At 34.8% G+C, this 72,089-nt stretch overlaps 2 protein-coding genes across 3 annotated transcripts; one reads left to right on the plus strand and one right to left on the minus strand.

The window, feature by feature from the left end:
• The first annotated feature begins 24,212 nt into the window (after positions 1 to 24,212).
• LOC149554850 (protein SHOU4-like) lies at positions 24,213 to 44,335 on the plus strand. Of its 2 annotated transcripts, XM_089828864.1 has the most exons (4): positions 24,213 to 25,094; positions 37,184 to 37,339; positions 38,874 to 39,085; positions 43,832 to 44,335. In XM_089828864.1, the coding sequence occupies exons 1-4, from the start codon at positions 24,744 to 24,746 to the stop codon at positions 44,022 to 44,024; spliced, it is 912 nt and encodes a 303-aa protein (XP_089684990.1). In that variant the 5' UTR covers positions 24,213 to 24,743; the 3' UTR covers positions 44,025 to 44,335. The 2 variants fall into 2 exon arrangements, with proteins under 2 accessions (XP_089684990.1, XP_089684991.1); XM_089828865.1 differs by lacking the exon at positions 37,184 to 37,339 and having other exon boundaries at positions 24,429 to 25,094.
• A 15,732-nt stretch (positions 44,336 to 60,067) lies between these two features.
• Positions 60,068 to 61,228, minus strand: LOC149554851 (uncharacterized). Its single transcript, XM_089829073.1, has 2 exons — positions 61,057 to 61,228; positions 60,068 to 60,873 (listed from the first exon to the last, which is right to left on the minus strand). Exons 1-2 carry the CDS (start codon positions 61,226 to 61,228, stop codon positions 60,068 to 60,070), a joined length of 978 nt encoding a protein of 325 aa, XP_089685199.1.
• Positions 61,229 to 72,089: the final 10,861 nt, after the last annotated feature.

Genomic DNA, 72,089 nt, shown 5'->3' on the forward strand with positions numbered 1-72,089 from the left:
AAATTCCTTGAGCTGGCCTTAAGGATTTCTCAATTATTTATAATAGGACTACAATAAGATAATTAATTATTTCGCAATCACACGACACTATCGGCTCGCAATCTTAACAACTTCTCACACATGCAACTCTAGGACTTGCGCACTCGCTAACATCACCATCAGACTATTTATTGTCAATATAAAACTTTTTACATTGTGATTATATATCTATTAGAAGATATAATCTATTCACTAGTAACTTCTTATTAGGCACTTTGAATTGTACTGCTTTATGTAAATCAAACATATCTTTTGTACGTCTTTGACTTACGTCACATGCACTTAACCTCATCATCAAGACATAATGTAGAACATGCCCTTAGTCACGTTTCACTTGAACATCAAACCTCTATCTGTACGACCACGATCTATGTTTGCTACTCTGGTAGTCTTTATAGAAACCATACAATGTTGTCATCAATGACAAACACAGTCATGAATACAACTTGTTAATCATGCCACATGATCACCAATGCTTAAGATACTCCCCCAAAGGAATGTCATCAACATTCATGCTAACACCCCCATTTATGGGGTCAAGGGGCAATGTCTCGTAAGGCCAAAAATGACTTTATGATTATAAAAGGCACCAAGAGTATTTTTCTATTGGCCGACATATTCTAGCCCTAATTTTGTAAGTGACACAAGTCTTGTATAAAATGGCTTAGGGTTGGGGGGTTTATGATGTATGATGATTCAATAGCTTCTTGTGGTGGTATTGAGTTGCATGGGATTGCAAATTATAATCAAGTTAAAATCATTGGATAACAATATTGGACTTGTTGTTTGGTGGTCATAGCCAAGGGATTGGGTAAACCATGTTAAATCTCTATGTCTTTTGTTTACATATGTGTGTTTTATTCTTTTGTGGTATTGATTATATTTACATGTGATCATTATTTTTGTCTCTATAATCCTAACATGATGTAGGTGATAACCTATCAACTAGGAAAGGTGTAATCACATGTCCACTAAAAGAGGAACATCTTCCATTGTACCATAAAGTATGTGCAAATTTTGCAATAGTGAGAGGCATCTTCCAAGGAGGGGTTTATGCTCAAGGTGGGCCTATTTAAGGCATATGACAGGGTTGATCAACAGTTTCTAGATAAAGTTCTATTTTCCTTTGGGTTTTCCCCTGAGGTGCACCAACTTATTCCATAGTTAATTTCCTCTCCTTCCATGGTTGTAATTATTGTTGACTTTCCTTTTTCTTTCTCTAAACCCTCCAGGGGTTTAAGATAGTGGGATCCCTTGTCACCTATTTTTTTGGTGATTATGACAAAATGTCTAGGCAAATTGATTTTGAGTTGTATTATTGATAATATCTTAAAAGGGGTTAGACCTTTTTTAGCTAATATTATCTTCTCACATCAATAATTTGTTGATGACACTATCCTTGATAGATCTTCATCCATCAAAGAGGATAAGAATATGAAGGTTGTGCATAACTGTTACTACAAAGCTACAGGGAAATTGGTTAATTGGGAAAAAATTCCTTGTGTTTCATCAACATGCTAGTTGAAAGAAAATGTTGCATTGCAGACATTATGAATTGTCAAGTTATTGATCTGCCTGCAACTTATTTGGGGCTCTCTCTGGGTACCAAGCCATTTGAATCTTTCTAGAGTAGTCTTGTGGATAAATTAAATAGAAAATTGGTAGAGTGGAAGGGTGTTCTTTTTTAGCCAAGCTAGCAAGCTCCAGCTCTTAAAGTCTATTCTTCATAACCTTCTCATGTACACCCTTAGCCTTCTTTCTATCCCTTCTAAATTTGTCAAAGCTATTGAAAGGATTCAAAAAATATTTATATGGTCTAGCATTGAAGGTAAAAATTGCCTCCCTCTAATAGCATGAGATAAAGTTTGCAAGTTGAAGCACAAAGGTGGTTTAAGAATAAAAAAAAGTGAAAAAAATAATAATCAGGCCTTGTTTGCCAAGCAAGTTTAAGGATTTTTCAATGTTTAGGGGAATGGAGAGACTTTCTTTAGTCTAAATATCTTTCACATGTTCCCTCCCTCTGTGGCTTTTTATTTTCTTCAAATATTCCTAATGGTTCTTTTGTATGGAATAGTATTATTAAATTCAGAGAGACAATGACTATAAGCATTAAGTGAAAAGTTAGGAATGGTGATATGGTTCATTTATGGGATTACAACTGGCTTACAGTTGGGAATCTTTGTAACTAGGAGGACATATATAGATGGAAAAGAGTCTGAGTTGAGAGATATGGAGCTTATTTTGTCAATTATAGGTAGGGGTTGGGTGGATCTGGTGACACCTTCTCCCCAATTGTCCCCTCTATTAACCCTTTTGAATTTGGTGGTTCTGTCTCAGAATGATGGGGATAAATTAGTTTGGGTTTCCGCTTTATTAGGTTTCTCGATGACTTTTGTTTATGATTTTCTTATTGCTAATCAAAGTTTAATTCCACTTTTGGGCTAAAGCATGGTGCTATAGTCTTCTACCTAAAATCAATATTTTCTATTGGGTTCTCTTTTACAATGGGATTCTTAGCTTGGACAACTTACGCAAGATAGGGTTCTGCCTCCCTAACATGTGTGTTCTTTGCTACAAAAATGAGGAGACCATTGACCATATCTTTGTGCATTGTCCTTCTTCTGGGGAGATCTAGTCTTTCTTTTTCCATGACATTGAAGTAGATTGGGTCTTTCCTCTTTCTATTTCTAAGTGTTTTATCCAGTGGCTAGCTTCTTTGTTATCTTCTAAGGAGTTAAAAAAATTATGGACCTTTTATGTCCCTCACATGTAATGGGGGATATGGAAAGAATGAAACAATAGAGTTTTGAGGGATAAAAGTTGCACTTCTTTGATTATTTTTGCTAAAATTAAGTGGGATATTATTTAGAACTATAATTTCTTTGGTTATTCTCTGCTTCCTTTCTAAATACCTCAATGAAGCCTTCTTTCTTCTCTCTTTTCCAGGACCAATAATAGATAGGACAATAAATGGATTCTCCCTCCCATGGACTGGTTCAAAGCCAACTTTGATGGGGGTAGCTAAGGGTAATCTTGGATTGGTTGGGTGTGGGAGAGTATTAAGGAATGATTTTGGCCAATGCATTATTTTTGTGGTCTCCCCTTGAGAAATACCAATAGCTACTGTGTAGATAATGACGACCCTTCGAGCTATTCAATTGGCTAAGGGGATGGGTGTTAGGAAGTTATGGATTGAGGGGGATTCAAACAATATTATGAGATGCCTAAATGGTTCATCTATTACTTTGTGGACTATTTCCAATATTATTTCTAAAGCCAAGGATATCCAATTATTTCTATGGAAAAGTTCTATGTGTCCCATACCTTTTAAGAGTCCAATATGGTGGCTGACTCATTAGCCAGTGTGGCCACAAAATATAACCAACATTTGAGGTGGCAATGGGAGGCTAATCTTCCTTTGGAAATCAAATCACATATAAAATATGATAAGATTAATGGAGAAGAGGTATTATTATGAAATGAAAGACTCTATACTTAGAATTATTGAACTAATGATTATGAAGCAAGATTGCAGCTTTGATGTTGTACGGTCAAAAGGTGTCGCACTCTAAACCCTTCTATCTAAGTGATTCCATGAGATTAGAATACTTGGATGTTGGCTTAGAGCTCCCTATCCATGGAATGCAAGAAAGTGTGTTTCAAGTATATGAGGGCTCTTAGTTGAGCCTTAGAGATACTTTTCTTGCTAGTAAACCATGCAATGGGAGGTTTATTTGAGACAAGATGCAAAAGTGCAAGTGTCCACAAAGGGATTCCTCAAATATGCAATGCAAGCATGAATCTACACTAGAATGAAATGAAAAATGTAGCTATAATAACCAAGATGAGAGTATTACAAACCAACCTAGTTATGTTATGTGAGCTAGATTATAGTAAAATAAACTAAGCTATCATGTAATATGATTCTAAGCTAAAAATGCTATGGATGCTAGAAAGTAGACAAGAAGTAGAAGTTCTCCATAGAAGCTCTCAAGGATTCGAATGGTAAACCTGTAGCATAATAGTACTCAAGAGTATGGATCCATTGAGAAGGGAAGAGCTCCTTTCTTTTAAAGACGTACAAGCGATGGAGATCAATATCAAATAATGAATTATCAACTTGGTGAAGTTTTAAAATGAGATTGATCCATGTGCACACACAATTCAACCAATAAATAAAGAGTCAACTTTGTATGTGTGACAAAAAGAGTCTTTTCTTTTGATTTGTAAAATAAAAATTAGACTTTATGTGTAAAGATTGAGTGGGTTAGAAGAATGGGGTCTTTTATTTAATTAAAAGGGGACATGTTCTTTTAATCAAATAATGAACATAGGATAGCATAGTCAAACTATAAGCTATAATTAAATTAATGGATTTTTAGCAATTTGGTATAGGCAAATGATTAATTAATTTAGCCAAAATGCTGAGAAGGGGGGTGATAGTCCAAATGACCATTTTTAGGTAAATACAAATGTTAGTTGTGAAAATTATTACCCTTCTCATTTGCACATTTTGTGAGTATTTTGGATCAGAGGCAACTGTAGTCTATCTAACCGAGCTATCAATTATGTTATTTGCATTAGCAACCTATGCGTGCTCTATGAATTTAGTATCTTCAAGACTGGATGTGAGAAGGTTTTGAATATTTGGAGGTGTTATTGAATCGAAATGTGTGGGAACAAATACTGTACATAACCTTTTTCTTGTGAGAAGTAAAGGGATCGCAAGAGGGTTTGGGAGATTATAGAGGAGGACAGTCTCACTCTGTTTCTGGAGAGACTTCGTGGTGGCAGGCCCATGCTCACAAAATTCTTCTACAAATACTACAATGAGGGAATGTTATTTTTTCAAGGAAACAAGGCTATTGTCAATGAAGAGTTAATTTATTAGATTATTGGCATTTCGAATGTGGGAAATTTTTTTTATAGGGACAATAATTTCTTGGAGGTTGTTGTCAATTTATTTCTTGAGGACAATGAGGATAAGGATGCCCTAGTGAGAATGTGTAAGACCTATTATTCTCCTGGCTCAATTAAGTAAATATAGAGGATTGTATTAAATACTATAATGTATCATGTACTTAAGACGACTAGTTATCCAAAATTTGTACTCACCATTTCATACTCCTACATCATTTAAGGCACAATAAGAAAGTCTACATTCCATTTTAAGTGCTTACTTCTCTCAATACCAATATCAATGGTATTTGGTCTTAGGAGGTCACTAATCATCTAGTGCATGATGGTTTAATGGTGCTCATTTATAAACACCTCAAGGTTGATTTTGTTGGAGTGATTATGCAAGAGCGTCCCAGTTAAAGGGAGAAAATTGAAAGACTTTGTCTCTTTTGATGATAAGATTGTTTTTTGACACTGATATGAGTGAGGGTTTTTAGATAGAAGACAATAGGCAAAGTCCCTATTAAAACCGCTACAAATTATGTGGGGAAGAAGAGAAAGGTCACAAAGGGGACATGTCATCTGATGAGGAGTATAATGACGTAGATGTCAAAATGGACACTGACATGGATGAGCTAGAGAACTATAGCAAAAAGAAGAAGAAGTCAAATCCTCACAATCTAACTAAAGGAAAGGAAAATCTAGTTAGGGACACACCTTCCCCTCACTAAAATGTTCCTAATAGTGATAACTTTATCTCTGTCCAAGGATAACCCTAATGATAATCGTACTAAGAATCCTAAGAATTAGAATGCTTTAGATATGGAGAATCTGGAGATTAAGGTCCCAATACAAAAGATTAACTGGGTTGTTAAGGGTAAGGATAAATGCAACATGAATTTGGATTAGGTGATTGATCCCTCGGTGCTCGTACTTAGTGATGTTTATAGGGATTGTGAGCTTGACATCCTTTTGGCTACTAAGAATGGTGTTTTGGAACTTTATAGTGTCATCAAATGATTTTTTCATATATTTAAGGAAATTCACCTCAATATTTGGGCTCTATAGAGCAAAGTTGATATTCAAGATATGGTAGCTACTACTAGGAAGATGACAAATGAGGTTTACTTAACAAAAGGGGACAAGGTGGGTGTTGTTGGAAAACATATTGGTACTAGTAATTTTAAATCTTTAGAGAATAAATTATTAGCTCTGGAAGGGAGGGTTAACAATATCGATTCTACCCTTAAGAGTATTGTTGACCGTAACTTTAAGATTCTAAAAGCTTCAATGGCCACAAAATAATCCTCCTGAGAAAATTGGATAACAATGATATGGATAAAGTCATCATTCATGTGGCTAATGACAAAGGCTCCCCTATAGATCCTGGTTGATCCCAATAAGAGAACTAGAACACACACTAAGAAGAAAGACTCCTCCCCCTAAAATGAAATGAAAGAGCTAAAGAAATCAACTAGGGAAATGGAGAAGTTGGAGCTTGAAGTGACAAAGCTATTGAAGAGATTAGGATAGCAGTGTTGTATCTTCTCCCTTTATATTTTTATGGTTCTTTTAGGTTTCTGGCTTTCTTTTTTAATCATATTGATTGGCTAGCTTTTGTCTTCTTCAATGCTTGGTTTTTGTCCAGTCCTATTTTCTCATTGGGATTTAAAGGTTTTCATTTAATGTACTAAGTTATAAAGGGTTTCGTGTTCCCTTCAAAACTTATTTTCTCTTAATAAAAAATGATAAGAGGAATGATAATGCAATAAGAACACAAAGGTGAAGCTCACAAACAACGAGGTGTGAGACAACAACTAAGTGCAAGTGGATTTCTGGTACACCATGTGCTAAAATAGAATTCCTAGATTTCTTAGTGACAACCAATATGAAAATGCATTATCCTAAGTAAACTTAAGCAAAGTGCAATTAGTAATATTTACTTACACCAACAGATTTGACTATGATAATGAGTGCATTAGAGTAAGATAGGGCGTTGGCATATAACATTAATGACTTTATAATTCTTAAATGTAATTTATAGAAGAAAAAAATAGTTATTTCAATTTTTTATATTGTAATTGTGTTGTCTTAGAATGGAAGCACCCATCATTTAAGACCTTCTAGCTCCTGCTCTTCACTTATCTTATGTATCATGGATGGAGTTGTGCTCAATCAACTATTTCTCCTATTTTGTCTTATATCTCACACTTTCATATGTGAGGTTTATGAGATCTTAGTGTAGCTCCTTTTAGGCCAACAATGGAATAGGTTGACCCAAGTTGACCTATCGTAAAATAGGTCAATACCTATTCTCCAGGGACTTCATGTTTTAAGCTAGTTTAGTCTTGATATTGCAAATTCATAAATTAGGTGATCCAATTAGCTTGCTTTATTTTCATGCTTAAAAACTAGCATAAAAGGAAGCCTAGACACCTCATTTCCACAATCAAGAGGCATAATTAAATTTCCAGGGACATGTTAGAATGTATAGACCACTAATATAACTGGGGGGGTGAATCAATTATACAACCATTATCACAACTATCAACCTTAAACAAACTTAACCATACGAGCAATATAAACTAAAACCACAACAAGATATGCATATACGATAACACCATATATGTTAACTAGGGAAACCCTTGATCAAAGGGAAAACCTTGGTGGAGATGGTACCCACAAGATGATGTACTAAAATAAATATTCCTTGGTAGAGGATGGACCCTATTGGGAGTTTATGAATACATTCAATGCATATGAGTCCTTGTTAGGATAATTTGAATCCCTGTTAGGAGATTCCAACCCTATTAGTAGTTGTGGAAGATAGCTGGACCCACTGCCCAAACAACTTCAAGGGCAAGACCAATGAACCCACTATCCAAATGATCTCCGTATTATTCCTTGTAGAATAATAGAAATGAAATGTACTTCCTTCCTCTTCCTCTGTCCTGTCAACCAGACCTCTACTCCGTCTGATCTTCTAACTAGATCACAACACTCATATCTAGTAATCTCTTGGAGTGCTTACAAGCATTTAGTAAGAACTTTGCTTATTTTAGCACTTCACACTTGATACAATAACCACAATACATTACAAACAAGGAAAAAACTTTCCTTTATACCATATCTTCATAATAATTCCTTGAGTCATCCTTGAGGCATAGGATAATTAATTAATTACAATTACAATAGCACTGCCGACTCACAATCTATATAAAATTTCACACGTGTGATACTAGGGCTTGCATGCTTCCTAATGTCATCAACAGACTTTCTCTATCGCTACCTGATTGTGCATCTTCTTACTGCATCTCAGATGTAATGTAGCAAACAAACATCAAGAACTACTTTCCCAATACTCTCTCTCCAAATTGCTATCTATAAATCAGGTACAACTTCCATACGTCTTCAACTTAGATTTTGCTCACTTGACGACATCATTAGGACATAGTGCCAAACATGTCCATAATTGCACATCACTAGACAATCAAAACATTGCTCGTACCATTAAGATCTCTGTCTGCTACTCAGCCAGTCTTTACAAAATCCATGCTATGTTGACATCAATGACAAACACAACCATGAATACAACATGTCAATACTCTCCAATGCTTAGGATACTCCCCCAAAGTAGTATCATCAACATTCATGCTAACAATCTCCCCCTTTGGTATTGATGGCAACATCGATGAAAAACCATCTAAGTTCTAAGAATCCCAAACAATGTTCTACTACTATTGCTAACCAGCATCAGTTGTCCATGCACTAAAAAAATCTCAACCACAACTAGTGCATACTTCTTCTTCTTAGACATCAATTGTTTACTTCACACTAAACAATTCATAATACATTAGGTGCATATTCATACTTCCTTTCATGAATCTTTCTAAATCTCTCTAAAGAGATATCTCTCCTTCATGCATATTCTCTCCCCCGTACTTAGGAGTTATTTTTCATGCATACTCTCCCCCATTGACATCAATGTCAAAGGCCTCAATCTCAGTGTCACAACATACATACCAATTATTAAATACCAATTGCTAATATGATGCTCTAAGTCTTCAACTAGCTCGAGTGTCCAAAGACACTATTCAAAATCAAATACCAAGAGTCCTCAATAACTCTTCTCATCACAGATACTCCCCCGTATGGAGGGCATCGACATTCAGTCTAGGCTAACAATAGTGCTCTGTACCACTAGATTGATGCATTCTCTGCATCATCTACTTAGAAGTAGGCAAGGGCATAACCCCAAGCATACCTCTCAAGTACATGAATGTATATTTAGAAAGGCTTCCTAGAGATATTTGCAATATGATCTTTAGTGCTCACATACTCTAGTTTGATCTCTTTTTCTATTGCTTCCTTTCTTAACACATGATACTTAATAGATATATGCTTAGTCTTGTAATGCAATACAAGATTCTTAGACATACTATACTTGTGTTATCATAGTAAATGATAACAGGTTCTTTAAAATCAATTATGATATCCTTTAGCATCTACTTTATCCACATAACTTGATTATAGTAATTTGCTATTGTAACATACTCTGCTTCAGTTGTACTCTAAGAAATACAATCTTGTTTCTTGCTTAACCAAGAAACCAATCTTCCTCCAAGAAAGAGTGCTCCACCACTAGTGTTTTTATGTCATCTGTACTACCTACCCAACCCACATCAATATATGCACATAGAGTGAAATCACTTAATCTATCATACCAAATTCCTTTCAAATATCTGAATATTCTCTTTACTGTTGCAAAGTGATACTCCTTAGGATCAGCTTGAAATCTAGCTGCAATCCTAACTATGTTTGCTATATCTAGTCTAGTGTGAGTAAGATATTGTAAACCTCCAATCATGGATATGTACTTATTTTGCTCTACTGCAGGTGTCTCATCTTTGCTGGATAGCTTCTGACTAGTTATCGTAGGTGTACCAACAAGTTTACAACTTTCTAGACCAAACTATTTCAACAACTCATTTAGGTACTTAGCTTGTGAAATGAAAATACCATCATTGTTATGTACAATCTGCAATCTTAGGAAAAACTTCATTTCTCCTATCGTTCTCATTTCAAACTCATTCTTCATCTCTTCAACAAACTTATCACTTGCTTCATCATTACCTCCAAAAATTATGTCATCAACAACTATTATTATTATCAACAAACCATTTTCGACTTCTTTTATATACAAGTTGTTATTTATCGTATCTTTGGCAAATCCAAGCGTTGCCAAATAACTATCCAACCTTGCATACTAGGTTCTAGATGCTTGCTTTAGACCATATATGTAGGGCCCATTTACCGTTGCACCAAAAGCCATGACTGTCAGTGAACATGGAACACCACATAATTAACCACCTGTGGGCAGGGGAGCGCGTCGCATCACCCAACAATCTCCCCCTCGACATGCATACCAGGTGCTTACGCGAGTCGGGAAGGCACCGGGGAGATTTGAACCCATGACCAAGCCAAAACCAGGCTCTGATACCAATTGTAGGATAAACCACGGACAGAAATAAAAACTACATGCAAATATAACCAATAACAGAAAATAATAGAACACACAGAAATGAACACAAGGCACCAAGATTTAACGTGGTTCACCCAATCCCTGGGCTACGTCCACCAAACAGCAAGTCTGATCTTATTACAATCCAATGATTACAACCTGATTACAATCTGTAATCCCTTACAGCTCAATACCGCCGCAAGAACCAATTTCGTATCACCACATAATTAACCACCTGTGGGCAGGGGAGCGCGTCGCATCACCCAACAATATAAGGCTTTCTTTAGTCTGCATACCATGTCTTTGTCTTCTAGTAAAGGAAAACCTTTAGGTTGCTCAATATATAACTCTTCTTCAAGTTCTCCATTTAGGAAGGTTGATTTAATATACATCTGATAAACCTTGAACTTCTTATTTACTACATAAGCCAAGAACATCCTTACTTCTTCCATTTTGGCTATAGGTGCATATGTCTCCTCATAGTCTATGCCTTCTTGCTATGAATAACCCTTGCATACAAGTTTAGCCTTGTTCCTCACAACTTCACCTTGCTCATTCATCTTGTTTATGAATACCTATTTGGTTCCTATCACATTCTTGTCTTAGGTCTAGGACTCACTCCCATGTATCATTCTTCACAACTTGATCTAATTCTTCCTTCATGTTTCATTTGTGCTCTTGGGTTCAACTTGAGATATCAAACATATCTCCTCATTTACTCTATTTCTTGTCATCACACCTTTGTCTTTGCTTCCAATCATCTGCTCGAGAGAGTGACTCTTTGTTAGATTCTTGTTAGGGGTAGGAGTTGACATCTCAACTGTTATCTTGTCTCTAGGTTCAAATCTCTGCTTTCCTCTTTGCTCATCAGTTAGCACATCATTCTGTAAATCATTGTTAGTCTCAATGATAACTTCCACATTTTCATGGTTAGCATTTGGATCAACAATAGTTACAAAGCTATCTCTTCTACTACTTCCTCTTTCTTAACCAATTAAGGCTCATTATCATAGTGATGCAAGAATCTTTCCATACTTGCTTTAAATTATTCATCTTCATTAGAAAGTGAACTCTTTCTAGATTTTCTTACTCTCTTGGGACATCTAGATGAAAAATCACCAAACTCTTTGCATGTCCAACAAACAAAAATTTCCATACCTTTTGGCTCTCTTTTAATAAGCAGATCAATACCTTATTTTCTCTTCATGTCTTCTTTGGATTTGAATCTATCTTTACTTGTGTCTCTATTCTTTTTATATGCAACAAAAAAAAGAAGGATTTGGAAACTCAATGCTCAGTTTTGTACATAATTCTTATATCTCACCAAGAAGCTCCATCTTCTAGGTGTTAAAATTTCCACCATCAAACTTAGGACTATCCTTTTCTGAAATGTCTCATCACTGATCTCCCAAATATATTAAGCTTATCCTTCAAGGACCTGGTGCTCTACTACCAAATATTATAATATCTAGTTCATTGATATAATTGAGAGGGGGGGGGGGGGAGGTAAATTAATTATACAACTATTATCACAATTATCAACCTTAAACAGACTTAACCATATGAGTAATATATACTTAAACTACCTTATTGTGCATCTTCTTACTGTCACTGGTTGACTATGCATCTTCTTACTGCATCTCATATGTAACGTAGCAAACAAACATCAAGAATTGCTTTCCCAATACTCTGTCTATGAACTACTTTTTGTAAGCAGGAGATAATTTCCACAGCTAGTCAAATTGTGATATGAATATCAGGATTTAACTGTGTGATTTTGAGTCAAACTCGATGACCCATATTTCATGAGTAGTAATTCAACATGAATCCATCTCTCATGAGAATAAATGGAACACTTAGCACTCATTAGATCTAGGTGATGCTCACAGGGGTGAAGCACCGAGACTTCCCGGGAGGTCACCCATCCCAGTACTACTCCAGCCTGAGCGCGCTTAACTACGGAGTTTCCTCCATAGTTAAACCCAAAGCTTGCAACCCCATTTGCAAAACCTTCACCAAGTGTTGTGCCTTATGAACCATTCATTAGAAAGCCCCTTAAGCTCATCAATTGATAAGTAGGAGATAATTTCCACAGCTAGTCAAATTGTTATATGAATATCAGGATTTAACTGTGTGATTTTGAGTCAAACTCGATGACCCATATTTCATGAGTAGTAATTCAACATGAATCCATCTCTCATGAGAATAAATGGAACACTTAGCACTCATTGGATCTAGGTGATGCTCACAGGGGTGAAGCACCAGGACTTCCCGGGAGGTCACCCATCCCAGTACTACTCCAGCCTGAGCGCGCTTAACTACGGAGTTTCCTCCATAGTTAAACCCAAAGCTTGCAACCCCATTTGCAAAACCTTTACCAAGTGTTGTGCCTTATGAACCATTCATTATAAAGCCCCTTAAGCTCATCAATTGATAAGTAGGAGATAATTTCCACAGCTAGTCAAATTGTGATATGAATATCAGGATTTAACTATGTGATTTTGAGTCAAACTCGATGACCCATATTTCATGAGTAGTAATTCAACATGAATCCATCTCTCATGAGAATAAATGGAACACTTAGCACTCATTGGATCTAGGTGATGCTCACAGGGGTGAAGCACTGGGACTTCCCGGGAGGTCACCCATCCCAGTACTACTCCAGCCTAAGCGCGCTTAACTACGGAGTTTCCTCCATAGTTAAACCCAAAGCTTGCAACCCCATTTGCAAAACCTTCACCAAGTGTTGTGCCTTATGAACCATTCATTAGAAAGCCCCTTAAGCTCATCAATTGATAAGTAGGAGATAATTTCCACAGCTAGTCAAATTGTGATATGAATATCAGGATTTAACTGTGTGATGAGCTTAAGGGGCTTTCTAATGAATGGTTCATAAGGCACAACACTTGGTGAAGGTTTTGCAAATGGGGTTGCAAGCTTTGGGTTTAACTATGGAGGAAACTCCGTAGTTAAGCGCGCTTAGGCTGGAGTAGTACTGGGATGGGTGACCTCCCGGGAAGTCCCGGTGCTTCACCCCTGTGAGCATCACCTAGATCCAATGAGTGCTAAGTGTTCCATTTATTCTCATGAGAGATGGATTCATGTTGAATTACTACTCATGAAATATGGGTCATCGAGTTTGACTCAAAATCACACAGTTAAATCCTGATATTCATATCACTACTTTTTGTAAATTAGGTACAACTTATGTATGTATTCAACTTAGACTTTGCACACTTGACCGAGTCAGATCAAGACACAATTTCAAACATGTCCATAATTGTGCATCACTAGACAATCAAACCATTGTCTGTACCATTAAGATCTACTACTCAACTAGTCTTTACAGAAACCATGCTATGTTGACATTAATGACAAACACAATCATGAATACAACATGTCAATACTCTCTGATGCTTAGGATACTCCCCCAAAGTAGCATCATTAGCATTCATGCTAACTAGACATCCATTTAATCTTAAAGCACTTCAAGACATTTCCAAGCATTCAAGCAAGCATATTTTTATTGAGCATCAAAGGCATTCAAGATTGAAGGATCCTTTATGAGTATTTCCTCTTTAAGATCTAGCATTTTGTTGCTCATCAAAGTAGGAGATCTACATTAAGGCATTAGTTATCTTCTTCATTGATGCACATCTATATCTATGGCTCCATGATGTGGTTTTGGTAGATCCATTGTATTTGTGGAGATTTCCTACATTCTTCATTACAAATTCAACATTAAAATACAAGCATTACTAATCCTTATTGACAAGGTTTCTTCAAGCAAGGTGACTATTTACATTTATCTTGCTTCCTTTCATGTTTTACATCTTAATACCAAGGTTGATTCCTTGATCTAGAGCTTGACCTAGGCAAAACCTCATCAAACCAAAATAAAAACTAAGTTTTATTATGTGTAGGAGCAAGCTATTTGAATTATGTTACAAATCCTAAAACTACTCACCAAGACCTTTCCAAAGAATTTGGGTCGACTCTACTACTATGTACCAAAAATGTATCCATCTTCTTGTAAAGTATTTGGACACTTTACCACTAAGTCAACCTATTCTTGGAGGTTTGGGAAAAATGACATTTTATGGGGTTTTTTTTGTTGTGATCATTGATTTGCAGTCAAAAATTAAGGTCTAGGTTCAAATCCACAATTTATAGAGTGAAAATGCATATTCTCTTGCACATTTTGAGGTAATCACTTTATCACTCATTTCACCTTTTAGTCTAAACCTATTTCCATATTGTAATTGTGTTGATTACATGTATTTAGCACCTAAATCTATTCTACATTTCTGATAAATCAAATAGTTTAATTTCATATTTACATTGCATATATTTAATTGATCTAAATTGCATGAAAGAGGAATTGATTTCAAACTTCCTTGATATAACATGTATTTAGTATTGGCATCCCTTTGTCAATTTGGGTTTTTCTGATCTAACTTGGATTACATTGAGGGTTATGTTTGGAAGCCCCTCATTCTCTTATACTTAGTGTTTAACTAGTAAAAAGTGTTGGGTTAATGAATTTTCCTCACATAGTTAATATTACTAACATTAACCACACCCCATATTTTCACTGAAACATTTTTGTGAACCCAACGCATCTCCTCTTTTTGAATTTGGAGTTAGATCCCATGATATCCCTTTTGCATTAGGTATTATGCTCTTTGCATAATTTGTAGAGTTAGATTTAGCTATATTGTGTGGTTGGGTCTATCTTTTTATGCACCTTGTTACATTGATATTTACATGGTTAGATATCATTACAACTTCATTTTGTGTTCTTTATTACATCAAGTGTAACCTATAACATTCCCATTAGGAGAAGTCATAGACTCGTGAGTTGTTTTGGTCGTGATTCCTCTTTTCTTCCTAGGTCCCATCACAATACCAACAATTTTCTTTGAGATCTCAATCCTATCATGGAGAATAAATCTTTTTGCTCTTCCCATGATGAAGGTGAAGGCTCAAGAGTTCCTCCATCCCAAGTTGATAATCTCTCTCATGAGCTCGATAAGTTAGAAGATTAGCTTGTGCAAGAAAACCAAAATCTTGACTGTGTTGGCACTATTGAGGCTAATAAGAAGCCTATCAATCATGATGATAATAATATTTCCATCTTGCATGGTATATCCCACCTTATTAGCACTCATGCTAAGCATTTGGAAGAATGTGCTCAAGAGCTAGGCTATACTCCTAATGTTCCTTAAACCTTATGTTCCTTTTTCCACCTCTATGCTAAGCATTCCAACTTATGTGCCATCTCTCGTTATAACTTATACTCAAGTCTTTAATCCTCTGGGTGTTGGTCTTCCTAACCCTACACTTCCCTCAAAAATTCCTCCCGCCTCTATACATTCTTCTCTACCTTATAATATAATTCCTTCAACATTTTCCAATCCTCTTCGTGTTCCTCCTAATCCCCCGCCAACATATTTACATGTTCCTTTTTCTTTCTATAACAACTTTTACAGCACATCCAATGTATCTATGTCTTCTATTTTATCTTCTAATCCCACCATTAGTAGCCTGGTTCAAATTGTCATCTATTTGCAACAACAAGTGGCTCAATTCACTCAATCAAAGTATACCATCCTTGGATGTGACATTTTTAATCCCCTTTCCCTAGACATCCTCTATGTTGTTATCCCAAAACATATTGAGATACCTTCTCTTGAGACTTATAGTAGTGAGGTTGATCATGTGATTCATTTAAGAACTTTCCAAACCCTATGTAATGATTTTGCTCATGACTGAGTTGTTCACAAACACTCCTTGAGACAAAGCTTTGCAATGGTATTTCTCTTTACATCCTTTTTCTATTGATTTCTTCCAAATGCTTGCTAAAACTTTCATTCGACAATTTCAAAACAACATTGGTCTTCGAATTTATTTGAATGATTTGATGAATCATAAACAAAATGTTGAAGAAAAGCTCAATTAATTTGTTAATAGATTATAACATTTGAATGCTCAAATATCTTATCATGTGCATTATCATGATATTAAATGTATTTTTGTTTCTAACTTGCAAAAAGACATTAGAGATAAGATTCTCCTTACTGATTATGTACTTTCTTTTCTCATCTTTGTGTAATGCTTAATCATTATCAGTAACAAGTGAGCCAACTTGAGAGCACCACTCAAATGACTCCTACTACTATTAATAAGAGTAAGGTCATCATTCATCAAAACAAGTTTTCTAAGTCTAACAACTATATCAAAATCAACAAGTCAACAAACATAGTTGATGATCAAGTGGCTCCCACATTTAAAGGTAAAATTACTTTTTCCTTTGTGTATCATTGTATTCATAAATACATTACTTTATCTAAACCTTTGCATGTGGTGATGTTGAAGTTGATTAATGCTAATATAGACCTCCCTTAGTTCGTCATATTGACATTAGCAAACCAATGCCTAAGTCATTTGATCAAAATGTTTTTGCTTATGTCGAAGAAAAGGTCAATTAATTTGTTGATAGATTATAACATTTGAATGCTCAAATATCTTGTCATGTGCATTATCATGATATTAAATGTATTTTTGTTTCTAACTTGCAAAAAGACATCAGAGATAAGATTCTCCTTACTGATTATGTACTTTATTTTCTCATCTTTGTGTAATGCTTAATCATTATCAGTAACAAGTGAGCCAACTTGAGAGCACCACTCAAATGACTCCTACTACTATTGATAAGAGTGAGGTCATCATTCATCAAAACAAGTTTTCTAAGTCTAACAACTACATCAAAATCAACAAGTCAACAAACACAATTGATGATCAAGTGGCTTCCACATTTAAAGGTAAAATTACTTTTTCCTTTGTGTATCATTGTATTCATAAATACATTACTTTATCTAAACCTTTGATGTGGTGACGTTGAAGTTGATTAATGCTAATATAGACCTCCCTTAGTTCGTCATATTGACATTAGCAAACCAATGCCTAAGTCATTTGATCAAAATGTTTTTGCTTGGGATTACCATCGTCAAATTGGTTATGATACTCAAAAGTGTTTTGTTTTAAAGAATGATATCCAATACCTTATTGATTCTAATGCTATATTTGTTGATGTTGAGGTTAAGAGTACAAATAAACCTATAGCACCTCTAAATCATAATTTTCAAATTTACACCAAACATTTGACTTTACATTCAACAAATGTCATTAATCATCCTTCTACATATGTTACTAATATCAACTATGATAACAAGGTAGAAGAAGATAGTCATGGGGTTAACCATGTTGAGTGTCAACCTCAACCTTCACTTTTTCCTTCACCCAATCCTAATCTTTACTTCCCATTACCTTTGATCATTCTAATATGTTCAAAGTACCTAATTGTCTTCTTTATCTTACTGTTAGGGCTATTCATATCCCTTCTCATGGTGCTTTGATTGATCCCTCTTCCTTTGTGAATGTTATCACTAAAGAGCATGTTTTAAATCAATGATTACATAAGGATATGATACATATGATATTTGAATTCAAACTTGTAATGGTTTTCTTTATCGCACTCAAGTTTCTATCAATATTCTTGTGAACCTTTCTGGTAAGGTTGTGCATACTAAGTTTATTTTTATTCTTGCTTCCAAACAATTTCAAGTTAAGATTGGTATTTTGTGGCTCTCTCCCATGCAAGATTTAGCTTCTACTATTCATAAACGCATCAAATTTCCCCATAATGTAGAAGTTACCACTGAATAATTCCCTTTAGAAACCCTGACATCCTTGAGATTGTGGCAATACAATTTTTTATTGGTCATATCTTCCTTAAACATCCCAAGTCATCCTAATTAGCTTTATCAATCCAATTATAAATACAAGGTACATATGATTCTCGAGTTTAGCCTTCCTAAGGTTGATCCTTGTATAGTTGTCTTGCCTACCCCACCCATTCCTTCACCTAACATTCCCTCTTTGAAACCTATGATAGTTAATCCTAATCCTTCAATTTTATCTTGTAAGACCATTTGCAATCAACATGCTCTTAAGCATCACACGAACCATCAGGCTGAGGCTAAGGCTCGTGCTCTTGCTCCTCAAAATGCATCTTCATATCAACCTTTTCCTTTTCTTTAATCAACCAATTCTTAAGCTTTTGTATGTAGCTACTCATAAATAACATGCAAATAGATAAACATGGTGATTACATTCATATTTAAGATTCTATTAATATTGATATGGAAGATACTCTTGATGATGATATTAATTCTAATGCACATGTTAGTGATGATGAATACAAACATATTGACATGGATTATGATTTTCCTAACATGATTTCTAAATAGTTAACACTCACTCCTAGTGCCAAACAAAGTGACTCCCATCAAATTCTTTGCTTGGATATGGTTGTGGTTTCTACCAAGGGAGATTTTATTCCTCTTGCAATTTTTCCACCTTTCCATAATGTTGTAGATCGAGATGGGGAAAGGAGGGGTGCAGGGGGGAGGGATTGAATGCTTGAAGTGGACTTATCTAGCAGAGGTAGTCTTTGTGTGTTCATTTTGTGTTTTCCTCATGGTGTGCTCTTTGTTATATGTGTTGTCAAGATTAATTTAGATGATTCTTGTTGCTTGGCTAGTACAAGATGATAGAGTAATAAAACACGCCATACACATTTTTTTATTTGTATCTCTTTTGTTCTATATACAGTTACATGTTATGTTGTATGTGTGGCATTGTTTGTATATGTGCTCTTCTATAGTATGTTTGGATGCTCGTGACATGGTAGTACTAATACTTTTTGGTCTTCATGTTGTCAACCCAAAAAGACTCGTCTTCATATCTCTTACATGTTTTTCCTCTGTTGTGTTGTAGTTCTACTTCCTTTGGGGAATGATGACATTTCATACTTGATGTAATATTACATATTATAATACTAAACCCAAAAGTTAGTAGATCCCCTTCACACTCTTTTTTTTTTCATGTGCTTATTTCCCTTGAAGTGTTCTCTCTTGGCGGCATTTCATAGTGGAAATGTTTCTAGTGGATTCATGTACACTTCGATTAAAGCTATTACTCTTATTAAGGCATTTGCAATCACTTTAACACGGGAGTATAAACTTCTCTCACTTTTGCACACACATACTTTAATGGTTTGGATTCCTCTATTGAGCTATTAATAATTCATGGGGGTTAATCCTTGTCTTTCTTTTCAGATCTCTCTTTCAACTACTGACAATATGGTAAGATCAATCCTTTCCTTTGATCCCTCTTTGGGTTACTAATAGTGTAGGAGTTCTAATCATTATTTTGATTCTCCCTTGGATGGTTAATAGCCTATAAAGCCTAATCTTGTTTCTGATCACTAATGAATGCACACATCCTTATGCTTGAGTCATATTCAATTATTCTTTTGGGACATGAAGCTCCCTTGCAAATGGAAGTTTTTGATGAATTGAATATCACGCCATTTTTACTTGCTCAACCATTCAATTCTTCTTTGATGCATTGACTAACATGCTAAACACACTTGTCAGACCATTCAATGCCATATTTTGTTGCAATACAGGTTCTTTTTTTGCGGTTCACAATAAGGAACACAAATCTTATTGGGAAAGTTGACTAATTTTTTTTTGTTATTAACATATCTCTTATTGTGATTTTGGATATGATGAAGACTCAAGTCTATTTGGGCTTGATGTTTTTTTAAATTTCCTTAATCATGACTGTGTACAAAAAATGTGACACACTTCTCTAAGACATTCTAGATCCAAGGGATCCAATGGATTAAGAACCTTGAATGACAACTTAGAGCTTCCTATATATGATGTGTAAGAGAAAACCAAGCAAATAGTAGCAATGAGTATGGCTCTTAAATGAACCTCAATACAAGATCCTTGCAAGGTGCACCGTATAACAAAAGATTCAAATATAAGAGGAACAATGCTAGTATCCAAGAATTAAATGAGTATGCAAATGTAAATAAAACTAGATGAGAGTACAAACAATTTTAAAACACAATGCAATTACAAGAAGGAAAGCTAAGGTAACAAGATGAGTGAGATTACTTCCCTCCTACTTAAATTAGGTGAGCTAAGCTAAATGCAATAAAGGAAACCAAGCTAACATGTGCATAAGCTAAAATGAAAGTAATCTACGATGAGTATAAGAAAGCTCCAACAAGATGCAAGAATGAAAGAGTGCAACGAGTACTCCAATAGCTCTAGAATGAAACCTACAACATAACTATAGCATGAACTCCAAAAGATGAATAGAGTGAGGAGAGAGCCTCCTTTTAAAGAGTAAAGGATAGTGTGATGCAAGAGCATCCTAGGCTTGTCAACAATCCTGCATGTTGGAGTGTTTGGCCTTGGAGATATTGAACTCTGTTAAAGAAAGATGCGTGACTCGATCAAAGAAGGAGGAGGTGCTCAGTCATCAAAGGCACTTGACCTGCACTGGGATCTTGATGATACTTGGTTGCAGTATTAACCAAGTAGCTCCGTCAATGAAGGGACTCGGTCACCAAAGGAGTAGAACTCAACATACACTGGGGAGCTCGACTAAAATTACATGGTTTGGTTGTTGTGTTGACCAAGTAGCTTGGTCAATAAAGGGGCTCGATTATGCTTGGTGGAGTTGTTGATACTCAAAGTGGTTTATGATGCTCGGTCATGTCTTGGTTCTGGCTTTTCCTGAGTTGTTTGTGTTTGGTTTCTAGTGCGAGCTGACCTTGGTATTTAATTTGGTTGTATTTAATTTATGTTGTAAGACAATTTGTGGCTCACATGTATTTGATGTATGGGTTAATTCAATTTGTAACTTACTAGGCTAACTTGTGGCTTAGTTGGGCATAAGTAAGGGGTCTTGCAGAGTATTTAGAAAAGGTCATCCAACTTGGAGAAGATGTTAATCAACTATTTTCCCTATTCTATCCTGCATCTTAAATTTTATCTACACAACTTTTGAGACCTTGGGGCTAGCTCCTTTTGGTCCAAGCATGTAATATGTCAATCCAAGTTGATATATTATAGATAAGGTCAACCTAGGTTGACCTATTCTAGAATAGGGAACCCAAGTTGGCCTATTCCTTGGGGACTTTAGTTCTCGGGGCCACTTTAGTCTCGAGGTTGCAAATTCAAAAATTGGGTGAGTCGATCACCTTGATTTATTTTGTGCATGAAAACTAGTATAAAAGGAAACCCAGGAACCTCATTTCCACAATCAAGGGATATAATTAGAGATCAAAGAACATCCACTTGAAATCAAAGCACTTTAAGACATTTCCAAGAATTCAAGGTTCAAGGATTCTTTGTGAGTATTTTCTCTTCAAAATTTCACATTTTGTTGGCCACCGAGGGAGGAGATTTAGATTGAGGAATTTATCATATTAATCGTTAATGCACATTTACATCTATGACTCCATGATATGGTTTTGGTAGACCCATTGGATATGTGGAGGTTTCCTACATCCTTCTTTGCAAATTAAACATTGACAAAATATGAGCATTACAAGATCCATATTGACAAGGGTTTCTTCAAGCAAGGTGAATATTTATATTTGTCCTACTTCCTTTCATATCTTACATCTCAATTTTAAGGTTGATTCCTCAATCTATGACTTGACCAATACAATCCCTCATTAAACCAAAAAAAAAACTAAGTTTTACGGTGCGTAGAAGCAGGATATCACAGTTGTGGTTGTAGATACAAAAACTACTCATTGAGACTCTTCCAAAGAAGTTTAGTCAACTTTGCTACTATGTCTCAGGAACACGTCCATCTTTCCATAAAATGTTCAGACACTTTACCTCTAAGTCGACCTATTCCTACAGGTATGAGAAAAATAAGATTTTATGAGTTTTCTGTCATGATCATATATTTGGAGTCAGAAGTCTAGTCATAGGTTTAGATTTACAATTTTTAGAGTGAAAGGTCATATTACCTTGTACATTTTGAGGTAAGCACTTAATCATTCATTTCACCTTTTTACTTTAGACCTATTTTCATATCCCAATTAGGTTGATCACATATATTTAGCACCCAAATCTATCTTACACTTCTTGTTAAATTAATTAGTTCAATTTCATATTTAAATTGCACATATTTAATGAATTTACATTGCATGAAATAATATGTTCTTGCTTACTTTCTTGATATAATTTGGGTTTAATATTGGCACCCCTTTATCTATTTAGTTTTTTTTAATCTAACTTGGATTACATTGAGAGTTATGTTTGAAAGCCCCTCTTTTTCTTGTACTCAATATATAATTGGTGAGAAGTGTTAGGTTAATGTATTCACCTCACATATTAAAATATTCAAGTGAAAGAAGACCTCCAATAATAAAGTCTATATAATTTTGAAGGTGCCATGCTTGTATGCTCCCTCTGGTAATTGCTTGCACAATAATTTGTGTTTTGCCTTCAACATGAAATTTGTTAACACTAAGCTCCTTCACTATTCTAATTGCTAACAAAGCCGCTTCATCTTCTATAATGTTTTTGGTCCCATTAACCAATCTCTTCCCCCCACATGCAATTACATTACCATTCTAGTCTCTGATTGTTATTTCTACACCCGAGGGACCTAGATTACCTTTGGAGACACCATCAAAATGACTTTCCACCAACCCTCCTCCAATATTTTCTATTTGATCCCTTCCCTTGAAATGATAGATTCACCCATCCATGCCTATTCACATGCCTAGTAATTTATAATATTAGTTTGTAATATATGCTTTAAGAGTTTAAAATTTTTTTTTTCTTGGTAATTGCTTTTGACTATAGCTATGAACTAGTGAGGCCACAAATTTGAGGGACCTAATCCTCATGTTTGATCCATAATTCTATCTATTTTATCACCCTGTTACAATCTCTTTACTATATTAGATTCGAGGCCTTAACACCTATCCAATGGTAAGTAACATGTTTTTGTGGTTAGACATCCCCTTTAAACCTACTCATGCGTACACCACAAACCCATCAATGATAACCCTTATCTCTCCGAAGTTGTTAGTCATACACCTTATAACTCCGACAAAAATCCCCTCATAACTAACAAAAACATCTCTTGTCACTTTTCCCAACATGATCCCTTATACCTCCCAATTGACCTCAAAAACTATTGGCATGAACATGTGGGCAAGGCAACTACTAGTTGACTGACTAGGTTGACAATTCGCACAGACTCTTGCACGACCAACAAACGCTGTCAAGTGCACCAATCGAATAAGGGCAACAATTGAAAGAAGAACATGCTCACTTGGAACTCTGAATAGTACCAATCAACACCATTGACCGATCAAGCATCATTTTAAAAAGTCTCCTATTTACTTGCACGTAAATGTGAAAGATTTAAGACTAGTAGCATTTCGAACATAGAACCACCATAATAACATGACTTTGCAACTGTTGCACTATAAGGTGAACCCTATACATTTTAATATTATTTATTATATTTTAATGTTAAATTAAAATCCTTTTACAAACTTAGAAATTTACTTGATTAATTTGAAATTTTTAAAAATATATGTTTTAAAACAATAACTTAGCTTATTTGCACGATTTATTATATTTGAGATTTATTTCTAATGAAATTCATTAAAAAAATTCAAAATTCAAAAGAATTAAATATAAATAAATTATTCGTAAATAAAAAACTCTGATGATTCACTAATTTTCTTAGAAGTGCTTTAATAAATATTGGCGTTTTCAAAACCCAACGGCACAACAGTAGCTCCGCCTTTTTGTCTGAAAAATCTCCCCTTCGAAATATAATTTTGAAATGATTCCCACAATTTCCGCCAACATCGCCTCTTATCGAACATAGTAAAGCACATTCTCCAATAGGTGTTCAATTCGGGGGCCATACCAGGGAAAATCCGGCAAAAAGCTGATGAATTTCAAAGTTACGATAAATATCTGCTAATCTTCTGCTTGCTATATGAAGTTCGCGAGAAAAAAAATCGTGCTTTAACGTCGATGGTATTGCCATTAGCAGTCAACAACCTTTCTGTACTTGTATATACTCATCGGATATTCAAATACACAATACTGTGTCATAGTAAGTGGGTATATACACAGTCGTGTATATCCTCCTCTTATTTTTCCTATTTTGTTTCTGATACACGAAGTAGTACACGGTACAACTTATTCCCAAATTCTTTTTATTTTTTCTAGTTTGGTAGAATGTATAGATAACAATGGAGTACATATTCAGCACAACGCCACGGCAAAAAACAGATGCAGATAATATGAGAGTTTTGTGAGCCGAGATAAATGGTTGTGGGTTTTGCTTTGGGTTGAAAGTATAGCAGATGGAGAACATTTCTTCAAAGAAAGAAGTAGACCCCAAAGAGGACACGCAGTGTGTTACCCATTTAAAATATGAGGGTCATTCTGAGAGTTACAACAGGACTGGTTTTAGGGTTGTGATTGGGGTGGTGGTTCCATTGTTTGTGATAGGGTTTGTTGTGGGCGCGTTTATTCTGGTGGCAGTTCATAATGGTATACTGTTGTTTGTTCTGATGGGTTTGTTTGGAGCTGTTGTGGGGATTTTGATGTGGAATGCTTGTAGAGGAAGTAGTGCAGGAGTTGCATTTTTATCGGGTTATTCCGATTCAGAGCTGGAGAAAGCGAGGGATGGTCAGTTTGTGAAGGTCACTGGGGTAAGTATAAGCATTTTTAATTAATACCATGCACACATTGCAATTTGATCTCGGTATGCTACTGAAATGATCTATTTTGTTTAAAGAAAAGTCAATATGGACATTTGATTCAGAGAATCTAAACAGAACACTGCTAAAAATTATTATTATTATTATTAGTATTTGGTGGGGGTGTGGGGGTCGACGAGCTTTTCTGTATAAAGATACTACCCATTTTCATTTTAACTGGCGATACTTAGGCTTCAAATGGTTGTCCACGCTACATGAAACTTCCACTACACTAATTCACCCATGAAATTTTTTTTCTGTCGAGAATCTGTCATTTCGTAAACACGCTTCCTCAATTTGTGAACATTTTTGAGCAGTCAAACCTCTGGCCCCAATTTTCAGTTGCTACCGAGTGTTACAAAGTTAATATTTGCTGCCCTGCATTTGGAGATCAAGACTCTTTTTTACTGTCAAATGGGATGAGCACAGGGCTTTCATAGTTGAGTGTCGAGACATGTTAAATGCTCATATGGACAAATGCTGGATGTTTAGTTGGGTAAACAACCGCAGATAATTCTTGGCGTGGTCTACCCAAATGGATAAAGCCGGGTTCAAGCCCCGGGTATAATTTTCAATCAAAACGTAGCTGCAGAGAACTCTCTAGATAATGGAATAATAGTGGTAGCCTCCTCACATGAACATATGTTTATTGAGATAATCCAATTCAAAGCTGCTATAGATGAATTCTGCTGTTGTGGTTATACAGTAGCTGTCACAGGCCACCAGTTGCAGAGGAATCGCCTCACACTTTCAAACAGTGAAGTCCCAGTGATCGCATCTCTGCTCAAATGGCAGGATGGTTTTAGAGAACAATATGATAGACTTCTCCTGGAATAGGACATTTTGAAACGCGTCTTTTTTGTCCCTGTTGGATCCTCCTCTTTGCTGAACACCTACCAAACTCTTGGCAAAAGGTCACATATCCATTCGGGACGTGTACCTGGCTGTCATCATTCATGGCAGGTGACATTGATTTACCTGCTTTATAAATATGAATCCCCTCTCTTCCATTATTAACTTCGTTTTCGATAGAATTAGAATATATATCTATTTCTATTTTTTGTAAGCATATCATTGATGTGAATGGTTGTATTCTTTCTCTTATTTACTCACGCGCTAACATTTGGACCTGAAGCAGCTGGCCAGATCAGAACGATAATCATCTTATCAGCATAATGACAGTGAAATCTATCATTCATTGTGTTTGGCTATAGTTTTCTTAGTAGTATTTTATGTATACTGCTTACTATGAGTCTACTAATACTAGTATTTGTGTGGTACTACCTGAGCATTCAGCATACACAGTAATGCTATTAATGCTAAGTTGCTGGTCCTGGCCATTGGTAAAGGTTCGGGGTTTGGGTATGCTGATATGTTAATTATTCCCTTGGTATGGATATAACCAGATATATATAATTAAAAAACAATATGGTATGTAGAACCAAAATTACATTTGATACTTGACGCTAAAAGTATACACTATACAGATACGTTTAATATTTGATACTTTTGTTCTTTATGGAGGTTCAGACCTGAGAGCAGGGCTGCCCAGCAGAGGCATGAAGCCTGCGAACAACCTAGCCCCAGCAAGGGCCATCACGGAGAATTTTTCCTACCTGATAGGGAGCATGAGCCTATAGGCTGAAACCTCTTCGACCTAGAGCCAAGGACTGAGGGGTATCTATTCTGCAAAAATCACCTAGGGGACGATCCCGGCCACATCCTTTAGGATGTTGGAGCTTTGCATTCAGCAAGACTTGATCCCAGGTGGGCTCATTTGGAACCATTCTACTTCACCAGTAGACCAAGGGCCCATTAACCATATTTGATACTTCTATACTTGTTAGTGATTAAAGTAATTGATAGTTCTTTTTAATATGATAAATGCATAGGCATTACAAAATGTGAAAACAGTAAAGACAATAAAAAAATCTGCATCTTGCTCTCCAACAAAGCATTCAAATCCAAATTATTACCTTATTCAATTTCATTTGAATCAAAAGCAACCAAGTGCCACCTTCACTAGCTACCTCATGTGTAGATGCCTCATCATCATTTTAAGTGAATAAGCTCTAAAGCGGATGCTTTCAAGTTGGCACACTTAGATGTTGCATCCCGATGCATCTTTGCACCTTGCTTGTGGTCAATTATCTTATGTAATAAAAGGGACAAGTTGGAATTGATATAGACCAAATCTTTTAATTTTTTTTCTCAACAAACTGATTGTTCTCAACTGAATGGATAAAATAGTATATACTTTGATTCCACTTATCCAAAGAACTTGCAATCTATTGATAGTAGAGTGAAGTCAGTACAACTTAAATTTGTGAAGGAGTGATAGGAAGGAAAATGCTTACTTGTGATAGAATTTTGATTGTAAGAGGTTGGAAGAACATATAAACTTGTCAATGGGGTACCGCCATTTATGGCATCCTCTTTAACAACTTCATTGCCTCTGTATCGTGCTGTTTTTCTCGAGCAAAGAAACTATTTTCATTTGGTAATTGCTGGGCCCCAATGCAAATTCAAAAAGATGCAAGAGTGTGATCATCTTGTTTTGGTGGTCAACATTGATTTTTTTCACCCTTTAAAAATGTATTTCTAGGATAATATTCCTTTTTTTGCTATTGTGGCCCTTATTTTTCTACTATGGAGTCTATGATATCACAACATATGTAATGTCCCCATCTTTTTAGCAACTCAGTGGAGTTCTTAGCCTTTACGTTCTCCAAAGGCTAAGTGGAGAAATAAATTGATTAAATTAATTTCTTATAAAGTTATTAAATAAATAAAAATAAAAATATGACTTTATATTTAATTAATTTAATTTTCTAAAAGCACAATTAATTATTGTATTGCAAGGAAGAAGCTTCTAGAGAGTGCATTAATTATTGGAAAGGGGGAAGCCTCTAATAATTTAATTTTCTAGAAGCTTCTAGAGAGTGCATTAATTATTGGAAAGGGGAAGCTTCTAGTGATTTTCACAATTAATTATTGTATTGCAAGGGAGAATCTTCTAGAGAGTGCATTAATTATTGGAAAGGGGGAAGCTTTTAGAGAATGCAGTTAGTTAATATTTTATTTCCTTCTAGAAGAGTGAAGGAAAAGAATAAATAGGGGTGAGAGCCTCATGTTTAGTATCCGATTATTGTGAATTGCATTTGATAAGAACTTGGATGTGTGAGTTATAGATCTGTTCTTGGCATTAGAGGATGTCTATCCTCTCTTGTGACATTTTAGACATCATTCCCTTGGAGTTTGGCCTTTGGAATTCATTGGTATCAACTCATTAATAGGCAGCTTGGACGCGTTTCCAACTATAGGTAGATTGGGTGTAATTAGGTGACCATTATAGTGGTATCAAAGCTATAAGTCCTGCCATCCTGTGGAGGTCTTAAGCATTTATGCTTGAGCATGCGACAAGGGCTTTATAATTTCCACAATACCAGAGCAAGACAAAGTAGGAGTTTAGACTTGCAGAGCGAACAATCTAGTTCATCCATGCAGGGGGACATACAATCCAGTCATACAGACATAGAGGAGATATTCTTTGAACAAGACAGCAGTATGGGTGACCGAGATGACAGGAATATAGGATTAGGTGGAGGCAGAAATACCGGTCCAGATTAAGAGAATGTAATGTTTAGACGGTTACTGGATACATTAGAGGAGGGGCAATGTATGCAATAGGAGCATAATAGGTGAATGGATATGATGTTGTAGCTTATGGCTAGACAGATGGGCATCAATATTAATCCAGGTGATGCCAACAATGGAAAAAATAACAATGGGGGAAATGACAGCAATAGGGGCAATGATAATAGAGGCCGAGGCGACAATAATGGTTCTGAGAATAACATTATTAGTAATAATGGACATGGCAACAATTGGAACGAGACACGTATAGAGCCATGCAACTATGATGTTGGTGATGTGGGTGTTTCAGCGGAGTTAGTAGATGTGGCTTTACGCTCTAGTATTATTGATTCACAATTTGGTGTTGAGTCATGTGTGTAGAGTTAGAAGTCCACATATGAGACTTTGTCAGGGGATGGTGATGTAGCAATAGTGGGATTATGAGAATGTGAGGCTACGGTCATATCAGTAGCCACTTTTGTGTTAGTTGAACCATCCAACGAGGAGTTTAGCAGTATGCATGCAATTGTTGATTTGTGTTCTAATGATGGCGCACATGTTGATGATTATGAGTTTTCATCAACTACAGATCCAATTCAGTTTTTTGTTGGGGCAGTTAGTGTTGTTCCTATGTCCACATATTTCTACACCTATTGTTGATACAGTTGGCATGAGTGCATATGGTTCGCCTGTAGCTACATCTTTTTCAATGCATGTTGGTGATGATCAAGATTTCAGTCCAATATATATTATGTGGGCGGATACAAGGAAGAAGAGGTTTCATAGATCTTCTACGGAGTTGCCTTCTGGTGACATTCTGACTTCTACAACATTAGCACAAGTTTTGGTTGCTAGGCTGTAGGACATGTGGTTGGTCTCGATGATGTTGGTTTGCAGTTGGTTTAATGTCCATAGGGATGTCACATACTACTTCATTTGGGATCTAGGTGGAGGTTGGAGTTCATTGTGTTGCTGGATTGCTTGAGGACAAGCAATTTTAAGGAGGGCGGACTGTAATGTCCCCATCTTTTAGCAACTCAGTAGAGTTCTTAGTCTTTACATTCTCCAAAGGCTAATTGGAGAAATAAGGAGAAATTGATTAAATTAATTTCTTATAAAGTCATTAAATAAATTAAAATTAAAAGATGACTTTATATTTAATTAATTTAATTTCTAGAAGCACAATTAATTATTGTATTGCAAGGGAGAAGCCTCTAGAGAGTGCATTAATTATTGGAAAGGGGAAGCTTCTAGTAATTTAAGCACAATTGATTATTGTATTGCAAGGGAGAATCTTCTAGAGAGTGCATTAATTATTGGAAATGGGGACGCTTCTAGAGAATGTAGTTCATTAATATTTTATTTCCTTCTAGAAGGGTGAAGGAAAATAATAAATAGGGGTGAGAGCCTCATTGTTTAGTATCTGATTATTTTGAATTGCATTTGATAAGAACTTGGATGTGTGAGTTACAGATCTGTTCTTGGCATTAGAGGATCATCCTCTCTTGTGACATTTTAGTCGTCATTCCCTTGGGGTTTGGCCTTTGGAATTCATTTCTATCAACTCGTTAACGATAGCTTGGACGCATTTCCAGCTACAGGTAGATTGGGTGTAATTAAGTGACCATTGCAACATATTATTCTTGGAGATGACTGATCTATATTAACATCCTTGATCATACTCATAATGTGCTCAATAAAACTAAAGTTTTGGTTCACACGAGTCCATCAATTATCATCCAAGATTAACAATTTGATTGTTTATGCCCTTTGTAAAGTTTACTATCTCGACATGCTCCTTTGGTCATAACTAACAATGACACTGATATGCCTCTTGCTGCTTTAAAATGCTTGTGTGATGTGTATGGATCTCATCAACCTAATGCAATGTAAATAAATAAGTTAATAACTATGTTGCCTACATTTCTAGGATGGAGGAACGTGTTTCCTTGTCATTGATTTTTCAAGCACCTTTTTCGGATGACTATATAAATTATAGAAAAAAATAAAATGGAAATTTCGATAATTTATATACAAATTGTCAGAAGGTGAAGTCATCACGGGGCACAACGGTAGTATGTTATTCTAGTAGTGATGGATAGTCATCATGAATCGCATCTAGTACGCCAATAGGCATCTTGCTAGAGGCACAAGTTTTTGAGACTTACTATAAATAGAAAGTTTTGCAAGGAAACTTACTATAAACAATAATTTTTGAATGTGTTAAAATATGTTTGTGTAAGTCATACCTACTATATTTAGTAAGTTGTCTTTAACCAAGACTTTACATCTTGGCTGTGATATGCTACTCAAAGAAATGTTTTCTTTACATTTTTAAGGGATTGTTGTAATTGTGTAAATTAATCAGAAATAATATAAAAAAAGACATTTGCTCGTGGCATTTTTCCTTGTATAATTTTACCATATCTTTTTATGTAAATCTATGTGGTTATGTGTCAATCTTTGTAATTTTTTTGCACTAATAATTTTATAACATAAACATGCACAACACATGAAGATATACAATGTAGAGCCTCAACATATAACATTTGTGTTAATAACTTAAAAGTCAAACCAGTTATATAAACTCAATCATGCTATGAGACAACCAAGGGACATCCCAATGGTGTTCTTCAGATGCCTCCATTTTTGGGATAGGTTGAATAGGCTTGGGGATGCGTCCCTTGTTAACCTTGGTTAATAACAAATTGAAGTTAAAAAATTTCATAAATTAAATTCAAAATTTCTTAACACTTAAGTGGAGCTCTTGTAGATGCCTTGTGATACATAATATTTTTTTCATGAACATTTTAATCTTCTCTCCCTTAATGTATACTTCTTTCGCCTACACTATCTAGGTTTATGCAGCGTTACACCGATGCGGGGGACGTTGGGACAAGTTTCGAGTGCGGAATAAAAAAAGGTCTCAATTTGGGGATGGTGGGGGTGCGGCGACAGGGTGTGAAAAGGGGGGAAGGTTGCATAGTATACATATTTGAGTGAAAATGTTAATTATGAAATTATACTTAAATATAACGTACCAAATATAGTTGAATATAGAAAATTGATAAGCGATTCGCGAACCATAAGTTCAAACTTGAAACTTCACAACCATTACCAATGACCATTGAACTTGGTAAAATTATAATATTAGAACTTTTGAACATAATAATGATAATGATAAATGAAAATATAAACTGTACATAGTACGATATACCATGTAATACAACCATTGACTATCAAATTATCAAATGACAAAGATGAAAGATTCAAAATTTGTTGTTCAAATATGAATAAAAAAAGTTCCCATGCTTAAAAAACAAATAAAAACAAAAGCAATTTAAAAAAAACAAAAATACTTTTAATGCAACACGTCAAGTGTTCTCCTCGTCCCACTAGGGTGCTCCCATTGGTGCTGCTGCAGTGTGACAATGTTATGGCTGTAGTAGGGGTACTCAGGGTGTGTGAAGTACCTGCACCAAGGACGTATGTGCACCTGGTGGGTGAGGTTTTTGACCCGGGTGCATACTGGGCTTTTCCATCTTCAAGTTGAGCGAGGGGACATACAAGGTGTCAAATAAATTTGTTTGTACCTTTCCTCAACCAAAGCACTTGTCATATTGCAATTTTTTGCATTTTCTCTTACTACAGGGACACAAATATCAACAATCACCATCTTCAAGGATTCATTGAGGATGTTCGAAACGAAATTTACATCTTTGATTTGCCCTTCACAATCAACCACTTTCAAAACCATTAGCCCTTTAGAGGACATTGTAATGACATTTATTAAAGATTGTTTCTTGCAGTTGTTTCATTCACTAGAAATGGTGTACACCCTTGTTTCAACTTAGCCACCTTCAAGACCATTAGCCCTTTAAAGGACATTGCAATGACATTTATTAAAGATTGGTTTTTCAAATCTTTTCATTCATTAGAAATGGTTTACACTTTTTTTTCAACTCATGTATTCCTAAATAGTCTCTGTGATGCTACCACATATTTTCAGTTTGCTAATAAGGTGATACACAACTTCTCATATCCCAACTTGTGTAACTAGAGGGTATTTGATTGTTTTCCATCATCATTTCCTATTGATATTGTGATCTCATTAGGTTGAAAGGAAGACCACTGACATAAATGCTATGTGTAATGCATTCATCTATATTGTTCCTTGCTTTGGAAATACGTTATTCAATGGGCTTTTTTGTTGAAAAAAAGAGAGGAATCCTCTTCTTGGATAAATGTGTTCTCCGAGAAAGAATGTGGGTTGTTGGAGAAGCTCATATAGGTGGCATCCTTGATCCCTTCTTTGCAAAAAGATGGGATTTTAATTTTCCTTACCCATAGTATTGTTAATGTGAGTTTTGTTCCACTACAACATTCAAAATCGAATATGTAATATCTCAAGATGAAACACCAAGTCTCCAACTCTCTCTTGAATAAGGGTGCTCGCATGCTAAATATATTTGGATTTTGTGATCAAATGAGACAACCTCAAGGTTCCTTCTTAATCATTTACTCTCACTCAGTTTTATGATGTGATATGTGTTAGTTTTCCGAGGATCTGCTGCAAATGTATTAAGCACTGCCATTGTATTTAGTATGTGTGTTCCAAATGCAACATCTTCTTAGATTTATATTGAGAATAGGCAATGAATAGACGTGTCCCTTCATGGGACATGTCTATTCGTTAATCAAATAATTAATATAATAATATATTTAATCATTTATATATATATTATATTAATTTCTCTCATATATTTATATCTCAATTATATCTCATATAATTATATATATGTTTATCTGACAGAAGCTATCAAACATCAACGCTCCTTCTTGATTAGGGAGGATAAACACAAGACAGATTTTACACCATTGTAGTATTGGGAATGACAAGTTTTAAGGATATCTCATTTGATAGCTCAAAAGTTTTCCACCATATGATATCGCATTTGATATCATGAGTATTGGTCTTCCAGAATATCAACACATGATATTCACCAAGTACTCAAATAAGGTTTGATATCACATATGATATCAAGAGTATTGGCTTCCGACAATATCAATGATATTAACCCAAGTACTCAAAAGGTTTTGATATCACATTTGATATGCTTGACCCAACGTACCTCCTTTGCGGGTAATAACTTCTACTTCATCCTCCTCTCCTACTTCCAAGAATGGATGTTTAGAGGATGCAACATTGACCGGTGGGCACATTCACTTTGTTCTTTGTAGATGAAGGTTTGTACAAACTTGTTTTTGATTTGCTCACTAAACAATCAGCGACCTCTTCGATCAGCAACCTCTTCTTTTATGAATCCGGCTAACTGTGCATCTCTCAACCTTTTTCCATCTTTACTTCCCTTGCACAATGCTATTCCTTTACCAGTAGGGCCCATAAAATGAGCTTTGACTTGAGAATATGAGCTGTTGAATGGTTTACTATGACATACATTCCATCTCTAAATGTATGACCCACCTTCGGAAACTTGTGATGATCTTGTGGTGTGTCTCCATAATGGAGATGCCACAATATTGAAGTTATCACTTCGTTCTTGCACTATTGCTGAGCTTTGACTATCAGTAGTGGCCATTCTTGCACAATAGAAACTATGAATCTAATAAGAAAATAGAAAAAATTAACTTAGAATTGTTTAAAAAGACTAAAAACATTACATAGAAGCGCAAATATGCAATACAAAAATACTTAAAAAAGATGGCTACACTTATTCCTTCATTTCTTAAAAAAAAAAAAAACGAAAAACCTTGAAAAAATTCTTCTAAACTTGAAAAATTCATGAAGATCTAAAAAAATCACTAAAAAAGTTAATGAAATGGATCGAATGCGTACCTTAGATGCATAATCGTCCTTTGTCGAAGCTCAATAGACACCCTCCGAATGATCCTCTTCAAAACTAATGACCTTGTTTTCAGAATGCCGCAATGGAGAACAAATCAGAAGAGAGGCCAGCTGCAAACAAAATGGGAAGAGTGGGCAATGAATGGCCTCTTTTAGGGCTGTTTAGGGTTGTGAGGCAAATAGGAGCAAAAAATAAAAATAAAAATATAAAGCACATGTTTTATTAAGTCACTTAAGTGATTGGCCGCTCAAAGCATCCGGATGCTCTCTGGATGCTCTCCCAAGCACCCCATGCGCATCCGCAGGAGAAGAAAGTGCTTCTTGACAGCACCCCCCGTGCATCCTCTTGCATCCGCGCACCTGAACACACCAGCATCCGCATTCCCCTCCATCCTAGATGCATCGGTAACTTAGAAATATAGCACTTTGCACGAATGTGTTGTGGGTGTTGCTTACATACTCTTAGTATGTCTTTCCACATCCAAATCCTTGGTCCCCTTGTTCTGAGACTCTATGGAAGTATACCATTTATTGATTTGAGGGTAATATGACATGTAATATTCATAAACTGATGATTAAAATAAACTTATGTATTCTCTAGATGCATTAGATTCTATTTATTTGTGTAATTATGCTCCTTTTTTTGTCGAGTCATTGCTGAGTTTTTGTCAAACTTTTGTTGAGTCTCTTGTTTGAATCAAAATTTTGGATTGCTAGATTTCATGGATATAAGTTTTTGAACAATATTCTCAACATGAGCTGTTGTACTTGACCTAGTAGTGACTATGATGCCAAAGAAAAGCCCCACCTCTTGGAAGTTGTTCAATCATATGATTTTATTTCCATCATAGAAGTGATGCTTGATCATATTTGAATTGTCTAATTGCTTGTGTGTCCATTGAACCTAAATCTGCTTATATTTTCGATAAATTGCTATAAGTTGACTATATATATTTTTAATGTAATCATAGAGTAGACAAACTTGGAAAATAAATAAATTAAGAGGCAACAGAAATGCAGCCAAAGAACTACCCAACAATACATATAAGCATTAAAAAAAACAATATAAAAAATATTCAATTTTTATAAATAAATTAAAAGTTGTGTTTTCTTTGTTGTTGAAAAATGACAATTCTTCAAATGATTGAAAGAATTTTATAGAGCATCTACTTCTGATTGATGAATATCCTTTGTGCAAGCTGGTTCCCTACCTTTTCACTTAGCTAACATCTTTGGCACCAATAAAAAACCATATTAATTTTTTTAATATTTTGTAATAAAGTAAAAAATTGTATTGTTTTTGAAAAAATGTCATTTGTTCAGAAAATTGAAAGAATTCTATTGAGTATCTACCTTTGACTGATAAATATCCTTTGTGCAAGCTGGTTCCCTACCATTTCATTTAGCAAACATGTTTGACACGTTTGCAATCCTTCACATTTATGATTTAAGAATAACAGCAGAAGCATCACAAATGCCAAAAATGGCAATTCGGAATGATGTTGGTTCTTTTTGTTTTGTGTAAATGTGAAATGGATGAATATCAACTATCTATTATCCCTTCTAGAGTTGCCAATCACATTTTAGGGTCATTTTATGTTATTTACATTTACTTTTTAATGTTTTCAGAGAGTTCTAATTTTCAAAATTGCTTGTGCTTGTAAGTGAGTTTGGGAGTGGCTAGGCATGTCCTGGGATGGCTAGGTCATGGCCCTACCGCCTTGGCTTCCTTCTTGGCATGACTTGGCTTTACTACTCTGAGCACCTTGTGGCACATGGGTGAAGTGCTGTGCGCTAGTCCCATCTGCAAAGTAGACTTCACTCCTGAATTGGAACCATTTGGTCCTACAATGGGTCTGAAACTGCAAGAGCTTAGTATTATAGTTCGAAAGCAAGAAACATCCATCAACTCAGCCATTGGTGCAACCTAAATGTAAACACAAACTGCTTATAGATCTATCCATGATCACTGAAGGTGAGGGGATTCAGTTTAATTGTGTCAGTCATAATTTTATAAATTTAGATCTCATGTTCCTAAGCCTTCTGAAACTATGTAACCATAGAAGAATGTTCCCTTGTTCAAAAATCATGGCATGCAAGCCTTATTAAGCATAATTAAATATAAGCGCATTTCATAATATTTCATTTGTCAAATTGTTATCACTTCCTACATTTCAAATCTGCATAACGTCACAGAGTTGAGTGCTTTGGATCCAAAATATAACTATTTAACATATTTCATTTTTAATATTTCACATGCATTCTATATGAATGCAAATACCAAGTTGCTTTTTTGTGTCACAAGCTTTGTTGCATTTTTGATTTTTTTTTTCTATTTCACACTAGTATAAGTCTAACCACTTTAGCTGTTTATCTTCAGGATGAAAGTTTGGCTTTGTAAGACATTGTGCATTGAGTATTTTTTTCTTATATATGAAATATTATAGCCTAGTTTCTTTTGAGTAGCAATCATGAATTAAGAGTCGATTGTTACAAAATGCCATAATGCCAGCTGACTATTGTCTTTAGCCTGGTTCAGGTTGTCAGCTGTGGAAGTATTCCTCTTGAATCATCGTATGAAAAAATTTCTAGATGCATATACACATCAACAGGCCTTCACGAATACAGGGGATGGAAAGTGAATTCTATAAACCCTAAGCATTGGCAGTTTTCTTGGGAACTGACGTATTTAGAGGTCAGTATGCTATTTTACATACAGCTACTATAAGGATGCTAAGCATGTAGGCTATATGGTTTTTTCTTTTCTTTGTATGTAAGCCTAAGCTCAATATGAAAGCACATAGATTGCTCATAAGCATGGATGGAAATCAGAATCCTAGTTTCAGCAGAAGCAACATCACATTCCTGAGTTCCAGAAACAAGTTATCTTACGATAAACTTTCTAGATCTGAGGTGCATACTAGAAGTTCTCTTGCTGTTGGCTTGATTGTTATGCTTCTTTTTGTGTTATTCTATGATGTTATTGAGAACTTTAGTTAATTTTTATAATCTATAACTCATATATAATTAATTAACTTCAATTACTTACCTGCAAAGCATATTAATTTCGAAACATTTTGGATATTGTACAACTTTGATTTTTCTGTTCCACTGAAATTGGATCCACTGTTTTGATAGCCATGTGACCAAACAAGTATGCCAAAGGGATTTACAATGTACTGGATTTCTCAAAGAGCAAATTCCTCTTTCGTCAAGTTTTATGCAGTCTTGCTTCCCCTTGCTTGAACAAATGAATTTCAGTTATATATTCAATGTATTTTTAGAAATTTGATTTGGGTCTGAAACAGTCCTTTCTTGTTTCCATATCTTTGAGGGGAGTCGATTAATGCATTATATCCACTGTCATCAATTGCAAAATTGTTAACTGAATAATAGTTAATTTTTTGTTCTTGTTGGGCTCTGACCATTGGATATTGTCAGCTAGGTAATGAAGGTCAAACTCTGGAATAATCTCAATTTCGATAATGAATTTTGTCAAAGTCTTGTATTATGAAAACCTGCTATTTGTGACTCTTTTTGTACAGTTTCACTTTTGGCAAGGACAGAGGTTGGCCATTATATTAAAATGTCACCATATAGAGATTCCAAACTATTTGTGAGAATATTGATTCATTGAAAGATTCCATGGTTGTTTGGTGGGTTTTGAAGCAGTTCATGATTACAAGTTGGTCATCTATACATATGCAATTCACAGTAATTGAAAGTATGACAGATGCGCAGCTCACAAACTATTACAAAGGCAAACTATTTTGAGTGTAATACAAAGGAAAAATACTGATTTTTTTCTTATGGTTCAATGAAAAACCAAATACATTGATAGGATTCAGAAAATTCAAAATATTGAACATTATAGGAGCTGTGATTCTATTTTAAGCAGACAAAGTTATGTTAACATATGTTTGTGTTATAATTCTCACAATGCTCTATTAGCAAAGATTATTTATGTCTTTTACCTAGTACACCCATCTTTACTTGTGGACTCAAGCATCTTTCTTGCAATTTGTTTTTAAAATTAATAACACCACGTCTGTAACTGCATAATATTTAGTATGGGAATTCGCTAAATTCTATAGGATCCTTTAGTCTCTTCAGATGTCAACTTTAATCTTTCTGATCTGTTTCTGGTGTCCAAATAAGATGAAATTATAGTGGAAGTTGGTCAAAACCTGTATTTATTTTGACTTTTCAGATCATATTGATTGTGGCAGAGATATGTCACAGATTTCTACATATCAGACATGCAGTCGGGCACAAGAGCATTGGTCAAAGCTGGCAATGGTGCAAAAGTTACCCCATATGTTGATGAGACTACCATCATCAATATTGTCCAGAAGAAAACAGAGTTGTCATTTGATCTTATGAATTGGCTGAGTGAAAGAAATCTTTCATGTGATGATCGTTTCATGCGTCTCAGAGAAGGGTGAGAAACCATTTTTCGCAGACACCATAACATAATTTTCTCATTTTTTTCAGTCTAGTTTATTTGCGTTTGGATTATTCTATTTATTTGTTTATCTCCTTGAATGAATCAATAAGCAAAAATTAGCTTGGAAGGATTTCTGAACTACAGGATCTTACTAAATGTGTTTAGTGTTATTTTTCATGGGTAGAATATGCTGAGAAGAATGTCAAAGCACTTGTGCGAATGGCATGCCAATATATGATTAGGAATTACAGATAGTTCATTCAGTTTAAGGATTGTTGATAATTATACATTTAATGGAAGTTGAACTTGAAAAGCGATATTTCTAAAGGCACAGGGCTTGAGAAAAAATATTGAAACAAATAGAAGAAATTGTTTTGATATCACATATTTGATTTTGGAATCAGCTGTGTTTAGCATCTTGATATCTGACGTTTTGGGTCCATCTTCTACATTTATCTTAACAATTGTGGGATCTTCTAGTGGAATGCTGGATATTAATATCACAATAAATTTTGTTATTATAATATCAGATTAACGGGTGTGGTCATTGTCTATGAACAATTTATTTTACTCCTTGTGATCAAGAACTTTTAAAGGTTTTCAATCATGGTTATCCATGTTTCTCAATTATTAACCTCATCTCAGTTGATATGGTATTCGCGTGCCTTTCAATTTCATTTCTGTCTTGAATAATATTTTGTATTGTGATCCTCCTTGGTCAATACTTTTGCCTCATCAAGGCAAATTTCATGTACAGTTATGAGGGAATGTTCTGCTAGTACCGATCCTTCAACCCAGTCATGCCTTAGATACCTGAAATGTTATTTTATCCTGGTGCAGATAGATCTTCCAGTTTCTCCAATGTATGGTCTACCATAAAAGTGTTCAATCATGTATGGTCCACTTTTTTGTGTAGGGTCTAACTGCTTTTTAATTGATCAGAGCTTTTCTGTAAAACATTGATAATGAAGAAGCTTGTTTCAATCCCTTTTTTTAGGATCTTGGATATTGTCTAAACCGCATTTGATCTTTGTTCTTTTTGTTCAATTACATTTTTTTTGTATTAGATATAACCGGGTCAAATTACATATGAACTGTTCTAGTCATGAGACTGTCGCAAAAAAATGTTACATCATATGATCCTCTTCACACAATCTACTACAAAAAAAGGACAGGCATACATATATACATCATATACCTTTCAACATGGCAGCTAACATCTATAGCAGTATATATCAAAAACTAAACAAAAATGTAAAAATATCTGTGCTGTTCCTGTAGTGAATCAGAAAAAACTCTCTGATAAATTCCATCCCAGGTCACTGTCATTGCCTTCACTCTTGACCCAGGCCACCCACCCTGCAGGTCCCTCTATCCACTTGAGTTCATTACCATCCCATGTCTGCTGTGTGTAAGGTTGCTCCCAGCAACTGGAATGGGATCGTTACCAGCAGCAGGTTCAGGTGGTATAGCGGCAATAGGGATTGCTACCTCAGAAATCCTCTCTCTTTGAATTGTAAGCTCTGCCATCAAGTTCTGCAATGCTAACTCAAAGGGTGTCCTTTCTTTTGAGCCCCTACCCCATGTATATTCCTGTGATATCTCACTTCTATAAACTCTTACCATCCCATCCTGCAAAATCTCCTCAAATTTCTTTCTGCCAAGTCTCATAGTTACTGAAACCTGCATAGCAATGTCATAAATTATGAGTCTCTGAGGTACTCAGTATGACTTATAGGTCTGCCACTGAAAATATTGTCATTTCCAAGCTTCCATATAATCCAAAGAATTTCTATTAAAATACAAGACAAAAAACAACTGTGAAATTATTCCCAAGGCCCAGGATATAACCAAAACTAACTCAGAAACAGAAAATTCTCAATGATGGAAAAGCCTAATAACCTCCAGATTTCTTTTGCAAACATATAGTCAAAAAATAAGGGAAACAGAGTCTCAGGGATCTGGCAAATAGTGCAAGGGTTATAGTCTCCACTCAAAAGCTTGAGAGGGAGCCTGCAGCGAACCATTCTCCACAGAAAATGTTTCTTCCTTGGTTCAACCACTCTTTCCCAGATAGTGCTAAGAGTTTTTCTCCACACAACATAGTCATGGTTCAAATCCCAGCAGCTAATAATTTGCTGAAAGCTATCTTCATTGTCCACCAGGAAAGAGTAGAGGGTTTCAGCCTTAATGCAATGGAAAGGAGTTCCATGCATCCATTGGAAGGAAATAAATCTGGCATCATCATAGTTGCATTGCTTACGAAGGGAGAGAGACTTGTGAGCCTCCCTGAGCTCGCAAGTCCTCCACTGAGCTTGTTGAATGCTGGATTTAGCTCTATGTTCCTCCCATTCCACAAGTTGCCAATCATTTATAACATCTTCCAATTTCTTGATCCCTTCTTCTGCCTGGTATCTAGCTCAGCACCCTTGCAGCATGTTAAGGGGTTTGTCCTTGTGTTTAAGGTTGCACCAAAACCTTTCCTCACATATTTTATTGTTATTAGTGACAATTCCATTCTGAGAGATCAAGTATCTCACCCTAATCCATACTCTCCAAATTGCTTTGAATGTCTAAGCTAGCCACTTTCACAGCGACCAGACCAGTAGTGAGGTCACAAAGATGAAGACCCTTCAATGCCGACCCTTCATTTGGAAGAGCTCTACTAATATTGTTTCTGATTAAATTTTTCCATGGTTCATTACCTGGTAGAGCTCTAGATATCCATTTAACTGCAAGTGTTAACACGTTGTATTGTGAGGTCCTTCAGTTACATTTTGGTATTGATGTTCCTTTTAAGAACTAGCTCATAGCCCAGCTTAGAACTAGCTCTCACTATGAGGTGCAAAACGGGTAGATGGCTGGTGGATAAAGAATAGTGGGAAAACACGACATACTTATTCTGCGACATGGAGGTGGTTGAGATGGAGCATCATTTTATCATGGAGTGCCCCGCTTATAACAACATCAGATCTGGTTATGTGGAAATTTTAGAGGAAGACAGCTTAAATTACCTATTTGAGGAAAAACAGGCAGGCAGAACCGCGAACCTGATAATCAAAATCCATCATCGAAGAAAAGATTTAATCAAGAGGTTACAGCTTGTTTAAGTTCTTGGCCTCTTTTCCAGGGCTGTGTGCTAGCTTGTAGGTCCCATAGGCTACTGTGGCCTCGTGGATGTTATGAATTTTTTTCATTCATTTTATCATTTTGAAAAGTTGTTTTCTATATATTTGTTTTGTAACCATTTCACTTGATGGCACCTGCAATGTGGTATTCATCATATTCAATATGATTGTCATCTAGAATTCAATTTCTTAAGGGTCTGGTTATTGGTAGCAAGTGTTTGTAGCATGGGAATCTGCTTGCAGGTATAGGTCAACGTGTGTTTTCACACTGTTGTCATCTTCCTTCATTTTATAAAGATGAGTCAAATGGCAAGTCATTGGGTCTTTAAGGGGAAACCCATTTTCGATTTCCTAAGAGACACATTACATACTTTAAATATACAAATATTGAATGTTAAATTGGGTAAATTGCCACATCTAATTGTGGTGTGGTATACCCCAACAAATGAGGCTATGCACAAACTCTGGATAAATTTGCTTGAAGAGACACCATTGGTTGTGGCATCTGAGTTGAAGAGCACCCTACAAAGTTTACTTGAAAAACTGACATTTCAATTGTGGGGGTTTGTCTGCTTCCGATTTCATGGTGAGTTTATGTGATGACAATACCCGTGCACAATTTTATCACCCTAAGATCTTTATCACCAACCCACATTTTATGCCCTATACCTTATGTTTGTGACATTGTCCATGCATGTGCCTTCAAAGCTAAAGCATGTTGATTGCAGATAGACATCTACCAGTTCAGTGGTGACTTTTTCTGTGAATGATATGAACGATGATCTCAGTAGCTTCAGCAATTGGTAGCTTAGTGACCAGAGAATCAGATGTTTACTCAATCCCACTAGATTTGGAATTTTTCAGGTGTATTGAAGGTCAATCTGATCTGGGTATTTTAGTATCATGAAAAATTTAGAATTTCATCTCTATACTAACCTGCATCCTAGCTGATTAGCTCTCCATTGCCTAATGATTCAAACTTTGCATAGGTTTATGTTGTATAATAAATTGTTGTGTAAACACGCATATACACCTTTTCTTTGAACATGGCTTTCCAAATCTGTTCCAGTAGTCCAGCTTTTTGGGGTTTTCAATCCCTTCCAGTACAAATCCAGATTTTTAACTTTGGTAACCATGGTTTCCACATTAAAGCTGATAACAATTTATTGTTATTTCACCTTTTGATCTTTATCATAACAAATCAATAGATGTAGACAAGTCTTTGATCTATGATATGGTGTTCACCACCAGTAGTTTGTGCTCTTTTGCGAGAAAGGAAGCCAGATAATGTGAGGAAGAACCAATAAATAGTCAAATGCTATGGTCACAAATTAATTCATTGGGTTTTTCCTACTGCAAGGAAACAATCATTATTTGATGTATGATGTGATGTTCCCCACCAATGGTTTTTGCTCTTTTGCAAGAAAAGAAGCTAGATGATGTGTGGAAGGACCAATGGTCAAATGCTATGGTCACAAATGAATTCAGTGGGTTTTTTCTGCTGGGAGGAAATGATCGTTATTTCTGTTGAATGCTTTTTAAAAGTAATTATTTGTTGAGTTATGTGTCTGGCTTATAATAACTGTGGTATATGACATTGTTTCTTTGACAGATATATCAAGGAAGGAAGTACAATCAGTGTAATGGGTGTAATTCGGCATATTGATAATGTTATTACAATTGTTCCACCAACAGAGCCGATTTCCACAGGATGCCAGTGGTTGAAATTTTTTCTACCTGCAAGCATCGAAGGAATTGTTTTGAGATGTGAAGATGCTTTAATTCAGAATGCTGAACCTGTGTAGCATGTAGCAAACTTGCATGATTTTTCCTGTACAGATGAAAGTTTTGACCAGTGAAAAAACCTTGCGTGGTTTTCATTTTTCACTACCATGAGGGATACGTCTTTGGTTTTTTAAAATAAATGTGAAAGAGCATCTTATGCTTCTTAGGTTCTGTTATGGAAGGATTGAACATTGGGTAACTTCCAAAACCGGTTGGTAATTTGGTTATCTTAGAAAAAGGTAATCTTAAAAAGCCATGATGAAGCATTCTTTCAATGTTGTAATTTTACTGGTGTGCGATCATTTATCACAAGAATTAAATTTGTAAGAAAGAGGCATATTGTTTTCTCTGTAGCAAAGAATTTATAATACATTTTTGCCCAATAGACATACAAATATATACACCTTAATATCCTAGTAAAATTTGAAAATTTCTGAACTATGTTTTTGGTTTTTAATTGTAAGTAATAAATTTGGGGGCCATGGTTTCGTTATGGCATATGTCCCGTTAAATACACGTATAAACTTGCATCTGGGTTTGCCCATCGGCGCGTTCCATACTCAAAGTTGGTGGTTGTAGTTCTGCCTAATAGAAAGATTAAGAAGTGTGCATTTAAATATGTAGGATTTCGTCGAGGGATTTGACCATGAATTGAAGCTGTGAAAACCCCAATTATTTACTTTCACAAATTCGTTTGCGTTATTGTCATGTAATGACCATTTTCCATGTTTGATTGAGATTCCACAAATTTGTGATGAAAACTTATGTGTTAAAGCACACTTAAAAAACTACACAGGAGATTCCAAACTTTACAACAAACACGATGGCCAGACCTTAGAGGGTAGAATATAAAACCAAGACCACCTATCTGAAACAAATCGTCAAAAACAAAATGAAATCTGAAAGAGATGTAGATCCAAATAGAAAAACGCTTACGTTCTCATAAACTAAGTAGCAACGACAGTGTTAACTAAAAATAGTCCCCAATCGAAGCTTCCTCATTTGGGTGCTTTGGTCCTTCATTCTTCTATCATTTTATAAGTAAACGTAATGGACAACCTCTTTGCAATTTTTAATGGGAAAATTTTAATCCCATGTGCAGAGGATTGTATAAATGATTTCTTTCTAACCAATCCATCATGAAATAAAGTTTTAGATTGTAGCATGATATTTGGCATACACGGTATGCTCTTAAGCCCTGTTTGGTTGCTGGAATATAAATTAAGCATTGGCATTCGGAATGCTAGCTTTGGGATTCTGGAACTTGGAATCTAGATTATGATTAGGGAATCCAATTTGGGACTGTTTGGTTGATCAAGAATTCATTGTGAGAATACAAATTTCCTCTGTTTGGTTGCACATTGGGGAATTGGAATACTAGCCAAAATAACATGCAAAATATTATCATCCAGTGTAGCATTATCCTCATGCAAAAAAATTCAATACTTATTTGGTTTGTTGAAGTCCAAACATTTTTAACAAGTATAAAATTAAGTCATGTTGAAAGTAAACATTATCATAACAGATGAAGACGAGATTGTACTAATGGATACTAAAACTTTTATGACTCTTGCTCTATAAAAAAAATCGTTGATTATAATTCACATAATTACTGACATGAAATATGTATATTGTTCAAGTCTTGTTGAATGAATCCAAATCACAAGAATTGATGAAATAAGAGTCAAAAACATCCCATTAAATATATATATATATATTTGTAGAGATCTAATAAAAAATTTGATCATCACAACATTCAAACTCACAGGTGCAAAGTCTAAATTTTTATATTAAATTTTTACGAAATCTTACCTGGAAACACTTTTACGTCAAAAAAAAATTCAATAGAGTAGATTGTTTTTGTTCTACATACAATTCATTTAATTGAGAAACAATGTATGTGAAAAAGTTATTTTACTATACTTTTTTGCAGTAACTACTGAGGCGGATTAGGTGGAAAAAGCTTGATAAATTACTCAACAGTGGCAAATATATGAGCAAGTAATAGCAGAAAATTTCTCCCCCATTTAAAAAAATTAAATTTCAAAAATTAGTGTGAAAAAAAGTGCCCCCAAATGGGCATCCGGAAGTCAAACCCGATCAAATTTTATTTTAGTTGAAATCCTCATTTTCAAAAAATGGGATTTAAAATGAGAATTAAAACAGGAATTCCAAATAACAAGTATTTGAAGGAATTTGGAATCCTTGTTTTGAGGGTCAAATGGGGATACCGGATTCCACTTTTTTCCAATTCCAATTCCGATTGTGCGGACCCAAACAATGGATTATATTTTTTTTAGAATTCCGAATGCCAATTCCATTCTAATTCTAGCTACCAAAAGGACCCTTAACATTTAACGAATGAAACTTAAGAAATTGATATTTCTTCTTGCTTTCAATCCAGCTTCATGTATTGATTTTTGACAGGATGATCTTCATTCATTCAATTATCTTACTCTAAAAGCTTTATTGTAGCCAACTAATATTCTTACTCTAAAAGCTTTATTGTAGCCAACTAATATTTTCTAAGTTTTTCAATTAACGTTGACCCCTTCCATCTTTTTAAATATCACAAGTCTCGGAATGCAGTATTCGAGTTTCTTCGTACAGTGAGCTTCTTTTGGCAAGGCATGCTGAAGTTTAGTAGAAATTAGAAACAAGAAACATGATAGTAGCTATGCCAGACTTTGCTTACGAAAATCCTTGGCATAATGGCTCTCTTTGTCATAATATCAATATTTCCCATGGTTTCTGACATACATTATGTCCATGGATGTTTTCAATTGTGGCCCCATTATTTTCCAAAAACATTTCTCTTGAGAGCGGAGGAAGGAGAACGAGGGGATCAACTTGGCTTTGCAACTTAAAGTGCCATTGTTGAGGGGGCCGTTCGAGTTTGTCCTTGGTCGGTGGGAGGCTTTCCTTCCATATTCTCAGCTTGCATTAGTTATTAATTCATTTGTACCGCGGTTTTATGGGAGATGTTTCCTTCGGTTATGGACATATTAGGGAAACTATCTTGGAATAAATCTCCCTATCTTTTCCTAAATCTTATCAGCTGATTAATAAGCTTAACTTATTGATTCTTAATATATTAGTAATTTATCTTAATTTAAAATTACATTCACCCGCTCCGACCACTCCCTAAATGTGTACTTAACTGAGCCACTCAACTCTTACACTTGTCCTCGACTTGGCATTTATTCTACCACTCCTCAAAGTTTTGAATAATCAACCCTTGCTTATTCGACCTCTACCTCATTGCCACATCATTCTAAACGCATCTTAGCCTTCTATTTCCATTTCTGTCAAAACTCTATAAATTGGAGGTTTCGCCTCATTCCTAATATCATCTTCTTTTCCATTTTTATGCCTCATTCCTAATATCATCTTCTTATCATCTTCTTTTTCATTGTTATGTTCTAGTTTTGTGAGCATGACAACATAATCAACAATATGACATATTGAGTAGTTTAAATTTTGTTTCTCATTTCCTTTTTCTATCATATTTGCATTTTAATTATATTATTTTGACGTATGTTTGATTATGTAGCAATAGGCTTGGTTGTTTATGCTTATTCTTTTTATTTACAATTTTATACATTATATTCTAGTGAATCAGACGTGGGCATCGCTCCTAACGCATTTTTTTTGAGTATTTTTGCGAGTTTTGAGCTTTCAAGTTGTTAGTGAACAGATTGTCCTTCAGGGAAATACATACAAATCTGACCTTGAATGCCCAAGTGAAAGGACAAGCCAACACCAACAGTTGGAGAGGTTATCATGATGTTGATAACCTTCCTCTGAATTTTTATTGGGTACAGCTCCTTGTACAAGATGTTCAATGAATTAAATGTGGGTGCTTTTACCAGAAAGCACTAAAGGATATCAAACATCTACCTATAAATACAACGTAGATGCGGAAATCTAAACTACAGCATGAAAAGGAACTAAAGAACAACAGATGACACAAAGTTCATTTGCTGAACACTGCATTGTGTAATGAGGACGAAACTATGTCATTCATTTTCCTGAGAGGATTAAAATCAAAGCCGTGCAAGATATTTTGAAATGTCAACGTAATAAAGAAGCAATGCTGATAGGCTGTAATTTCAGAGAAAATTGGAAATGACTCAAAGTCCAAATTCAATGGAAGGAAAAATACATTATCATCAAAGTCTAATATGTTTAACCTTCAGCCTCCCTTCCTTGACTGTAAAAGATTACAAAGCCTCTTTCACACATTACAATCTGATCATTATTCAAAGAAAACAGAAACTTTCCCTACAATATTACATTAAACATCAAAATTTAATCTTCATTTCAAACACATAGTTCTGAAAAGAAAGAAAATCTCTCCTGCTCTGCCTCTCCCTGTCTCCCAAGGAAACAAAAATGATTTTGCAAAATCTCCTCCCTGCTTGAAGCCCAAAGTCTGCAGCCTAGAAGAAGCTAGCAAAAAGAATTGCCACCCTTTGCTGGTCTGGTCATCTTCAATAAATAAGCCTTCCTTTGCCTTTCAGTTTCCCAGCAGTTTTGAATAACTGATTCTTGGTTTTCCTTTTCAATGCCGCATGATGTTTTAGTAGAATCCAAGAGACCCCCTGACTCTCCATCTTTCATATTGGGTTTATAATACTCCATAAATTTCAAAGTCATGAGTAATTTTAGATTCATATGTCATTTAAAAGATGTGTAAATGTTTCTTTACACAAATGACATGTCAAGGTTTAAAATGAGTGATGACTCATCATTCTCAATCTGGAAATGTGTGGGACATATCTTGCTTCTCATGCTTCTATTTAATCCACCAGCACATAGACTTCCATTTACCATAATTTGTGGGACTTTTGAAACATTATTCTGGTATTGTATAATGTTCTTATCGTATACTTCCAATGATATCTTCCCCGAGTTTCATAAATACCATGTATTATCCACACTGTGCTATCAAAGTTAGTCCCTACCTTTGATCAAGTATATTGACGATGCTTCAAATTTTTCAACCTGCATTCCATCAAACGTTCATCACTCGGGGACCCCTATAATACATGTATGTTGACAGGTGGCATTTGTCGATGATAGAGTGCTGATCCGATGGAGGTGTAGAAAGACACATGTATCTCATGAACCCAAAAACATTTTAACGATCGCTTCGGTGAGCGTTAACAAAACTAGGATTATTCCAACATATCTCAATTTAACAAAGATCCAACGGTGGAGTTGGGAGTTATACCCCCTGCACCGAGACCCAATTTGATTGTCTGCATTCTGTAATTGTTATTGTTGAGCTGATAGATGTGCAAACAGTGATGTATATTTCATGATTCTGGACACATTTTGGAAATTGCTCTGGTCAGAAATTAGAAAACTAGGACTTCAAACACATATCCAAAATTGAGCTCGATCCAACAGTTGAATTGTGAGATATGACCCCTGAAATATGACTATTTTTTTGCCATCAGAGAATCCGAAATTTCTTCTGCTTGTATATGTTTGTTCCACTTTAAGATGGATGAATTCTAATGTAAGCTCATTGTATGTCACTTGAGATTGGTTTGACCTTCTAAATACTCTGGTTTCTCAATTTCCAATTCCCATAATCCATTATAATTCTATGCTTTGCCTCGAAAGGATTTTCCATCATGATTGAAGAAATCAACAAAATATTGAATAAGGCTAAACATTGCGTTTGGAGACCACCAAATCATCTAAATACTAAGATTACCAAGCCCCTAAAATGGATTCTGAGTTTGTAAAACTTCCTATGTAGACTGATATCAAAAATGACAGGTTGTATGCTTTTGAAGTTTTGTGATTGAACCCATCGAAATAGATCTTCATCTTGATCTACACTTCTGCATCCTTTGAAACTGTTATGCTGACTAAAATTGAATTATAAGCAGTGATTGGATTTGAGTACTAAGTTGAACATAGATTCTTGACCATTCTGAATTAACCAATCTGCATTTTTGAACCCATTTGAACTATCAAACTACTTTGAACTACTTCAAACTTCAGTTCGAAGTGGTTCAACAACTCTGCACTTGAAGTTTTAAAACCATGATCATATTGGGTGCTAACACAAGTTTAAAGAGGTAATTGGAGACCAAGTTTTTCAAAGAGCCCCTAATCAAACCAACAACACATTTACGAGTGTGATGAGAGGAATTTTGACATATTGCTCTCTATACTTTCTTCATTTTTACATTTTTCTTCTTCAAGTTTTAGAAAATATACACATTGTATTAATGTCTTGAGCTTGTTTACATTGTTAGTTTTATATTTTACAAAAAAAGAAGAAGCAAACAAACAAACAAACAAAAAATAATTCTTTTCACCTATTGCTTATATACACTCTTTCTAGGTGCTTAATCTATTTTTATGCATATATAAATTGACATTTTTTTTTGGTAATAATCTTTTGAAAAATAATGTTTTATTTAAAAATGTACATATATGTGTTTGTGTACGCTCACACATATGCATCTCTCTCTCTCTCTCTCTCTCTCTCTCTCTCTCTCTCTCTCTCTCTCTCTATATATATATATATATATATATATATATATATATTATAACAAAAATCAAATGTATGAGCACTACATTTAATCCTACACTTAATGTGAAATTTTACTTAAGTTATGATTGCTTGAAGGTGAATAGGGAAATTACTAGAATAGTTAGTGACGAACAATAAGTGATTTGATTGTTTCATCAAATCTATGAAGAGTTAAGTGAATGGTCACAAGAGTAAGTAGAACACAAATGGTAGGTTTTGTGGTTACAATCGTAACTAGTGAGCAAGTGTTGTGAAGATTAACATAGTTTTGGATAAATTATGTGTTCTTGAGCAATCAATGATAGATCAAAGATCAGTGATTGGTATGGACAAGTTAGTGGATTTGATTGAGTTGTAAATAATGTACCGATGTGTCTAAATGATTGTATAATGATCTGGCATTCCAAGGATCAATACAAGCGAGTCATGAAGATTCTAGGAGTTGTTTGGTCAAAATGTGTTAGACTATTCTTCATGAATTTAAATGTAAGATTACTTATGGGATGATGCAATATATGAAATTCATTATTTGCATTGAGATGTGTGTTTTTGCATATGGTGTGTGATTGATGGATTTGGAGTTGAAAGGAAAATGTGTTAGGGCAAGATTAAGGTGGTGGAACATTTAAGGTTTCATAGAATGTTATATATTTGAAGGCAAAAGATAGGTGTGTTGATCATGGCCTAGTTGAAGTGTAAAGATGAAATCAAGCCATAGGTTAGTATAGAATGAAGTGTTGTGTATTGGATTTGATTAAGCAAAGGAGGTGCTAATCAGTAGACCATTCTACATGTTGTTCCCCAATGGTTAGAGTAGTAAAACCCCTTAACTTGGTGGATCCTAACATGTCCTTTATTGTAAATCCTTTAACATGGTGGCACTTTAGTTAGTGTTCTAAGTCCTCTAGCAAGGCTGCTCTTAACAAGATAAATCTCTTAATAGGGCTAGAGGTAAATCCCTTGATCGGGTGACACTCAACAATATCTTTTTTACTCCTAATATGGTTAAGCCCATAAGAGGGTGTACATTAAAAGAGTGGACAATTTATGGGTACTAATTCACATCGTGGTCTTCACCCAAGTTAGGATTCTATGAGACCAAAATAGTTGTGTTAATTGTTGTATTATTTTGTGGATGTTTCTTCTTTCATTCATTGTTATTAAGCTGATGTTGTGATAAGGATTTGAGTTGATAAAAATTGCATAATTGATAAATTATTGATTCTTTGATTCTCGTCGCCCTAGTAATCTAACCCCTCAGGACTAAATCTAGACATATCCACCTTGTTGTCCATATTCAACAATGTCTATGTTAACTAGAATCATATCAAATTTTGCCCTCCAGACTTCATATATTTTAAGTCATTGTTTTTATCATAAATGATGGAACAAGGGGGTGATAACCTTCAACAAACAACTTAAACTTTCCTTTAATCAATTGATTTTTGCCTTTGAAGGAAGGGAAAAATAATTCACCACAGTTATCTTTTCCTTAGTTTCTAAAATCTTTTCAAGCATATCATCTCATAATTCTTTTGTAGTTTCAAGTTTTATCATTGAATATGTTCCTACCAAACCACAAAGAGATCAATAGCTCAAGAAAAATGTTTACCTTCTTATAAAATTTATTTGTTTGGAACAAGGATACATGATACCCATGTACAACATCCAATTAATTATAATCTTCTACAATATGTGCTCCATCATTTGCCTCAACACAGACACTTTTATTTCTTATTGCTTTGTCCAAATCTTCATCCTTTTTTGCATACTCCAATTTTTCTTTCACATTTTCAGGTATAGTCACCTTACTAGAACTTGGGCTAAGCATCAATTGGCTTATAAAGAACAACAAGAGCCTTCTATACTCCATAGTATTTTACAAATAAAAAAAATTCATGGTCTCTTCATATATCGTAGCAAGAGAAATCATTTCATTGTACTTTTTTGCATTCTTCTTCTCTGAATTTCTTGTTTTGGCCTTATTTAAGTAAGAAGTATGAACCCTCAAGTCAGTAACCTTTTTGATTGCTAGTGTCCTACATATTTGAAATTATTCTATATCCTTGTATCTTTCCTTCAATATTCATCATGTGTGGTTGAGTTGCAGGTGCTAAAGAGCACAATGCTAAAGTTTTTGACTTTGGATCAAAGCCTAATCCTCTTGTAGCATTACCATATTCAAATTTTGATTTAAAAAGTGGGTTTGGTTGTCTTTTAATTTGATTAATAATAAATATGGATTGCATGTCCCATCTTGGAGGCAACAAAATGCCATTACCTTTAACAATTGGCCTAGCTTGCTCAATGTTAATTCTATATTTGTAGGATCAAAATTTTGTAATGGAACAATAATCTACTCATTTCAACCAGTGTCATCATTTCTCAATTCCATTTTGCTTCTCAATTCTTTCTACTTCATCTTTACAAGGAAACTTTTAACTCATCACTATGATTAAAATTGCCATCACCCATAAAATCTTGTGAAACTATGACCCTTTCATTAGTTGGATTTATCAAAGGAAAATCTCTTTCTTCATATGATTCTTCCTTTTTTCTTCTCTTAACTGCCTTTTGATCTCTTGAAAATACTTTCCACCCTCTTAAATGATGACATTTGAAGTATCTCTTGGAACATGTTCTTTAGCTGAGATAGTCTTCAATGTCTTTTTAAGGGGCTCAAGTGTAGATGATGCACCGTTACTTGATCTTTCCTCCTCTTCCTCACCACCTACTCCCTCATTTGAAGATTTAACTTGAATAAGATCTTGCTAGCTAACAATCACAATCCTCTTAGGAAATTTTCCCATTATAGCTTTATAATCAACAATCACTTGTTTGAATCTTTCCAAATAAGGTAAATCAGAATAAAAGTTCAAAAACAAATCACCAACTTCTTTGAACTCTTATTCAACTTTCATTCATTCTTTCTACATTCTTTTTCTTTCCTGCACCTTATCCTTAAACAAAAGATTCCTTACCACATCTTCCTTAGCAAGTGTTTCCCATGGAGTCAATCTTGAAAGTAAAATCTTGATAAATTTCTTTGGGCCACAAAATCTAGAAGGGAAAGTGACCATCCTATATTTCTTAAGAGAATTATTCAATTCTTCAAATTCCTTTTTAGCAACTGCAAAATCTAGTACATTTCATAATTTAGGCTAGAAAGTACCCATCTTATTTCGCCTCAAACACTCTTTCTCAACCAAGAATAACTGTCATAAAAATCAAATTAGTTCAATTCTATGGGAAATAAATTTTCGTAAGCTACGGGGTGGTTTTGTACAACCATAGATCCTAAAAACTGTGATGTTATCAAAGAATTACAAATCTCCTTAGCTATGTAGGATAGGCTAATTATGAATAAAATGGAAAAGTATCAACAATCTTCTTGTTGAAAAGTATGACCTTTCCCTATAAACCCAAAGCAAATTTAGAATAGGAGTAACGACCCAATTCTCAAAATACATGAAAGAAGAAGAAGAAGAGTTATTATCCCATATCCATGTCCACAGTTGTATAGGAATTGGTACACCAAGCTCCTCTCTTTCTAAAATTAGCTTCTTATCCATTTCATTATCATTGTGATATAGAATCAAATGACACAGATTGAATATAGTCAAGAGCTCAAGGCATTCAAGTAATCAAACAAGCATCTTTCAAGCATTGAAGGATCCTTTTTAGGTATTTCCTCTTCAAGATCTAGGCATTATGTTTACCATCAAGGGTGAAAATATATATATTGATGCATTCATCATCTTCTTCATTGACGCACATTTAAATGCATGGCTCCATGATGTGGTTTTGGCAGATCCATTGTAATTATGGAGATATTCTACAATTTACATACCAAGGAAAGCCCTCATCCATTCAAAAACAAAATTCCAAATTTACTATGCCTAGGAGTAGGATAGTGAATTTGTGGTTGTAGTCATGGAAATTGTTGAAGTTGATGAAAGATCATCCCCATAGCTCCCAAGAATCACCTACATGCAAGCACTTGTCACAGAAAGAGAGAAGCAAAAGCTATGGAGACTAAAATTGCCAGATCTATAGATGAGACATTCTTGATGAGCAAAAAAGAGATTGCTAATATCAAAATTGAATGAATAAATTAAAAAGAGATCAATCCTTATAAAAGGAGATTGAAACTCTAATATGTAACTAAACTAGGTTGCACAATAATAATTAATAAAATAATTAATTATTATATGCCTAAAGTTTGGCTTAAGTAAACTAGAGATAATAAGTGACTTAATAATTAAATCAATATGATTTAATTAATAAAAAAATAATTTATTACTCTTATAGCCCCCCTTAAGATAAACTTAGAAAGTAGCCAAAAACCTAGAAACTACTACTGAAAGTAGATTTGTGTCCCAGCAAGAAGGCCTAACGAGGTACTCAAGCACAACAGAATCTCTGTAAAGAGAAGAAATAGAGAAAACCACATGGGAAAAATCCTACTCCAAAAAGAGATGGAAATAAAATGTTCTAAAAGATAGGAACAAAAGGATGATTATGAAGAACACCACTTAAGCATGAAGCTGCAAACACTGCCAAACTGCTGATCTGAAGAACCTCCACTATATAAAATATGACCAGGTAGAGAAGACTAAATCTGAAGAGCTGATCAATTGAAGATGAAAGGTATCTTCATGGCCTCCAAAAAAAGGAATGAAAGAATATCTATATGGTAAATGATCTAGGGTGGAAGCACAAACTTGTGTCACCCTTTGTGATATCCATAGGGTTTCCGACCAAAATAGTTTCGGCCGAACAAACGTGGCACTTTCCCACGTCAACGTGGCAACCAACATTCTGGCCAAAACACTTTCGGTCGAAAGGGTTTTGATTGGAACTAGGATGATTTTATAAATAGTCAAAAATTTCTTCCTGGCAGTCATTTTCACTATTGATTAACTGTAGCAGTCATTGGCGCAATCAGAGTGTTTCGACCATAATAGGTAGGTAAATTTTTTATTATTTATTTATTATTAATTTTTTTAATGTTTTTTAGTTATTACATGATAATATTAATTAAATGAATTGTTTTTAAATGTTTTATTAATTAAATTAATTATATTTTAAATTTTTTTTTGTAGTTTTTTTGTTTTTTGTTTTTTTTATCAATAAACGGCCGAAGCCTTGATTAAATTATAATTAAATCAAAGTCTTACAGAAAGTCCCCCGTTCTGATAGGCACTGGTAGGGAAGAACGGGGAAAGAAACCCTCTAGTCTTGCCTGGGACCACAATCCTATATTATACATTGATAAAAGGGGCATACCCCAGTTTTTACAATGATAAAAGGGGCATACCCCAATAGATAATATCACAATTTCAAATTTTCAATACATACGGTTTCGGGGCAATACCCCTATTATTTACATTTGCTTTCGAGGCGAGTAAAATACAAATATCCTCTTATCTCCAACCTAAAAGAAAGATCTAAAGCAAAAGAATCTGCTCGTATCCATCTTTTGGCTGTCTAAATTTTTCCTATTAAATTGCAACTCTGTTAATAGGAGTACATTCCTTGCCAACCTGTGCCAAATATACCTATCTTTCTAAAAACCTTTTCAAAGGACTGGTTAATCATAAACTATTCTGTCTGATAATGAAGATCTATCAACATCTTTACTACAACTTATTTTGGAAATCTATCCAAAAAATACCTCATCTTTCCTGATTTAAATTCGAAATACAAGAGAGGGAGAGAAAATTAATTACCAAAATGGGATATCACCTGATCAATACCTGTGAAACACCAATAGCTGGGAAAGCAGTAATAAAGTATTTTTCCAAGACACAGATATTGTGAAAACCTCAAGTCATAGGATTAATCACAGATGACTGCTCATAGCATATACTTTAAAAGACCAATCCAGTAGACTAAATCTCTATCCAAATAATTCCTATGAATTATCCATTAATCCACTCTTTCAGGAAGGCATACCAAGAGGATACCCTGTTTGGTCTGAGCGTTTGAGAATAAATACTCCAGCAGTTTAATCAAGTTCTTCTCCAACCAAAATAGGCCTAGTTAATCTTGCTCAAGAAAGATTATCTAGATATCTCAATAGTAGCCTCATTCATACAACGGAATTTTAAAGAGCATATCCTCTAATTTTAGATCAGAGCACTGTTATTAATCTATGATAATCCCATCAACATAATAAGAAACAAACTCAGAAAACAATCATAATAGGAAGCATCAATAAGATGAAAGTTCTGATTAAGCACTTCTTCTAGAATAAACTTACAAGGGAACCATAAGAAACAGACACATACTATTCTAAAAGGAAGCGGAAGAAACCTAGAAGAAATTTAACATAGAGACAAATTAGTTCTATAATGTTCATACATCAGAGGATTACTACATGAAGTCCTAAATTTAATCAGATGATCAATTTCTCACAGCCAACCGGAGCATCTACAACATTCATACTTTTAAATTAAATACTACTGTTTAAAAGACAGAGTAATATATACACGTTTTCCATCCAAACCCAAGTTACAAGGGGGCTTTAAACTTTCAAAATTCTATCGTGTTCATATATATACCATAGAAAAGATTTTATATCGGAGGAGATTAGATCCTAGACCCTTAGTATTCCCAAAATAGAGCGCAAAATTAGGAGGTATCAATATGTCCGATACAGAGTATAACATAAAGTTTATACTACTCCTGAGCTACTCCAGCTACTTAAACCAAACCTAAGACCGGATTCTTCAAGCTATATTAACACATTACATATAAAAGTCCTTACTACTGAGAGACCTACCCCATCCTTATTCTTTTCGTGTGACCATAAGCACTTTGGGTTCATCTTCAATATCATCTGTGGCCATGTTGATGGGTAGATTGATTCGTAGTGAGACCCTTCTTGTTTTTTCAGACTTGAGGATGTCAAAATTGATAGCATTCAGATCCTCGAAGGAGACTCCCGGCTCAATGTATGTATTAAACAGTTTGAGGTAGTTGTATACCCATTCGTTGCTATCTTCTTCAATGATCCCTCTCTAGTGTAAAAGAAAATTAATGTTGGCTTCCATACGAAGCCATTCCTTATAGAAGGCTAGGCCTTCCCTCATGATTAGGGCTTGTCGACGAGGGGCCGTCTTCAATTCTTCATCATCCTCCGGGAGACCCATGCATTTTTCAGGGTATGGAATTCTGCCATTATCATCTATGCTGTATACGGCCTTTTTCAGCCCCTTCCTCCACGCCGGGCTGAGAATGTCAAAACAAAGCCGTATAATGTCCTCCTTAGGGATCTTAGCCCTAACCATTATCCCAATAAAAGAGCCGATGATGGAGCTTTTTATCCTCCAAGTTGCAAAATAATAAAAAAATTCTTCACCCAGTGCTCTGTTAACAACAAATCTAATCATGTCATCAGTGATTCTCAACAGCCGGCTCCATCTTTCAGGCTTGATTTTTCCTAAGAATGCCATAGTTCTGGTTTCGGTAGACTGAAAGACGTGAATGTTAGATTCCATCTTCGATCAGAGGACTACAATACCAAAGGTTCTAAGCAGAGACTAAGAGGGGAGGAAACTATGACCAGAGATCTTCACTCTAAACCTTTCCTTCTGCTACGATTCTGGGAATGCCTTAAAGTTTTAAATGAACTAGCGGTCATGAATAATCACGAACTGGCTTGAAATCTAACATATACCTCACAGAGATGTTGGAACCTAACTTCGTACCCTATCATGATAATTTACGTCATTCATACAAGCTTGGGAGATCCTTCCATATCTTGTGATGATGGGAGTGAGATCATGCTCAGCTTTGGCATGCTCGAATCAGATGGGTATTAACTAACTATAGTTAAATATTCCACTGGGAACGATTTCAGAGAGACATACAGGGAAAAAGGAACAACATGTACTCTTTATGAAATGAAAGAATAATGAAAATTAATATTAGTACTGAATAATCATTCATATTGCTAGAAGAAGGAGGTTTTGGATAGTTTTATCTAATAATTAGATTACGAATGCTAATTACATATCACAAATAAGGCGTAATTTATTAATGATTAAAATAATAGACTTAATCCTAATCCAAAAGTACTCAATAATTAAATTCTAATTATATACTTATAATACTTGTTAATGTTACTATCTAACACAGGTATGTTAATATCTCTGAATAGATTAACATATTTGATCTCTGGTTTTATATATATATATATATATATATATATATATATATATATATATATATATAAGAAAATATTATTATATCTATATACCTATAGTTTAAAATAATATAAATGATATTATTATTATATATATATATATATATATATGACTATAAATATATAAAAACTAGTATTAAGTAATTATTAATAATTTGGACCTTCAAAATAATTTTTAAATACTATAAGATAGGTGATTTATTATGAAGGATTATAAATCAGAAGGATATAGGAATTAGCATTATTTTAAAGAATATAAATATTTGACAATATGATACATTGCTTAAATTATATCTTGAGTTGATGTGATAATATTTCGCTGAATATTAATGCTTGTGAATTGGTTGAATATAAATGCAATTCTTTTGAATAGGAACTATATTTGGGCTTGGGATTTGCCCAAAAAGGTAACTTTTGTATCAATTTGCAGTTGATTATATTGATAAGTAACTATCTTGTTATTATAAAGGAGGGGAGATATCTGACTTGAACAATAAAATTGATTCTCCATCCGCCCCCTTATTGGCAAGTTCATCTGCCAATGAGTTACCTTCTCGATAAATATGACTGATATTGATCTCCTCGAAATGCACTATTAAAATTAACACTTCTTGGAGTTTCGAATTCAAGACCCAATTTGGGGTCTTTTTTTGTCTGATAGCGTTAAGAATGACTTGAGAATCGCCTTCAATGTGGATTTTGGGGAGGCTTAATTTAAGACAGAGCTGAAGACCCTTCTCCAAGGCTTCAAGTTCTACCACGTTATTGGAAACAAGAGGAAGGGGGGCAACTAGCTTTGCTACCCATCTGCCATTCTCATCATTTACAATACATCCTACCCCGGCTATACCCGGGTTCCCTCTCGCTGCCCCATCAAAGTTCAATTTGTGCCAACTTGGGGGAGGAGGGACCCATTTACATTTTGCCCTTGCCTCTTTATTGCTTGCCGCATACACCAGTGGTGGATTGATAAGGTTGGACCATAATTTCTTCATAATTCCATCCCAATATGAGAAAGATCCTTCCACATGCGCTGTCTTCCTCAGATTAGCATTCATTACTTCTACTATTGAAGCTTCTAGATTTAGTATAAATCTACCTAGATTCTGCTCTTGATCTTTAAAAATACGACGGTTTCTTTCTTTCCATATTTCCCATACAACTATGGATGGGCAAATATTCCAGAATTTGCTATAGACCCCATGTCCCATATTTGTGGGCCATGAACATAGGAGCCCTTTAAGAGAATTCTGTAGAGGGGTAGCCCAGTTTAGTCGGGACTTGAGCCATTCCTAGCAATTTTGTGCGAAAGGATAGTTGAGAAAGAGATGATCAACATCTTCATTGTTCTGTTTACACGTGACACACCAATTAGGACCATTTATACCAAATCTAGCGAGTCTGTCTGCTATTAAAGCTCTGTTCTGAAGGGCAAGCCATAGAAAGAAACCGGCCTTAGGAAGACAAGCTGTATCCCAACACAATTTTAATGGGATCTCCACTGAGTTCCATTGCTGTGAATGAATAATAGCCTGATAACCTTGTTTCACACTGTATAATCCATCCTTTGAACCAACCCAAATAAGACTATCTAGCCTTTCAGATTGTTTTATTTTCCTATTCGAGATGATCTTTTTGAAGGCTACAACTAATTCCAGATCAAGATCTAAATCATCTATTGACCGCCATCTCCATCGAAGTTCCCCATCAATCAACTCTTTAATTTTGTAATCTTTGACCTTACTACCCCACAATGATTTTAGCCTTATTATTAGGTTTTCTAAATTGGGAGGTGTGTTTAAAGGGGGGAGCCCATCCCAGGAGTCTTCCCAGAACAAGGCTTTATCTCCTGCAGCCACGTCCCATGTTAGGTATTTGCTGATAATGCCCTTGCATTTTACCATGAAATTCCAGCATTCCAACCCTTTCGACAAATTTCCCATTCTGAACAACGATTCCGGTTTCATCGGATCCAAATATTTATGATATAAAATTTTAGCCCATTTGTGCTCATGTTCTTGGTATAATCTCCATACAAGTTTGGCTCCCAGAGCCTCATTTTGCCATTGTGGTTTCCTCAATCCTAAACCTCCACATTCTTTAGGTTTGCATAAATTGTCCCATTTAATGAGAGCGAGTTTCTTATCATTTTCCTTATCCTTCCAAAGGAAATTCCTAAGTTTAGATTCAAATCACTTGGACATCCAATTTGTGAGAGGAAGACATGCCAAAGGGAAAATCGGGATGGCTGAGAGGACAGATCGTATCTTAGTAATCTTACCAGCCTTAGAGAGCCATCTATTCTTCCAATTTCCAATCCGCTTATCCACCTTTTCAATCGTATCCTGCCAAACTTTGATGTATCTCGAGTTCTTTTCCAGGGAGATACCCAAATACTTACAAGGGAACATACCCTTTCTATATCCCATAATTCCACATATCTTGTTTTCCATTGTCGGAGAGGTGTTCATAAAGAATATTTCGGATTTATCTTTATTAACCTTCTGCCCTGAAGCATCCATATAATTTTGAAGTATATTTTTAAAACCCATTGCTTCTTGGATCGAACTCTTGCCAGGTAAAATAGTGTCATCTGCATACTATTGATGGGTAATGTTAGGGAGGTTTCTGGTAATAGAAATCCCTGAAATCTTCCGAACCTGATAAGCATAGGAGACTGCTCTACCAAAGGCTTCAGCCATTAGAATGAAGAGAGAGGGAGATAGAGGGTCTCCTTGCCTAATACCCCTGGAGATTTCAAAGAAACCTTCAGGAGTCCCATTTATGAGAACATAAATCTTTGGAGTTGAGATAAACTTAAATATTAGATTTACCCATTGACGTGAAAAGCCAAATGCTTCTAGAACTTTGCATAGGAAACGCCAATCAACCATATCGTAAGCCTTTTGTATATCTAATTTCATAAACATACATGGTTCTTTATCTATGGCAGCCGAGTGAATAGCTTCCTGAATAATGAGTATGCCATCCAAAATGGATCTACCTGGAACAAAACCTGTTTGTTCCTCAGAAATCAATTTTGGCATAATTGCCTTGAGTCTATTGGCTATAACTTTTGAGAAAATTTTGTAAATAGTGTTGCACAGAGCTATAGGGCGGAAGTCTCCAAGATTTTCCAGACATTCCTTCTTAGGGATAAGTGTGAAGAATGAATAATTGATTTCAGCCAGCAAGGATCCACCATTTCTTGACGCTTCAATTGCTCTCCATAGGTCTTCTCCAAGTATATCCCAACATTTTTGAAAAAAGAAAGCTTGAAACCCATCTGGGCCTAGAGATTTGTCTGGACTCATATTAAAGACCACAGTCCTTACCTCTTCCAATGTTATTGGTCTATTTAGATTTTTATTTTCTTCTGCCATGACCAATTTTGGAATAAATTTGAGCATTCGGGCCTGTGCTTCCCTATTAGACCCTTCATAATTATTTAGTAAATTTTTTAAGTGAGAGACTATCGTGTCTGCAATTTCTGTAGGGTTTTCTATACGCAAACCTTGTAGAGTCAAGATACTAGATATCTTCTGTAGAGATTGGTTTTGAATAGTAGAATTGTGAAAAAATTTTGTGTTTCGATCTCCCTCTTCCAACCATTTCTCTCTGGATTTTTGTCTCCAGAAGGTTTCCTCTTTGGATAAAATATCTTCTTGCTTAATGAGGAGCTCTTTTTCTAAAGTATATTTCTCATAATTCATGCCATATTTTATAATTTCCTGGTTCAGGTTTTTTAGTTTATCTTCAACTTCCAACTTTTCTTTAAAAATGTTGTTGAAGTGTTCTTTGTTCCACCTCAAAATGTTTTCTTTCAACAATTTGAGTTTCAAAATGAAAACAAACATTCTGGACCCAACGAAGTCCGCTTGAGTCCACCATGTCTTAATCAGTTCTAAAAATTTCGAATCCTGAAACCACATCTTTTCACACTTAAAAGGATTTCTCTGTGGTTTAGAAGGTTCTGAAATCTCCAAACATACCGGGAAATGATTTGATCCTGCGAAGGGAAGAATGGAGGATTGGAAGTTCTTATTGTAAGAAGAGATATTTCCTACAATAAAGAATCTATCTAACTTTTCTGCAATATAATCGTTATCCTTTCTTCTATTATTCCACGTGAATATACCATTGCTTGGAAGAATTTCTAATAAACTAAATTTGTCGATCCATACTTTGAATTCTATTGATGATAGCGAGAGATGTTGCGTACCCCCTATTTTCTCATTTAAACTTAAAATCGTATTAAAATCACCTCCTAATATAATCGAACAATCTTTGTGTTCTGAAATAACCATACTTAATTCAGCCCAAACAATTTTTTTTACTATTGTATTATTAGGACCATACACATTGATTAGGATGAATTTTGTATCTAATTTTAGGCTCTGTATACTAGCACACATCCAATTATTGTTATTAACTAAATAAGTTAGACTAACTTTCTTAGGGTTCCAAACAATTCCTAAACCCCCCGAGGCACCTATTGCCTCTATGAAGATTGAACCCCACATTCCTAACATTTTGTTAAATTTGTCTCCTTCTACTTTATTTAGTTTTGTTTCCTGAATTAATATTATTTCTGAATTAAAACTTTTTAAATGTTGTTTTAATAACCTTTTCTTGCTGGGGGCATTTAGACCCCTAGCATTCCATGAAGTTATCCTCATGTAGTCTTAGGAAGGCACTTCCCCTTCCCCATATTTAGGAGTTCATCAATTTTCCTCTGTTCTCTAGCTAGGCCTTCAGCCTCACGTAAATCCTTCAGTGATCTCCTCCCCCTTTTTCCTTTTGGCTTACCATATTTTGGAGAGGTTATAATTTCCTGATTCATTTCTATACCAAGCTCTTGCTGAAATATACCCAGTTCTTGTGCTGTTGGACAAATGCATTCCTCTGTTCTTTCAAATTCTTCCATTTCCAATTCTTTGCATATTTTACTCCCGAGACTGTCCTCCTCCAGTTCTTTATTCTCTCTTTCTCCCATGTTTGTCCGTTCACCTACTTGATTGTCTTTTGACTTCTTCTCACTCTGTTTGTCTTGCTTCCTTGCACTATCCTCCATCTAGATCTTTATCATATCCCTTTGGAGATCTTCAATAGTATAATCATCTCTTCCCAGTTTGATAATTTTTTGGATCAGCCTCTCTTTCTGAGAGGTAGTACTCTTATCTAAATTATCAAAGTCAAACACTTTAATAAGTTCCTCTTATAGCTGCTCAAGACTGTTAGCCTCAACCTCTGATAATCCAACCTCTGGTGTAAATTCTAGGTCCTCATTTAAAAATTTCTGAAAGTCTTTAATGATAGAGACTACTAGTCTTTTGCCATCATTCTGAATCTGCGACTGAATCTCCTCTGGGGTGAACGGCGAGGAAGGATATCCATCTGGTGTCTGTCAAAATTTTGAAGTTCTTCTAGCACCTTCAATTTGCGGGGTGGTTAACTCTGATTCAAGGATAAAATCAGTGTTCAAATGCTGAGAATCCTATTTTTCTGCTCTAGAAGCTGCTTTTTCCATCCACACCTTGGGAGAAGAGAAAAGCATGACATTTTCTGCTTCACCTATATCTTGATTATCTGTTGATTCTGTAATGCTGTTTTGTATCTCTCCTTGTCCTACAGTATCCTTGTTCCCATCAATCTCCTCCTGATATATGTATATGTTAGGCCCCTTCATTTTTTCTGATTTCCGACTACTTTCTTCATTTCCATCCTCCTTATTACATCTTTCTTTATACTTTGCAAGAGCCTCATGCCTTACTGTGCCTTGCTCAAGATTTTGGTCTCTGTTCCAAATCCCATCTGATTTGCATGTTGTTTCATGATTTTGACCAAATTTTTCTCTATTGCCTGCCTCAATTTTGATTTTTGCTGATTCTTCCTTCTCCTTCCATTTTCTATCATCCTGGGCTTCCTTCTCTGTATGATTCACAGAATCCAATTCTTAGGGAGGGAAAACTTGATCTCCCAAATTCTGCTTGTTTGTCCTATAATCCTTACTGTCTGCTCTGTCTAATAATTCATTTCGGTCTAAAGCCTTGCTTTTTTCCTTGTACTGTCTAACAGTTGGCTCTTTCATTTTTTTGGGGTGCTCTCTTCTGTCATTTGGAAGCTGAATCTTAATTCCATCAGATCCCCTTTTGTTGGTCTTATGTTTGTTGTCACATTTTTCTGTTCCCTTGAGTTCCTTGTCATTTTTGCTACAAACACCATTCTTCAATACTCTTGTATCCTTTATTAAATCTACTTTTGAGATTAATAGGGTAGCTTCTGTCTCATCTGGCATCATTTTTATCAATGAAGCCCTCTGTTCTGCCTGAGAATTTTATCCAATCTGAATCCCTGATCGGTAATTTCCTGAATTTTTATTCCTTCTGACTAATTTAGAACTTAGTCCTGGGAATTTGTCCTTGAAGTGCGATGTGAGGGGAAGGACCTCAGGTCTGTGATTATTTTTAATTTCAGATTTCAGTATATCAATGATCTTCCCTTTATACTCTTGAAAGGTTATATCATATGAGGCTTTCCTGGGAATAATTTTCTTTTGGAACTCCGAAGGGTGATTAATATTAAGTTTGATGAGAATTTTAATACTGTTACAGCTAAAAAAGGAAGCATCAATAGCAATAACTACTCCTATTGCAGAGCCTATTTCATAGATAATATCAACATCACCTAGCTCTGGAGGAAGAGACATGGAATACCATAATGGGATCATACAATCCACCTTATCAATATGAAAATTAGGAACCCATTCAACAAATTTGACACAGAAACCTTTAAAGAAACATTCCGAGACAACAATAAACTCATTTTTAACAGACTCTTCTTCACATTTTAAAAACAAAACATTTTCATGATGGTGAAAGATACTTACCTGTTCCTGGCAATTATCCGATAGCCATTCCATTAAGAGATGGATGTCTTTGGAAGGGCTAGTCTAAATTGCGAAGATCCCTCTCTTCAGACAGTCGAACCAAGAATCTTCAACATCATCAATGGTGATGTGAACTGGTTTGTCAAGGGGGTTTGGTTGCAGCGATCCAAGAGAACAATTAGGGTTAGGAGAAGGGGATGGGTTGCTAAGCCGTTTATGAGGGGGTATATAGATTGGAGAGGAGACTGGTTTTAAATTAGATTTAACATCTGGAAGATTAGAGGGAATTGAAGCGCTTCCTGGAGGGGACAAAGATTTGAAAGAATTTGGAAATACATATTTAGTCATGTTAAAAACCCGGATTTGGTTATCGAGATGTTCTACCGTGAATATAGGCAACTGGGGGCGTGTTCTAGATAGGTTTTTGATATTAGAGGAAGCTTTCGCATTGATTGTAAGTCTTTGAGGCCCTCCTTTTGGACAAAAGCGGGTGGCCTTGACTACTGATTTATCTAGAGCCTCGAATTTGTTGGCCGTAGGAACATCGAATCTTACATCCATTTTACCATATTTTAGGTTAAGAAATTTGCTTTGGTTCGCTGGAGAGCTTCCATGTCTCGCTATTTCAATGGCGCATGCATTTCTGGAGAGTCTCCGTTTGTTCCTCTGCCCTCGATTCGGGCCTGGATAACTGAGTGAAGTGTTCGCTTTCGGCATTTTCGCAAGCAGAGTTATAGTTTTTAATAATGTCTTTTTTATATTTTTTTTGTAGTTGATAATAAAGCATTAGTTACATTTTACAAAATACTAACATAGTAAACATTAACAACAAATCTATTAGTTACATTTTACAAAACATTAACATAGTAAACATTAATGTTCAACAAACCTATTAGTTACATTTTAGAAAACATTAACATAGTAAACATTAATGTTTAACAAATAGGTATTAGTTACATTTAAATACAAAACATTAACATAGCAAACATTAATGTTCAATAAACCTATTAGTTACATTTTAGAAAACATTAACATAATATAGATTAACAACAAACCTATTGGTTACATTTTACAAAACATTAACATAGTAAACATTAGTTCAACAAATCTATTAGTTACATTTTACAAAATATTAACATAGTAAACCTATTTGTCCTTTAAATAACATTACATTTTACAAACCTATTAGTTAAATTTTAGAAAACATTGACATAATAAACCTAGATGTACTAAATAACATACATGCATATTTTTTATTCACATACATGAGCTAGATGTACTAAATAACATGTGCATATTTTTAGTTACATTCAACTTTGTACATATTTATATACTTACATGTTTTAAATTAAATTTAACTTTCAGTTTTATATGTACTTATGTATGTATATCTTAAATCTGCATTTATAGATATCTAGATCTTTGCATATATTATTATGGCATCCAGTACTGGTGGAGCACCTATGTCCTCAGGAGAGGCTAGTGTTCATGGAGGGGGTCCTAGTGTTGAGTCGAGCACAACATGTAGACAGACATCATCTACTGAGGAGAAACAACGCTTATTTACAGATACTATTGCTAGATTATCTCATGCTCTCGAGTATCTTGATTCTACATTGTGAGCTTCTACCACTCTCCCTAATAGGGAGAAGGTTGTGTCTATTAGAGATGAATTATGCCAGATGATTGAGATGATCTCTAGGTACAACCCATTTGATGATATTAGTATTGAGACATTTTACTCTTCCCTTTCTCACAGTGTGACTGGCATTATGAAGTATTCACAAATTGATGGTCAGGTCTCCACCACTATGGTGAAGACCATGTTTCCCTTTTATGCAGATAGGGCTAGGGTTAGAGGTTATTTAGTGACAAAGTGTACAAATCCTCTCATCGCTCCATTTATATATCCTTGGTGGTTAGCCGCACATCATAGGTGGCCACAGAAGGATGAGTTTCCCCTTTATTTCTACAAACAATTGTTTGCAAAATTTCATTTACATCAGGATGTCGACTATACAGATTTTCCAGATCATGTTGGACAGGGACGAGGCCGACTGTCAGAGAGATTTAGACCTGCAAACACCCTTGCGCCCGTTAATAAACAGGCAATGGTGGGTCCGAACCTTTTGGTAGTGCCAAGAGATCCATAGATGACTGCTGCGGGTTTGAGTGTTCCTGATGATACAATAAGGACTTAGATATATTCTAGCATTGCCACAGTTGTCACACAGTTACACAAGATATCTTTAGATAGATGTGGTAGATACATGTTACGATCTCATGGTCCCTTTTTGACAGGTGCATCCTCTAGCACATGAGCTAATGATCTATATGAGATGGCAGATCTACCATCGCCACTAGAGGTTTCAGCCATATTAGATATGGATGCATTGCATCGTATGACATCTTATTTAGTATCCAATCTTCTTGGAGCATATCAAGCATTATTGATGGTCACAAGGATTCCTCTTCATGACATTGGTGGACACATCACCCATATTTTGTCATGCACAGCAGGACCACAACCCTCACAGGGACAGGAGGATATCCCTGCACATTCTACAACACCTGCTCCTACAGAGGGCCATATAGCTCCTATCCCCACAACAGTCCCCACACCTACTTGGGATCCTGTAGCACTTGCTCCTGCTCTTGCTCTCTCTCCTATTCCTGCTCCTAATCTTGCATAGCCTAGCCTTAGAGCACTTAGATTTCATGATTCATAGATCACTCTATCACTACATGACTCAGATATCAGTTAGATTGGTAGAGCATTACATGATGCTACGGTAAATATTGTAAATTTATATATGTTTATATTTATTTGTTAATATAAAATTTACACATACATATTCTTGAGTGATTCAATTTAACTTGTGTACATGTACATGTGTGTTCTATGGGGTCTTAGTGATAGTCTGTTACATTTTGGAGATCTTCAGACCCCGACAGATCCTCCATGACATGAGTCACAGGTATGTTATATTTTTTATTATATATTTGATGGATATATATATTGTCCACATATGATATTTAATACTTGCACACATACACATGAATATGTATAATTTTATAATTTTACAAATTTCTTTCATTTGACGTGCAGGGCACAAATCCATATCATCGAGCCTTTTGGGGTCAAGGATCAGAAGGGGATGTGATTGATGTTAGTTTACACATACATGTCTATTTCATTGATGTTGCCAAGATACTTTATATATATACACATGTATATGTCATTTCAGATACTTTTATAACCAGAGATGTATGTTATCTTAGATACATGTGTTATTTTACAGATACTTTTAAATGGATATATGTATGTTATTTCAGATACATGTCTTATTTCAGATACTTTTATATGGATGTACATGTTATTTCAGATACATTTGATGCATGTGGTATTTTAGAGATATTTGATGTCATATTTTGGAGACATTTTATATGGCATTTTGGATACATTTTACCCATGTATGTATACATTATTTCATAGATGTGTTATTTTACATAGATGTACATATTATGTTCATGTTGAATGTATACATATGTTTTCAATATTTAATCAATAAATTTAATACATATTTAAGAATATAACTCAAGAGTAAATTAGAACTTAATGGACCTTATGTACACACATGTTAAATTGATCTTTTAATGTCTTAATGTTTTATGTTTATGTATGTGTTATTCATGTTTATGTATATGTGTTATTCTTGATATATATATTTCAATAAATTTAATACATAAATTCAATACATATTTCAATAAATTTAATACACAAATTCAATAAATTCAATACATAAATTCAATATATATTAATTCAATAAATTTAATACATAAATTCAATATATTCATGTATATTTTAATTTCTATAGATGTATGTAACTATGTTCATGTGTTAAATGTAGACATATATGTTTTCAATATTTATGTAAATATGTATATGTTATTGTTTGTAATGCCTTAATCTACGTATAATTAACTATATTTAATGACATGTCTTAAGGGCAACATATACATGTACATGTGTAACATATAAAGAGTATAACATAGAATATAGCATATACATGTAAGAACATATAAAGAATATAAATCTAGAGTATAACATAGAATAGAACATAAATACATAACAACATTAACAATCATATGTAAGAAAACATTAAAAATGTATATAAATACATACAAATACTAAAGGGGTTGTCTTAAGGAGAGGTCCTAAAAGGTGGTACTAAGGGGATGTCCTAATAGGTGGTTTTAAGGGGAGGTCCTAATCTAGGTTGTCTTAAATGAGATATCCATGTCTAATTTAAATAAAAATAACAAAACATGTCTAATTTCACATATCCAAGATAAATGATCCAATGTATACAAATTTATAAAACAAATATTCTGTCAATGTTAAATGTGAAAGTATAAGAGCTATATAGACATAGTTGAACTAAAGCTCCACAATAAGTACATAGGTAAACTAGAGCTCCACAAATAATGTATTGTTAGGATCCTCTCTAGTTTTTATTATCTCTAGAAGTTTTTCATGTTCTTCAATAGACGATTTCCACTTTTGATTTCCACGACGTCCTCTTCTTTGTATTGCTTCAAATTGTAACTTTGTTGCTATAACATGGTTACTGTAATGTAAAATTTTTTCTCTAGGCTTGTATTCAATAAATTCAATGGCACTATTAGTTACCCTTGTTTGTTGATAATATGTTTCTTCAATAACAACTAATCCAATTGGATATGATTGTCCATTAGCATCTATAGCTCCTTCTAGCAACTTGTGTTTTGCTTTTGTGCATCTTAAAAGATAATAGTCCACATTTTTTGCATTATCTGGTAAGACTTGAATTGCAAAAATATCTCCTGCATGTATATAAAAATATAGATAAATATAAATTAATTTTAAAATGAATATGCATGTATATTAATTTATATATGTACTATAATATATGCACGCAAACCTACCATAACTAAATTAGAAATGTGCTCATAATCAATTGAATATACAAGATCATGAATGTCAATGTCAACATCTTCAAAAGGAGGCTTTCTAACTATCTCCTTCAAATCCCAATGTGAAACATATTCATTCACAATATTTTCACATGCACTCATTGGATTGTCCTCAACACAGTCATCACAAAAACATGTTTTCTCTCTTACTTTAATTACTAGAAGTTTATGGTTTCTTGTAGTCATCACTTGATGCAAACTTCTAATACCAGGGGATCGTTTGACAATTGTAAGGATTAGATTGATCCATATCTGTTACAAATACATTAAAAGTAATTGTCATATTTCAAAATATTTATATTTAATATAAAACTAAACAATTTGAAAAATACATTTAAAAATAAATATAACTTAGAACTCACCTTTCACTTCCCAAAAGTAATGCTTATTGTATTCAGTATCTCGAGTAACAAAATGAACTTTGCACCATTCAAAAATTTGATTTGCACTCTCTATCCTATTCCTTATATATATATATATATATATATATATATATATATATATATATATATATGCTACTAGTATTAAACATGCACATTAAATGCATATATTTACCTGCAAGTTCATGTTGTCAAAGTGCACGCTCTATACATGCTCCTGCTCCATCATGCTCCCCTTTTCCATGTCCACTTTGAAAGAAATTTCATAAAAACCTAACATTGGTTCTAGCATGTTGCATTGCTAACCAATTAAATGCTTTTGCAGATTTGAATTGTCCTGTGAACATGAAACATGATAAGTATCTAAAATTATCTGTGTACATGTATCAAATCAAAATAGGCCTATACAAATAAATATAAGTTAAAATAAAGTTAAATAAATGTGTAAGTTCGTGTATACCAACCTGCACATCCATCAGACCAAATCTAGTGCTCTGAAACATTTATTGCACGATTTCTGAGATCTTCAAAGAACATTGCAAAACAATGAGCCACATAACTCCTATCATGAACTCTATCATCACTAATATAGAAATGAACCTCTTTGATGATGATGCATTCATTTTCATCCAACCTTTCTATCTGATCCACCTCAAATTGCGCATTTCTATAGGTCACTTGCACAAATATTGCAACTTGTTCAGAATAATAATATTGCCCTTGAAGCTCTGTTTGAGGTGCAAATGTATAATTCTCAGAAAAATCTACAACTGAAAATATACAACCAGGTGGAAAACAATTTTTAGAATCATGAAACTGTTTAACTTGCCATTGTGCACCATGACAATGTTGGATATGTGGATATATCAATGGACGAAACTTGGTCATAAACTCATCATAACGCAATTCACTCTCCTTTAATACATTTTTTTTGGATTCATCTCCTGTCTTATTTTGGTATGTCTCATATTCATATCTCATCCATGAGACTGGTGTGGATTCATTAACATTCTCAATTTGCATTTCAAA

This window comes from Cupressus sempervirens, chromosome 5 (assembly GCF_028749045.1).
Source record: "Cupressus sempervirens isolate cs-2001-9-10 chromosome 5, ASM2874904v1, whole genome shotgun sequence".
Taxonomy (NCBI): domain Eukaryota; kingdom Viridiplantae; phylum Streptophyta; class Pinopsida; order Cupressales; family Cupressaceae; genus Cupressus; species Cupressus sempervirens.

What these genes read in the sequence shown, in the direction of transcription:
- LOC149554850 (XM_089828864.1), top strand. Translation starts at nt 24,744, where the DNA reads ATGGAGAACATTTCTTCAAAGAAAGAAGTAGACCCCAAAGAGGACACG. An exon ending in AGTTTGTGAAGGTCACTGGG is followed by an intron (nt 25,095 to 37,183) that starts GTAAGTATAAGC and finishes AGCCTGGTTCAG; the next exon opens with GTTGTCAGCTGTGGAAGTAT. An exon ending in TTCATGCGTCTCAGAGAAGG is followed by an intron (nt 39,086 to 43,831) that starts GTGAGAAACCAT and finishes TTTCTTTGACAG; the next exon opens with ATATATCAAGGAAGGAAGTA.
- LOC149554851 (XM_089829073.1), bottom strand. Translation starts at nt 61,228, where the DNA reads ATGGAAAACAAGATATGTGGAATTATGGGATATAGAAAGGGTATGTTC. An exon ending in TAGATGGCTCTCTAAGGCTG is followed by an intron (nt 60,874 to 61,056) that starts GTAAGATTACTA and finishes GCAAACCTAAAG; the next exon opens with AATGTGGAGGTTTAGGATTG.